Below are 72,089 nucleotides of genomic sequence, written 5' to 3' on the forward strand. Positions count from 1 at the left end.
TTTATTCAAATAGCTTTTGGGAAAATTCACTTTCAACCTATGGTTCATGTTGCATGATGGACCACATGACAACCAATCTTTTAGCTTGTGGAATTACCCCTTTGCCCTCAACCAATCATTGTGAATCATCCAATCATCCTAGGGTTTTGAACCCTATATAAACCACCTTATTCCATCTTGATTCCCTGATCTCATTCTTTGCCTCTTCCTCACCATTTTGTCTGCCAAGAACAAGAAGAGAAACAACATCACAGTAAGCTTGTTCATCCTTCATTTCTAGCATCTTTTCTCTTCTAGTTTCCTTTAGTCTTTGAGGTTCTAAGCTAAGGTTATATAGTGTGTTTGGGAAGTATAGGTGGTGAATGAGGCCCAAGCTAGGTAAGGAGGAAGAAGAGATCCAAGCAAGAAGATTAGAATACAAGAGGTATAACCCCATGGATTCCTCTTTAAGTTTTGGTTTTGTGAAGCCTTAGTTATGAATAGAAATGAGTAGAAACTATGAGTTTTTTATGTGTTCACGCTTAGAAGTGACTTAGTATGTGTTTGTGAGTTGTTAAGATTGTTTTGGACTTGTTTGGATGAGTTTTTGCAGGAGAAATATCATCTGGTGCACAACACAGTGTGCACCAGATCAGAGGGACGGCCCTAGCCACGGCCCATCAGGAGGGCTGGTGGCTAGAGCCGTGGTAGCACGGGGCTAGGACACAGCCTAGAGGAGGGCCGTTGCCTAGTCCCAGCGCTTTAATGGGGCTCATGGGGCGGACCATGAGGAGTCCCGCCCCAAGTCCCTAAGTTTGTTTTGTGAAGGATTTTGTGCAGTGGCCTGGCCCTTATGGCTTAGCTACGTGTCATTTCAAGCCGAGTGTTACGGGCCCTTGTGGCTCGGCTCTTCGGGATCGTCTCGACGCACGATTTGGCTTTGATTTCGTTGAATTTGGATAAAAAATGAATAAGATATGAATGATTTATTGAAGAATTGCTACACAATGTATATGTGCTAGTTTACTGTGTGTGAAGAATTATTTGATTATTGTGATCTGATGATATTTTATTAATTAAAGAAGCATGATCATTTGTGAATATGATTTATTATGAAAGCATGACTAAATTGTGATATTTGATCAATGAGAAACGAAGCATATTTTGTTAAGTGAATTATATAGAAATTGCTATGTTGCAAACCGAGCATGATGATATATTCTTGAATACTTTATGTTAGTTTATACATGATTTAGAAGCATGTTGTTGATCATTTTAACATGTCAACTTTGTCATATTCCAAAAATACATAAGGAGACAACGTGAGCCCAAGAATACTTTCAAAAACCATAAGCATGTGGTATATCATTCTTTGATGCATTGAGAAGTAATAGAATTGTTGCATGCATGTGATTGATGCATGAGAGATATATTTATCTATTATCTATATCGGTGAGGTTTTGGAGGATAGCGTTTAGACTATGTTCCTCTCGGGAGATATTTATGGACATTGCGGTCCCAGTATATGTAACGCGGCGTATTCCCACGTTACGAGGTTGGAAACTTCCCACCAGGCTTGGAATCCTGGTTAGGGGGTGTGCACACTAATAGTTCGATACCTGATTCCACAGAGTTTGAACCACGAGATTGGTTCTGTAGACGGTAGGAGATATTGGGTCGGAATTATGCCATTCCCGATGGGGTAATTCACACTTCTGTGAAACCCTAAGCCGTCTACGAGTATAAGAGAGAGAAAGAGAGTCAACAGAGACTCAAGAAAGAGAGTCAATAAAGACTCGAGAAAAAGAAAAAGAGTCAAGAGAGACTCGAGAATGTAACAAAGAGACCTCCACAAAAAGTACACTAATTTATAAAAGAGTGTATGAGTATATTATTGCACTAGATTGCATATGAGTATGAGTATATTATTGCATTAGATTGCATATGTGTATGAGTATATTATTGCATATGAGTATGAGTATATTGTTGCACTAGATTGCATATGAGTATGATTATATTGTTGCATTAGATTACATAAGAGTATGATTATATCGTTGCACGAGATTGCATATGAGTATGAGTATATTGTTGCACTAGATTGCATAAGAGTATGATTTTATTGTTGCACGAGATTGCATATGAGTTTGAGTATATTGTCGCACTAGATTGCATATGAGTATGGTTATATTGTTGCACTAGATTGCACATGAGTATGAATATATTATTACATTAGATTGCATGAGAAGTATGATCATAATGTTATACGTGATTGCATGCGAATAGAGCATCATAAGAGGTTGTATAACGAGGAGTTTGACTTAAGATATTCCTTGAGCATGATTATTGTGTTGTATTAGAAGCTCTACTTATCAAGTTATGTGATAAGAATGTGGAAGCATGTAAACATCTGTTATATGGTCTTTTAACATGATCAAATCCGTAAGCATGAGTTGCTTGTTAAGTTATTTGAGAAGTTTATAAGCTGTTGAACCTATGTGAAGGACGGCATCTATAGTTTTAGGTCCCAAGTTAGGCCTTTTGAAGGACGGCAGTCCTACTTTTGCTAAGCAGCCCCATACCCTTAGGTAACCAAGGTTTGGGGCATGCCCTTTCCATAGTTCATAGGGAGTTTTATCAAACCCTTTGTGCGATACTCTATTTAGAATGTGGTGTGCTGCTATAGCAGCTTCCCCCCACAAAGAGTCCAGTGCACCTGAGCTGATTAACATTGCATTAATCATCTCTTTGAGAGTTCGATTTTTCCTCTCAGCAATGCCATTTTGTTGAGGAGTGTAAGGTGCTGTTACTTCGTGTACAATTCCCGAATTTTCACACAGAGTTTTAAGAGAATTAGACTCATATTCTCCGCCTCTATCAGATCGAAGTCTTTTTATCTTTTTGTCTAACTGGTTTTCAACTTCATTTTTAAAAACCACAAACTTTTGTTCAGCTTCGTCTTTTGATCTCAATAGATAAAGTTTAGTGAAACGCGAAAAATCATCAATAAACGTAATGTAATAGCGTTTTCCACCTCTACTTTCAGTGGTTTTGAAATCAGCTAGGTCCGTGTGAATTAGTTCTAAAACAGATGTTTTTCTGTTGCATACTGTAGAAAACGAACTTCTAGCAAATTTAGATTCAACGCAAATTTCACATTGTGTGCATGCTTCATTTGACAATTTTGGCAGTAAATTCATGCTCTTTATTCTGTTTAGGCATTTAGTGCAACGTGTCCTAATCTATCATGCCAAAGATTTAAAGAAACAACTATATAAGCAGAAGATGAAGCTTTATTATTGGCAACATTGTCTGAAAAGAGATCACATTTAGATGAGCCTACTAGAGCAACCTGATTTGTAGCTACAGAAGCATCTAACACAAAAAGGCCAGCACGAAAATATCCCTTTCCCAGGTATTTTCCACAGTGAGTCAGAACCATGTGGTCAGACTCAAAAACCATTTTTATTCCAGCCTTATTCAATAGGCCTCCGGAAATTAGGTTTCTACGCAGGGAAGGAACATAAAGCACATTTTGCAATAACAGAATCTTTCCAGAAAAAAGTGTTAACTCAATTTTTTCTCTACCACTTACCTTAGAAATGCTGGAGTTCCCCATAAAGACTTGTTCATCTCCAGTGTTGAGCTCAAGCACCTTGAACAGGTCTTTGTTGTTGCAGAAATGACGAGTTGCTCCCGTGTCCACAACCCACTCATCTGGATCTCCTACCATGTTTGCTTCAGTTATCACTGCAACTACCATTTCAGTAGCTTCTGGATTTTCCACTATGTTTGCTTGATTCCTTTGCCCTTCACTAGTAGGTTTTGGACCTGTCTGGTTCGTTGAACCCTTTCGGTGATAACATTGTGCAGCCTTGTGGCCACGTTTCCCACAAACATAACATTCTTTACTGTTTTTCCCTTTTTTCTGAACTTTACCGTTTTTCACACGGTTATTATTGTTTGGTTTTGAACTCTTCTTTTGGTTTCTGGCACCTTCCCTAGATTTAGACCTGTCAAAACCCCCACCCGATTCAACTACATTAGCTTTAATACTATCAGAAAAATTACCAAAATTTTGAACCAAACGGTTCTCTTCTTCTATATTGATAGTGTTGATTAGCTGCTCCAGAGTCTGATTTTTCAGTTCGTGCTTCGTTTTGTTCTTGAAATCTAGCCACGAATCGGGCAGCTTATCAACCAATGCATCCAACAGAAATGCATCATTCACCAGAGCTCCTTCAGATTTCATGTCAGCTACCAGGTTTTCAAAGTCGTGTACCTGCTCAGTAACGGTTTTGTCGTCCGTCATCACGAAGTGCAGCCATCTATGCACAGCATATTTTCGCCTTCCAACATCATCAACGCCAAACTTGGCTTTCATTAGCTCCCATATCACTTTAGCAGACCAGTACGACGAGTAAATGTCAAAAAGCGGATTACTTACTCGTTGAAGAATTTCTGCCCGTGCAGTTTTATTATCTTTCTCGAATTTTGTTCGAGTTGTCTGTAAGGTTGTAGTGGCCTGAACCTGAGTCATTTTTTCAGCTGTTGAGTCCGCAGAGGATGCTTGTTTTTCTGGCGCAGCAGTCTTGTCAGTTTGAGCAGGAACTTGCACCACAGTCTTTGTACTCTTCTCAGAATCCTCAAAGATGACATAATCTACATCTTTGGATTCGAGAATCATTATTACTTTTCCAGCCCAGCGCTTGTAGTTCAAACCCCCAGCGAGAGGTTCAATAGGCGTGATGTCAGAGTGAGAGTTCGACACGTTGATACGCAATTGCTTTTAAGATGTTGGGTTGATGAAGTCGTACGTGCGACGCAGCACAGCAACAATGTCGAAAATTGGAGCTGGCAGTTCCGTAGGAGGCTGGCAGTTTTGAAATCTGTAGAAGGATGGAAGCAAACTGGAAAAATGCAAGGAAATTTATATATATCTGTGGCGTGTGGATTAACACTTCCTTAAAAGCATTTGCGACCAGGGCATCGCATGCTTTCGACAGGAAAACACAGAATTATTAGTAACATATATTCGAATTTACTCAGGTAATGCATAAGGTTTCAGCGTGTACCTTATGGAATAATGGAGTGTGTTTATATACTAGAAGTATGAACACACTCCTTCATTACCATCCAGTGAAGAGCTACAAAGAGGGAGAGCAAAGAAAGGACCACCACTCACATCCACGCACGTTCATTAGTTGAAGATTAGTGTGCGGACAAGATGGTCAAAACTCCTTAAAAATAGGGGTTAAAACGATGATGTGTGGAACAAAATATTGACCCCACCACATCGTGTCTGCCGTGCCGAGCCGAGCGGGCGGCGGCGGCGGCGCGCGCGGGATCTCCCCTTGTTTCCTCTTCACAACACTTCAAGCCTTCTAAAATGAGTGGTAGTCTAAATAGTGAGAGATAGTGAGATAGATAAGCAATGTGGGACAAAGCTTAACACTTAAATGTTCCCAACAATGTGAACAGTCCTGTACATACATGAGCATGCCAGCTGATATTATAGGGTGCAAGCATCTAGAAAGAATGTGATAAATCTTAAGATGATTGAGATTAGCTTATTGCTATAAAGATATCAAATGTTTTCAATGTATATGCTAGAATGCTTTACAGGGTTGAGTGTGGTTATACTTAGCTTCGTGCTAACGGGTGTTTTCCTATTTGTCTATGTGTTGCTTGCAAAACCCCTTTCAGGTGGGCCTATCTGTGTGAAGAAGTCGAGTTAGATTAGTCTCGTAGATAGAGAAATCTAAACTCTAGTTCGGTTGATGATTATGTTATGGATTTAGACTTATGACTTTATACTTTTTGATGATGTTGTAGACTTTTGGGGTGATGTTTTTCCCCCTTACGTTCCAGTATTCATATCTAGTTCCCAGACTTAATCTTATTTCTAGTTTTAACCATTTTAGCCTGTGCAATCACCCAAGAGTGGTGGTTGTGGCGGTGACACTCCCACTATATATCTTTTAGTTTTTTCGCTGCTTTGTTTGTTAATGATTGTTTAGAGTTATAATCAAGAGTTAGAAAAGTGGGGTGTTACAATTACGTTGTCCGAAATTTGTCGTCCTGGGACAAAAGAACTTTGGAAAGGTCCCATAATCTTCGGCAAAATCACTTTCAACCGGTTCGTGATCGTCTTCGTTAAGATTTTATAACTTACATTACATGAACTTATGGGACTGAACTGCTTGATCGTCTCGGGGGCTTGCACTTTAGGTATGAGTGCAATTACGGTGTCGTTCAACCCTTCCAGGAGCTTACCGTTATTGATCGCTTCGTGCACCAAACTAAAAATGCTATCTCCAATCTCTACCCACAAGTGTTGAAAGAAACCAACTTGAAACCCGTCCGATCCCGGGGCCTTGAACGGTTTCATATCGGAGACCGCCTCGTGAACCTCCTCTTTTCTCACCGGTCTGTTAAAATACCTCCGCTCTGCGTCCCGGAGGCGAGGAAACCTCGCCTTTAAGTGGGAGTCAATCGTTGCCTCGTCCTCCCTAAAGAAGAGGCGGACATAGATGTTTTGGATGTGATCACGAAGCCCATTTTCCTCCGACAGCCAGTTTCCATTTTCGTCCATAAGCCGCGTGACCTTGTTGCGCGATCGTCGAACAATCGCAGCTGCATGGTAATAAGTTGTATTTCTATCTCCTGACGTGATCCAATCCTCCTTCGAACATTGGTACCAAAGCAGTTCTTCTTGACACAAGATTTCCTCCATCTCTTTGCGCAGCTTGTTTTCCAGTTTAGCTAGACCCCCATGTTGCCTGGTTGTTAAAACCCGTTGCACTCCACCTAGCCGTGCCATTAGAGATTTTTTACGAATGTGGATGTTGCCAAACACTGTTTTGTTCCAGTCGGTCAGGCCTATAGCTAGCTCATGTAAGTTAGAACATAGATCCTGGTCTGCTTTCCAAATACGGTGCACCACCTTCTGCATGTCTAGGTGTCTCAACCACACAGCCTGAAATAAAAAAGGACTAACATTAGTGCTTTTCCGACCGCCGGCAGTACTTAATAAAAGTGGGGCGTGGTCGGAGGCAATTCGGGACAAGTGAGTCACAAACGCATTCGGGAACCGGCCCCGTCAATCTAGGTTACACAACGCCCGATCCAACCAGGCCCCTTTAATTGTATCATGGTACCATCCTTGACCCAAGTCAACTTATACCCCGTAAAGCCCAGGTCGAGGAGTCCTTCGTCGTGGATCCAACAAATGAACTCCGAGCTTCTTTGCGCAGAAAAGGAATTGTAGTTGTTCGTTTCTTCTCTGCTGACAACCGTGTTGAAGTCCCCGGCGACTAGCCAAGGCCCTTGAATCCCTCTGCTCAAATGCGTGAGGTCCGCCCAAAGGCGCCGGCGTAAGTGATGCGCCGGGCTGGCATAAACTGCCGCAAAAACCCAGGGAGCTTGGCCATTCTGATTGACCTACAGCATAATGAATTGAGGGTGAGTAAAACAACACCGTGATGTTTAGCCAATCCTTCCAAAACACCCAGATGCCCCCACTGAAACCAGCAGCTTCAACTCGGATCCAATCCGAGAAGCCGAGGCTGGAGCAAATCTTGTTTTCCTGGGTACCTGACACATTTGGCTCAAATATGCCGAGTATACAAGGCTTGTGGGTCTTAAGGAGGTGATTAAGAGCGCGGCGGAACGGTTTTCCACCCGCACCCTGGCAATTCCAAAACATACAATCCATTAAAACAACACAAAAAGGAAGGCAAAGACAAGATAAAACAAGAATAAAACGAAACGAAACACAAGGGCCAATTACTGGTCCCGTCTGCATCCCCCAAACGCGCCCTGCTCCGAGATCGTCTCAAGGTTCATGACCACATCACCTTCATCGTCTCTTCGTTTGGGCGGGTCCGTGTGTTGTTCGTTGGTTGACTGCCAAACTGGCGACAGAATCTCACCGATCGCGTCTCCCACACACACCCTTGTTGAGCTTATGACCAGACCCCCATTCTCATCCTGAACGACAATGTGTTCATCTTCTTTAGCCGCTCGCCTAAGTTGAGTTCTAGATCTCTTTCGCGATTTTGACGAGGAAAGGATGCTCTCAATTGCCTTCACACCATCTGTCACCCCAACCCCATTCTCAATTTGTTTCTTTGATGCGATCACATTTGGCCTTCTCTGCTTGGTTCCAACGCTTGCCTGAACTGTTGCGACTGCCTGAGCCCCGAATATGACCTGATTTGTCCTTCCTGTTTCCACCACATCTTGCGCATTGTTGCAATCTACCAAGGTCTCTCCCGCCGCACCTTCATCTCTGTTCTCGTGCATCAAGGGGGCAAATCTCGATGCCTGCACACCACCTCTCCGTTTATCACCTCCCGTTGCGCCACGGTCAACTGCTGAGTTCTAAGGCCAAGCCAGTTGCCTGATTGGCGGTCTTCCCCCCCCCCCCCCCCCCCCTTCCTCCCTAGAGTAATCATCCACGCACTAAACGGTGCTGCACCAACGATGACTGTCTGCTTCCCCTTCACGTTCTTTGCAAATGGTCATTGCTCCCTCGTCTCCGCTTCATGCGCCTTTTCAGTTTCAAGCGTGGATTTAGCAATCTTGGGGCATGCATCCGGCGCATGTCCGTAGATTCCACATGTGAAACAGACCATGTGCAAGCCTTCATACGCCACGTGCCGCACCCGCCCTTTGTAGTTGAATTTTAAGATCATTGGTTTCGTTGTGTTGACTTCTACACAGATCCTTGCAAATTTCCCTCTCGAGACCAGGTTTGTAGCTTGATCGACGTGGACTGACCTGCCAACCTTGTTGCCCAGCTTCCTGAGAAAAATTATATTGTAATATTTAGCTGGTAGACAAGGAATCTGTACCCATACCAATACCTTCTCAGTCTGATCGGCAAAAGGATCGAAGTCTGGCTCCCACTACTTCATGATGAGGTAGTGGTCTAGCACCATCCACGGACCTTCGAACATGGTGAACTCCAGATCCTCAACTGATCCGAAGCGCACGAGGAAATAATCATTGTCGATTGCAATCAAGTCCATACTACCTTTTGGCTTCCATATGGAGGTTAACTGCCTTAACAGATAAGCGTAACCCACGGTCTTACCCATAACCTTAATGATCAAGGTCTTCCTCCATGGGGCTCGGATTTCTTCAACCTCCTTCCTGGTCAGCCGTATTGTGGGACAAAGAGGATCGACATCTTCATCGTCGGAGATCTCTTCGGGGTCCAACTCTTCAGCGTCGACGTCAGGAGGCAAGGGTTGCGCGATCAGGCCTACCAAGCTTTCTGCGTATGTCGTCGAGGCAGCTGCAAAGGCTGCGATGAGACGGGTAATCTCGTCGGCGTTTCCATCACCTTATCGCTCGTTTCCTTCGCAGGTTCTGGTGAAACGTCGTCCACCATTTCATCCGCCGGGGTCTCGTACACGATCCCTGAATCGACATGTGGTTCCCCATCGCCATCGTGTCCATGATTTGCCGGTGCATCAGCTTTCCGTTTCGACTTTTTCGTGCTTCGTTCGACAAGATCGAGATCTTTGGTTAGAGAGCATTTCGTTCGTATATGTGTTACATAAGTCTGAGGTTTCCTCATTAGTTGTAATTCCATATCATAATGAAATATTATATTATAGTGTACGTACTTCAATTATTTTTAGTTGAAATTTAAAAATAGAGGTTTAGATTGATTGAATGATTTATAAGTTTATATATTAGTATAAATGTGCTAGTTTGGAATATAATTATAATTTATTTAAGAATAATATAATTTATATGTAATATTTGTATTTTATAATTATTATTAAGTTATTTAAAAACTAATAAGTCTGAATATAGGTTATACCCTTCATTTATATCCATTTTTCCGTTACATTTTTTTTATATCCATTTTTCCGTTACATTTTTTTATATACATTATGCTATAAGAGTTGTACTATACATTATTTTAGACAAATATACCCATACTGTTATAATTTCCGTTATCTTTTCCACTATTGTTACCATGCACATGCATCCACCATATATTTTCTTATCATCGTCATCATCATCATCATCATCAACAACAACAACAATAATAATATATACACATCATATATTGAAATTATATGTTATTTATTTCCAAAAATATAAATATCAAATTTATAAAAATAGTTTATATTATTATTATTATTATTATTATTATTATTATTATTATTATTATTATTATTATTATTATTATTATTAAAGTAGAAGTCATGGCATATATAGAATGGTTTATTTGGAAAAACTATATATAGTCGTGGACTCGGAGTAACAATTAAAAAGTAAGAATTAAGAATTGGGAGGCCACAGATGACTACAGAGGATGCCAATTCAGAGCTTGAAATGCAACAAGGCAGAAGTTCCATGAAGGCCCTTCGCATGAAAATGGGCTACATACTCCTTCACTGTGGTTTCCCTATCGCAAGATCGAACTCCGGTGGTGGGACATTGATTCTTTGGGATGAAAAAATTTGAGAAAGTATTGTAAAACATATACTATCATGTAAAGAATTATAAATGTTTCAAAAAAAAATTATTATATATGTGTGTATTGCAGAATTTTATTTGTTCAAAACTATTGAATTGGAAGTTTAGTACCACCCCTCCCCCCCCCCCCCACCCACCAAAAATAAAAATAAAAAATAGTTAGTAACACTTCATTGTAGATTATATTATTAGCCCTAATTATAGCCTGTCTGCCTAGATGAACATTGAGAGAATATTCATCAACACTAAAGTTAAAAGGAGAAACATGATTTTAATCCCCCAATTATACATATTTGGTCATTTTTTATTTTTACTTTAAATTTTATAAATCTCACTTTTAATTTTGTGAGATCATTATAATTTTAATGAGTTTTTTTCTTAAATGGTCCCTCGACTATTGCTTATTCTCAATTTTGCATTTTGACTTTCAATTGCATCAAATATGGTCCCTTAACTTTCAAAAACTCACCTAATTTAGTCTTTCGTTAAGTTTTTCGTCTACTCAGTATTAAAATAGAGGACATTTTCGTCCGTTTACCTTATATGCCTAATAACACTGAGAAATAGTCGAGGGACCATTTAGAGAAAATCTCTTATTTATTTCATTTTTTTAGACTCTATCAAATTAAAATTTTTATAGATTTTTTTTTTTTCGTATTAAATCCCACAGTCCAACCTCAAAATTGTAAACTTTCTTTACAAATATTTTCCCTCGGTCTAAACATACAAAGTTTACCCCTATCTCTATCAAATTTTACAATAAGTTCCGAAACTTTCATAAATACTCACTTATATAGTTTTTGTTTTTATCTTATATATATATATATATATATATATATATATATATATATATATATATATATATATATATATATATATAGCTTCATTTAGTTATAATTATTTACAATTTACAATAATATAAATATAAATATCTAAAATCTAAATAAATATAAGATTTTAATAGGGAAAATGGCACTTTTTCCCCCTAAGTTATATACTTATAGCACTTTTTCCCCCTAAATTGTTCATGTAAGCACATTAGCTCCCTCAATTATTTTAAAAGTGGCAGATTTTCCCCCTGATATATTAAATTGACATTTTTACCCTTAAAACAAACATTTTATTTATTTTTCTTCTCCAACAAATTATTGCGTATACGTAGGGATGACCACGGTTCGATTCGAATTGAACAGGATGCTATAACAATCGAATTAAAAGTTTCCGGTTATGATTCAAATCTAGAACCCAATATTTGAATTTCAATTTATTAAAATTATGAATTGAATAAACTGGATCCTGAACCGTGAACCACGGTTCCGAATTCGGTTCGCGATTTTGAACCGTATTTATTTTAAAATTTTATTTTTAATTAAAAATAGTATAAATTCAGCAATAAATGTATTTTATTTTTTTTTTCAGTTCAGAACATGAAGCGGCCGTCCCGGTTCGCGATTTTAATAAACTCTAAATATTGGGTCTCGATTCTAAATTGTAATTAGAATATTTTAGTTTGGTTGCTATAGTGTCTGTTTGGTTTGAACCAAATTGTGGTCATAATTTATTGGAGAAGAAAAATAAATGAAATATTTATTTTAAGGGTAAATATGTCCATTTAATATTTCAGGGAGAAAAATAGCCACTTGAATAATTCAGGGGGGAAAAGTGCTATAAGTATATAACTTAGGGGGAAAAAGTGTCATTTTCCCATTTTAATATAAAAGTATTAATATTTGACACCTATTTTTGCGCATAAAAAATACTAGTAAAATTTATAAAATACATAGTTTATAACTTTACATAATTTATGTAATAAATAAGCTTTATATTAACTATATAATTATATTAATATTTACATAAAGTTAAAATTAATCATTTTATTTAATACTTGCAATAAACATAATATGACTAATATATATATATATATATATATATATATATATATATATATATATAGAAATGTGTATGAAGCAAAAAAGCACCGGCCCAAAATGTCGGCCAAAACAATAAATAATTAGTAATCGAAGGACTAGTGAATAAATATAATAAAATAAATCTAACTACATTACCACCAAAGATTATAACCCAGGCACGCTAGTAGAGGGGAAGGAAACCAGACCACAAGATCAGGCGTGCAGTCGTGTTTTGATGGATGCCTTTACATGGACCAAATCATAACCCCCCCCCCCCCCCCCCCCGCCTCTTATATTACTAGTGGACCTCCCTGCACCCTCCACGACATTCAGATGGTGTCCACTCCAACGAGACAAGCGTCTCACGCAGTCATGCCCGCTAACTGCCTCAATTACCCTAACCAGCCACCAAAACACCACATGCCCGTGAGGAGCACGGAAAATGCGCCCACGCAAGTGGTGCAGGTGCGCCCTACGCGTGCTCACGGGCCCAGGCTGCCAGGGTGGCAGCACGGCCAGCCGCCACCCCAGGCACCCGGCCACGCCGCTGGGACGCTAGGGGCGCCTCGGCCTAGGGCGCCCCAGGCGCAACGACGGCTGTCGACGCCCCCCTCCTCCTGCCTTGCACCGCCTCGTCTTCCACCTTTGACAACTCCTCCTTCTTGGGCCTCCTTGCTTGCCTGCCTATCTGCTTACTTACCTTCCTACCTCCATGTCATCCCAACCCAATAAGATTTGGGCCATCATCTTTCTCTTACCGCCCCCTAAACTTGGGCCAAGACCTTCCTAATAAAATGGTCCCCCGGGGTCCTGTATCCCGATCATAAGTTCCACACTTTCTTTAGTTGTCTTTGACGAGCAAAGAAAGTATAGACACTCCCAACCTCTCATGCGCCTTGACACTCTCGACTAGGCATGACCACGATTCTGTTCGGACCGGCCGGTTTGAACCGAACCGTGCACTGTTGAACCGAAACCAATATGGTTCTAGTTAAGGTTCGAGATGACAAGGAATCGGAACCGACGGTTATGGTTCCAAATCGGAAAAAATTAAAAATTATAGCTTTTTTAATAATAATAAAAAAATTCGATTAGAACCGGCGGTTCCAACCGGAACCGTCGGTTCTGAACCGGAACCTTACTATAAGGTTCCGGTTCCGGTTTGTCCATTTCCGAAACCGGAACCGGAACCCGATCACCCCTACTCTCGACTCCTGATTTGAAAGTTCTTCATCTCTCATGGACGGTGCTCAGTCTCCCTAACCTCCCACACATGCTACTAGTCAAGATTACTCAACTCTTGCACGTGCCCTGCAAGAGAAAGACAAAGATACCCTGCAAAGAAAAGGCATAAATACTCTTCATCTCTCATGGATGGTGCTCAGTCTCCATAACCTCCCACACATGCTGCTAGTCAAGATTACTCAACTCTTGCACGTGCCCTGCAAGAGAAAGACAAAGATACCCTACAAGGAAAAAGCATAAATACTCGCCACCTTCCCCTCGTGCGGGCCATGCCGCGAGGGGTAACCCAGCAATCCACCGAGGGGAGGAATATTTCGACCGCCAAGAAGCGGGATAAAATATGTTAACCGCTGAGAAGCGGGATAGATACATGTTTAACGTTGGGGAGCGAGACAGTAAATAAGTTGACCGCTGCAGGAGCGGGATAGAAACATATCGACCGCCAGGGAGCAAGATAGATACATGTCGATCGCTGACAAGCGGAATAGATAATAAGTCGCCTACTACAGGAGCGGGATAGAAATATGTCGATGACTGAGAAGCAGGATAAAAACATGTCAACCGTTGAGGGATAGATAATAAGTCAACGGCTGCATGAGCGAAATAGAAATATGTCGACCGTTAAGAAGCGGGATAGAAACATGTCGACCACTAAGGAACGGATATATAATAAGTCGACCGCTAAGGAGCGAAAATAGTGTACATCCCGAGCTTAGGGGTCGCATCCATTTAACCTGGGTGTACTCTCGTTTTATGAGTTTTCATTTTCATGAGTATAAAATCCATTCATCATATCATATCAATAAAAAAAGTAAAATATTAATATATTTTTTTTTGGGTAAGAGAAACGCAGGTTTGAAGGATAAAATTAAATCGAATAAGAATTTTAAGACATGATTTAAGTTCATTTTTTTAAATATTTTTTTTTATTAATCTTTTAACAAAAGAGTAGAATAACAAAAAAAAAAAAAAAAAAAAAAAAAAAAAAAAAAAAAAAAAGAGGATATTTATCAATAGGTGTTCCACATTTTTTGAGATGAATAGGTGTTCCACATAAAAATACATAAACTTGTATTAAAACAAGCTCGGCCAAAATTAAGAAATAGAAAATAATAAACTATTTTTTATTAAGGAAACAAATGAAATATTTTCATTACTCTATTTCCCCATCTTCTGCATTCTACATGCATGTATGCATGACTATATATAGGCACTCATTATGGCAGTTTAATCAGCCAACTTCTTTTGGATAAAACATTGGTAACCCAAGAAGGATCCAAGTGGTTATCACGTATTTAGTAGAAGTTAGTTGAGTTTGCAGCCTAGTATAATATGCATTGTCTAATTATTATTATAGCATCATGATGTTCAAGTTATTATAATATACTTGTAATATTAAGGCTCTAATCAACTCAATTTCACTATAAATCTTCTCTGTTATTCATTGTTACCCATTATTTTATGTGAGTTTACTGATCCGGGTAAATACATACCTCGAGTTATATAGTTCCATCATTGATGCTTTCATTGAAAGCTGAAATACAAGCTCAAGCGTGCTTTCCTTTTTGGTCCACGAACATCCTTCATGATGGCGAGACCCAACTCGCATGATTCCCACGACACCGTCGCCTCGGTCAACAGTAACCTGAATGGTCCCCAAGCCGACAAACTGTCCTGATAGGCCTCGGGGAGGACCTGAGAAATCATCTAACCAACCCAAGAGCTAGTGAAACCGTGTTTGAAAGATAAAACTATAAAAAAAAAACTTTCGAATTATAGAATGCAAGTAAATAAAACAACACAAAGTAGATCTATTGATGAATGCAAAAAAACTAAATCTAAAGAGTAAATATAAAATTTAAACTCCTAAAAAAGTAAAAGTGAACACTTAAACCAAATAGAAAAAAATTAAATCATATTAAATCGTATAATAAAACATAATAAGCCTCAATTAAAGTTATATCCTTGATTTTTGTCCCTCTTTTTTAATGCAAATAAATGTGTATATTTTACTTTATATGTTGTACATTCAAATGTTATAGACAAAACTACCCTTACACCGTTATAACACCGTTAATTTTTAATTCTAACATTAATAACACATCATTATTACTATACACCTATATCCATCATATCTTTTTCCTATCTTTTAATTATCATTTTATTAAAATCATTATATATTAATTTAATACATAATTATATTTTAATTAAATTTCTATCAATGATAAATTATATATGTATGTGTACAAAATACATATATTATTTGTGTATATATAATTCAAATTATAATTTTTAATTATTTTAATATTGGACATGAATTTTCACGCATCGCGCGTACAAAATGCTAGTCATCATATATCATATATATACTTTAAAAGATAAACCGTAAATGCAACTAACTTTCACATTCGGTGCCTTAATATCTATATTTGGTATACGTTATATTGTTGTTTGGTGCACTTTAAAAGTAATAATAATAATAATAATAAAATAATAAAATAAAAATAAAAAATTAAAGTAAACTTCTAAACCAAATTTAAAAAATTAAAAAATCTAAAAAAAAAAAACCATAAATTGAAATAAGTAAAAAATTGAGAATTTCATTAAACTTTTACATATTACAAAATGCACTCGATGATGTTACTAAATATAATCTATAATCTATAATGTTATTATTTGCACTTAACGCTCAAGTTATTTATTAAAATGCCACCACATTTTTTCATATTTCCCTCCTCTAAAATTGTTAAATCTCTCAAAATAGACAAATTTGATTGGTTTCTGTTTCTTGCATACTCGTTCTTCTTTGATACAAATTCTCCACACACACACGAGAGGGCTCAAATAAAGCTAATGATGACAAATTACATCCGCTCATCATGTTTCATCAATAGTTAAAATTTTTAACAAAAGAAGATGGAATTAATTTTACAATTATTGTAAATATAAAAATTTACAATATTTATAAAAATAACCCATCTCATTTTTCTCTTCTTTTCAACAACCATCAACGGTTTCTATATATATAATCTAAGGGAAAAATTTAAGAGAGAATACATTTCGACGTAAAATAAAATGTGATAAATGTTGATTCATTTAATTGGATGGATCAACAGTTAATGTTTGCTACAAATAAAAAAAATGAAGCTAATTATTAAACTTTCATGTTTGCAATTAGAGCCGTCAAAAATGAGTTTTACCTGCCGGGTCGACCCGTCCCGTACCGCCTTAGGTAGGGGACGGGTTCTTCAAATTTTGATCTGCCAGGAGGCGGGCTTTTTAGCCCGTCCCGCTTGGGTCACAGGTCCAGGCGGGGCGGGTCAGGCAGGTCACGGGTTTAGCCCGCGACCTGCTAATACATATATATTTTGTATACATATTTAGTATTTAATACATGTTATTTTGGTTTGTGTAATTGTGTTAGTGTGTTATAACTTATTGGATTATAGATTTATAGGAACACAATAGTAGGTAGTGTTACTGTACGTCTATACAATGATTTTTTTTTAAGGATATTGTACAATGATTTTTTAAAAAAAAATTAACACAGTGAAAAAATTGATTGGTGAGCTAGCCCGCCCCGCCAGCGGGCTTTGGCATAGCAGGGCGGACCGGCAACATTCCAAGCCCGCTAAGAGGCGGGCTTTTTAGCCCGTCCCGCTATGAGAACGGGCTTTGGTGTGTTTTGGCCCGTCCCATCCCGCGGCTCTATTTGCAATAATTTTAAAATAGACTTTGTCCAAAAAAATTTCAATAATTATAAAATTAAGCATATATTCTCATTGTAAATTAACCATATATTCTCATTGTAAATTAACCATATATTCTCATTGTGACAATGATCTCAACCAGTCAACCGCGCATCAATATTATTAATGGTTAAAAAAATTTAGTAAAAAAATACATATCATTTTTATAATAATATAATTATTATTATTATTATTTATAAATTTTTAAATTTACAATATTTATAAAATTAACCTATCTTTTTCTCCCTTATTTTACATCAACCATCAACCGCTAATCTACCTAGATTGATATGTTAGATCAATCTACACTTTTTACATATATATATAGTTGTTAAAAAATAAAGACAAAATGAGTGATTATAAATATTGAAAGCTTAAAAATTAAAATTAATTATAAAATTAACTTCATAATTGTTTTTACTAAAATTAAATATTGATTAACACGATCGAATGTATATTTGATAGGCCAAGCCAACCAAAACCTACTTTTATATCGTTTTTTTTTAATCTTTTTAATTTAAACGTATAGGTTAAGAATCACCACATTTACATCAATGAATTTTAAGAATCTTTAGTTATTAATAAACTTATATTAATTTAATTGTCAAAATCATAAGTTTCTAATTTATAACGTATAAATTTCACCCATATGAATATATATAAATAATATATCACTTAGCAATTATATATATATATATATATATATATATATATATATATATATATATATATATATATATATATATATATATATATATATATATATATTGTGTGTGTGTGTAAAACATTTGAGCTTGAGCTCAATTCGATTATAAAACGAGCCAGCTTGAGTTCAACTCAAACTCAAAATTGATCGAGTTCGAGCCGAACTTTGACCGAGCGGCTCGTGAACTGCTCGACTCATTTATACCCATACTCATAATGTACGTTATTCTAAACATAGTCTACATTATTTTAACTCATAAAGTACATTAATTTTACCTCAAAAATTTCATTATTCCAAGAACAACAACAACAATAACAATAACAATAATAATAACAATAATAATAATAATAATAATAATAATAATAATAATAATAATAATAATAAATGGCAATTTAGTCATTTATTACAATTATTATTATTATTATTATTATTATTATTATTATTATTATTATTATTATTATTATTATTATTATTCTAATAAAACATAGTGTACATTATTCTAACTCATAAAGTACATTATTTTACCTCAAAAATTTTATTATTCTAACAAAAACAACAACAACAATAATAACAATAATAATAATAATAATATAATAATAATAATAATAATAATAATAATAAATGGCAATTCAGTCATTTTCTTATTATTTTACCCCAGCTAAGGGAAGTACATGAATTCTAATTCAACAAATAGAAGGAATTGCAATTCGGTAGAATTACAATTCCCTCCAACTAAACATCGTAATTTAAGATACCAAAGAATTATGTATTAAATGAAATGCAACTACATTTTATCAAATAGTTAGGAGAAAATATTATACGATAATTTCTCCCCGACCCATGGAGATTCCTACTTGAACGGGGACAAGGAACATCTAGTCCCCAACGGGGATACCCTTCCCTCCTGGTTCCCGGTACATTATTTTTAGAAAATTATATATATATATATATATATATATATATATATATATATATATATATATATATATATATATATCAAGTGAGAACGGCTGTCCAAATGAAAAATAAGAACCACTCACAACCGTCCATGCGTCCAAATCAACGAATCAAATGTAGTTATAAAAAAAAATGACGTTGTGATATTTTCGTAAGTAACTCAAATTTTGGTGCAAGTAAATATGTTACAAGTGCAAGTAGCTACTACACCTTTGTAAGTAAAAAGTGCAAGTAAAATCACTTACAAGTACACCTATTTTTACTTACAGGTGCACTTATTTTCACTTACAAGTGCAAGTAATTTAGCTTGTTAACATTCGTGCACCTTAAGTGCAACTAATTATAGCGTTAGGTGCACCTAGTATTGATACTCAGTGTAAATTTTACTTGCACATGTAATACATTTTACATGCATTGAGGTACACTATATGAAACTGCTACTTGCACTTGTAATACATTTTACTTGCGCTTCAATGTTCAATTATTTACAAAAATGTCACCGCATTTTTAAAAAAAAAAATCAGTATTTCTCATCCATTAGATCTGGACACGTGGACGAATGTCATGCGTTCTAAGTTCCTTTCCTGACAGACAATACGCACCTGAACGCGATCCTGTGTGTGTGTGTGTGTGTGTGTGTGTGTGTGTGGGTGGGTGGGGACGAGAATTTAGGGTTGACTAGAGGACGAGAATTTCACATCTCCAAAAATTCTCCTCGAGAATGGGGAATGGGGAGAAGTTTCTATTCCCCGGTGGGACCGGGAACGGGGCGTGGGACGAGAAGTATACTCCCCACCCGCCCCGTTACCATCCCTACTTAATGGTGATAGAACTACTACATGCATGTTTGAAAATATTTTTAATGGAACTAAACTAGTCGCCAGATATGAGAAAATGAAGCTAGACATACAGACTAAAGTAATGAAACATTTTCAATTAAAAGAAAAAAAAAAAAAAAAAAAAAAAAAAAAAAAAAAAAAAAAAAAGCAACGGAGTGTGTGTTTTGACATTTTTCATTTAAATTTTCAACATTCCTTCGAACATTTTTTTTAAACAAGGAAATGATTTAAGTAGTAAAAGATTTTGAAGGGATTTAAATTAACAAAACTGAAGGGGAGGGAAACAAGAAACAGCAAGGTGGTATAGCAAATTTCAGGTAGTAGTCATATAAGTTTTGCAATAGACAAAGTCCTCCGAGTGTGGAGAAGGTCTCATTTGGGAAGTATTAGAAGGATGGTGAAATTACCAGAATTTGAAAAGAGAACTTACCTCAATCAGCTACATTACCTTTTTGCAGGAGATAGTTGGGCAGCATATAAAATGGTCCAAACTAAATGATTAACCAGAACAGGTTCTGGTTAAAACCTTTGCTAGCATCCAGATCCCACACTAAGAAGTGAATAGGATTAGTTAGCAAATGTTAGTAAAGGTTAGTCAAAATGTTACTGTCCAAAAGCCGACCACTTTTAACGAATCTGTACCAACAAAGCCAAACAGAGATTGAAATTAGATCCTAGAAATCTAGAATACCTATGTATTTAAATATAAGCTTTATGCTTTTATATGTACCTAAATAAATCCATCACCTATGGGGTATATGTAACTCATTGATGACTATAAACTTTGAACTACCACTCCTAAAACAAGCTTATACAAAGTACCTTTGTGAAATGAAAGTAAACAAGATCCGTCACCTATAATGATGTGTGTGCATCCTCATTTACATGGTACCTCAGAGTCATGCTTGAGAATCTAATGGACTCTCTTTCTTTTGTGGAGATGGTAATCAGCTCTACAATCTTCATATGAGCCATCAACCATTTGCCTCCTTTCATCACGCAACTCATTGCCAGGGTGTTTGCTATTGTTCCTAGGATGTCTGTACTCAAGGCCAGATTCCCTTTCTTTGCCACCTCCTCTATGATTCCGAGGAGAACCTGAATCACAAAAATTGGGACGCTTCTGATGGAAACCTCTCACATCGTGCTCCGATCTTCTGCGTTCCTCTCTAGAGAGATGATGGTGACCCCTACTAGAATCACTGCCACCTTGTACCCTTTTTTCATGGTGCTTTCTAGCATCTCTATGGTGGTGGTCATGCTTCTCTCTACTGTGACCCAAATCCTCCAAGCCAGAATTTGACCTCTCCATATGCTTCTCCCTAAAGGACGGAGGACTTCTATCGCGTCTAGTGACAACATGCTGATATTTCCTCTTTGGCCTTTGACCCATGTTGTCCTCAGAGCAACTTGTACTTGCTTCCCTATCTTTACAATGTTTGTAGTCAAGCCTTTCTTTTTCCTTCTTACCATAGGGCACATTGCCATCATATTTATCACTGCATTGCTTCCCTCTAGATCTGCATAGTATTAAAATTTAAAAACATTAGCTTATGGCTAATGCATTTTGTAGCAAGCACAAGTATACTGCTGTAGAAGGGGTACGGAGAGATTGCCTCCTCCTTCCTGCACTAGTGTTTTATCTAATTACCTCCCCAAATTTTCATCTGAAACATTCCTTTTGCCGCTATGGTGTTGGGGCTCCATAAATTCATTTTGGTTTAATATGCACTCAGCTTTGATTCCCATTGGAGGTGCCATACAGTCCTTTCTCATGACTCCTCTGCAAGAAGGTAGAAACTATGGTTATCTGACACAATATCTTAAAAGAAACCATACAATGTATGCAAGAAATGCCAAAAACAAAAACAAACACAACAAAACAAAAAATGAAAAAAACAAAACAAAACAGAAGTATTCATACAAAGAACCTACCCATTGAGGGGTATTCCACTGTGCATAGTGGGCATATATGGAGAAGCACAAAAAGTAGCTGTAGGGACCATGGATGCACCAAATGGCATCATTCCAGGATTACCATACATATTTGTAAATGGCCGCATGGGAGAATACAGACTGCTATTCCAATATGGTGGTGGATAGCCTGGCATCCCTCCCATAAGCATATAATTTCCTAAATGCAAGGATAACCAAGTAAATATTTAGAATTTTGGATTCCATATATATCTGCAAGCAAATTTTTATACGAACCTGTGTGAACCATGGGATGTGGACTAGAAGCAAAAGGACAGTCTCTCATAAGATGCTCCAGAGAACCACATATGTAACAGTTACGCCCTCCCTGTGTTCCAATATTGCAGATAAGTAGATTTAAACAGGAAACATGAAAATAGCAATCATATTTCATCTTCCATTTCTAAATATATAATGGTATGTAGACTTGTTGAAATTCATAGAAACAGTAATCCGGAATATAAATCCTAGCAATGTATTAAACTAGCAAAAGAGAACTTTATCCAATTAAATATCAAGAACTTTTCAATGAATACTTAATTGGCAAAGCATTGCTATTAAGAATGGTATGAAAGATGCAACATGATAGAAAGTATAGCAGCTAAGATATACATTGATAATAAGTAGAGGAACATATTAAAAAATAGTAAATATTCATGTATATCAAAATTACCTTTTTAGGCCTACCAGTAGCCCAAAAATTTGTCTCCTCCCCTGAAACATAAACAATATAGTAAATAATTGAACAGAAATTGATTGCACTAGAAAATAATTGATTTTACCTTCTGTATTGACTAGTTGTCCTCCTTTCCTCTTCATGGTAGATTCCACTGGAGCAAAATAAACATGTTAGAATTCATGGAGTAAACTAAGTGATACTTTAAAATCTTCAGCAAGCGGACATTTTAAACACTGTAGGAAAATGGAGAAGTAACAGGATGCAATTTTAGGGGAATGTAATCACTTGGTAGAATCAACTACTCAACTTGGAAAAAAGAAAGTCTGATATTATTAACCTGACTTGAGAAATCATCATCAAGAAAAAGAGCAGAGGACAACGACAGTATCACTGGGAGATTGAAATATAGGTAACAAAGAAATGATCCTTTCTTCCCATACAAAATGAAAGTATGGAACCATACCTATTCCGCTTCCTCCTCAACCTCAACTTCTATGTTTTTACAGATAAGGACCTTCGTTTCAAGGTAAATTTCACCATACAATTTTTTTTTTTTTAACCATACAAGAAATTGAAAAAAAGAACGAACCAACAATTTTTTTTGGGTGCAATTAAGGGCCAATCTTAACATCACCACTTATTTTAAATTTTAATGGCAATAATAAAAATATGGGGGAATTATTTTCAGTTGATGAATAGACTAAGCACTAATCCCTTGAAACACCCCTAAGTGCCTTCTGAACAAGTAACAACCACTAATTATAGTACATTAGAGTTGTCAGTGTTTATAAAATTATTACCTTCATCCTGAACATGGATGTGACGTAAATTTAGAGGCTGGTTTTTCCCCTGAAAGTCAGTAATTGGCACATTATCAGCTTCACCATGAAGATTCAAGTGAGCAAATTGAGCTCTTTGTCCACCAAATCGGTGCATCTTCCGTGATGTATTTCTCCTAAGCGACTCAAAAAATGAATCCGCTAAAACTTGATTTGATCCATGTCCAGTAGCAGAGGGGGAATGAGGCATTTCAGGTTCCCTTTGAATAACAGTTACAGCACAAGAAATGTCCATAGCATGAATTCCAGATTCTCCATCTGTATTTATCAATGAACCATTACCATGTCAATGTAATAAAGTGTCTATCCTTTCATTAGAACACATGGAGTGTTAGAAAGATTTCTCACCCGGTACAAGTTTACACAGATCATTCTGTGAGCCAGTACCAATCATTTGAGATCCAAGAAAATGCTCAATTGCTTGTCTTAGAGATAAGTTTGGGAGCAAGTCGTCCACTCTGAATTTGCTGGATGAACAAATTGGGCACCTTTTCTTCTCAAGAAGATCAAAGCTAATGCCTGAAACCAGTCACCAAACAAAAAAAAATAAAAAATGAAGCTGTAAATCAGGAAACATTATGACACCGACATTTTGAATGCAGAGGAACACCTAGACTTTTAAAGAATATATTGCTTGATGAGTAACCAAGAGACACAAAGCATCTCAATGCAAATTGTAAATCACAAGATGCTTCCCAAACATCAAAGGCATGATGACTGTGTAACTTGTACAATATGAAGGCAGCTTATTTCCACATAAACTACTCACATTTTTTACAAAAACTATGCTGGCAGCAAGGTATAAGCACAGCCTCCTTGAAAAATGTGTTGCAGAGAGGGCATTTGAGTTCTAATGGCAAATTAGTGTATTCCCTGGCAAAAAAGTTGGAGTCACAACCCTTATCATTTCCATAAGAAAACAAGGGTCAGGTATGCACAAATATAATAAAAAAAAAAAAAAAAAGCAAGTTCTGACAGAACAAAATAGTTAATACTTTTCCCACTTCTGATCTTCAGCTCTTGCTTCTTGTACCACCATGTTCCTTTCATCCATGCTATGATTAGAACCTGAAACTGATACTGTCACAAAGGAATATTCAAGAACAGTTATCAAAAGAGCAGACAGCAATAACTTGAACCTTTATGAATAGCTTGACTCAAATCACTTGACTCGAGCTTATGGCATTGAAACCTGAAGACACAAAATACCTAAATTAGTCCTTAGTTAACCAACATCAATTCATTTATGCATATTTTATACAACAAAATGAGCAATTCTATTATGCCCCATACGAAAAAAAACACCAACACACTGTAACCCTAAAAAATTCACTTCAGCTTCAAAGCAAATAGGCTTTGTTTCAGTAACAAATGAAACAAGACCTAAACGGTATATATATAAGAAATTCATCTGTATTTATTTTGGGTAGACAAAAGCACAAAATAGAAATTAGTGACTGTTTGTTTCTAATTTTACATTTTTAAAAGCATGACGAAACATAAACTTATTCTTATTAGTGTGTTTCGAAACATTTAAAGAATGAGCTTCATGCCCTGTCAATAAAGACAAAATGAATTGCTAGTAGGATACCTTGAACCAGGAACATCTGCCTCTTCGAAGCCACAGCAGTTTTTCTCATCACATTCAGGATTTGACTCGTGAAACGGCTCCCCAAGAGGAGGGCACATATCAGTGCCAAAGTCATCAAAATCATCAACTTTTACACACTAGAATACAAATTCAATCAATGATTTACAAAGTATATGCCTTTGAAATATATAAGTTGATCTTACAATCATATCAAGAATCTGTAAAATATTAAAGATAATGAAAACATGGCAGATGCCAAATGAAGTTTAAACAAACTTACAGCTTGATTGAAATGATCAGAACCTTGCTTCCCACAGTCATTTGTCATGACAACATGCATCCTGGCACAAGAATCAGTTATACATAAGAAGCAAGAAGTTATTTCAAACTCTAGAGATATTCATGACTAAAATTCTCCATTACTTGATACGTTTCTTTCCATACAGACCATACTATAGGGATGGCACCCTCATTCAAAGCAGCCTCTATTATTTCTTTAAATTATGACTGTGAGAATCTTTCTTATCAAGGGTTCCTGATAAGTCTAAATACACTATTGATAATACAATTCACTGAAATGAATGACCCCAATAGGATGGATTAAGGGTGAGTTTGGTTTGGACAAGGGTATTAGAATCAGAATCAAAACTTAAGGAATGAGAATGAGTCTTAGAATGGCCATATTTCTTGACTAATGAGTAGTTAATTTTGCTTTAAATGAGTGTTTTTACCCAAACCCCCCAGATAATTAGGATTTCTAACAGTGAATAGTTACCTACAGGTGCAACTCGAGGATAACATGTACATCTATCTAAGAATTAAGGGACCAATTTAAATATATTCACAACGAAACACACATACAATCATGTGAAAGTTGAGTGCTCTATGTAAATAGGAAATAATTTAATCTAATCAACAATTAAGATTAGAATTCTATGGAATCCAAACAGAACATATATGGTAGTCTGGAATCATGATATTCGAATGAGCATTGAGGAAAAGTTGGATATATATTGGCAATTTGGCATACAGACCAGGTTAAGATAATTTTAGTTAAACTGCTTTTGTAATGTTTTCTGATTATTTGGTAAATAACTAGTGATGTATTTAATGACACCCATCTGGTGCATATTACAATATTTATTTATCCAAAAAAGCAATTATATCTAACAGATCATAGTGGATATAAAATTATTTTAAAGTAAACAAATTATACAATGGCCAAGTTGAGCTCAATTAACGGCCCATATTTGTAAGATATTCTCTGAACCAGCTGCGATTTGCCGGATAAGATTTTGGCATTTATAGACACGTTTATAACCGAAAGCTAATCCATAAAAAATTCTCAGCTGTTGGCATCATGAAATTGAGACAAATAGAGCCTAATAGTTAGACGGTTACACCCTATAATTATTACAAAAGTAGAATGTACAAACCTATATCAGAGCCATTAATCAATGAATTAGAAAGCACAACGCTTACTTGAGAGTTGAGAGAGAATCAGAGAATACGAGTAATTAACAGGGTTGTAAAAATCGGTCTAGGCGCCCGCCTAGGCCCCACCTAGGCGCTAGGCGCCTCTAGACCGTGACAATTTCCCCCTAGGCGCCCGCCTAGGTTACCGGCCGCCTAGGCGTCCGCCTAGCGCCTAACTCGGCCGATTTGGCCGCCTAGCATCTAAGTTAGTCGAGTTAACTCGTCCATTTCGGTCGAGTTAACCCGATCAGCTCGGCCTATTTTTTTATTTTATATATATGTGTGTGTGCGCGCACGCGCATACATATATATAATATAACATATATACACTCGTAGACTAGTTTGATACTTTGAATCTTTGGATGATTGAAGTATTTGAGTATTTTTAATTTTTAATATTGTTTTAATGTTTTTTTTTTTTTTTGAAAACCATTGTTTTGATGTTATGACTTATGAATTATCATTAATTCATTTACTTGGATGTGTTATTTTATTAAATGTTGAAAACAACCTCATTAAAATTGTCAAACTGCAAATCTACCACTGTTTTTTTGGTGCCCGCCTAGCGGCGCCTAGATTCCGCCTAAGCGCCGCCTAGGCGCTGTCCGGGCGCCAGACTAGCGCCTACTGCAACCATGGTAATTAATTCCTAACTTTCAAGAACCGCACAAAAATCTATTAGAAAAGGCTACCATCCAGGGTTATTTTAGTTTGTTGAGCACGCAAATTTATGTCATTTTCACATTTCAAACATATTTTCCTCCCAAAAACAAAATGGAAACAGCCCCAAAATGTTTCGGGACCATTTCTGTAACTAATAAAATTCATAAATGCGTTAAGGGTCCAATTGTAAAAAAAAAATTTGGGCTAAAAAGTAACATAGATGCTTATTCCTCACTTTGACCTAAGTTATACCAGACGCATTAGCATTCCTTAGTTTGCCAACCTAAGTGTATATTCTTTAACGAAGATGCTAAGAATATTTTGGACATGTAGTTTTTATTTTAAATGGACTTTCTAGTATTTATTAGTGTATTACATTTAATTATAAAACTAGTAAAGAATTACTGTAATATTTATATATATTTAAGGAAAAAATATTTGCAAACATAACACTATATTTTTATATTTGCACATTTGGCAATCGGCTTTCCTTCCATGCTATATCTTACATTTTTAAAAATTAATGTTACCCCATGTCCCGACTCCCTGATTCCGTGCTGCCTAGTTCAACTTTAGGGTACACTCATGCAACAAATAACAGCACTAAGCTTCAGCCAAAAAAAAACACCACATTGGCAAGCAACATTAAGAAAACTATGTGGAAGATTTTCATCTCTTGACTTTTCATCAACAAATCTCACAGAACCAGTGCCAGCAGTATACACACACAAATAAGCTCCTAAACTGAATTTCTCATTTGCAAAACTCAATCAGTAACCTCAGAAAAAAAAAAAAAAATCACACAAACATGAATGCTGAATCAAACTGATAATTTATAAAAGAGTAGAGTAAGCAAACTTACGCATTGGCAGAAGGCAGCGTACCAGCCGGAACTCTCCTAACAATTATACTCGAACCACTCGGAATTTGAAACTTTTCGTCATTGTACTCTGCATAAACATTCCCAAAAAAAAAAAAAATTGATATGTGAATTTCTAGCTTCCTATTAAAGAAGATTACAAACTCGTTCCCGTTTGTATAATAACAATGAAAATCAATATTAAAGAAGGGAATAAAATAAATATGCGGGGAGAATGAGATGAATATGGGAGCACGAAGAAGATGAAAGAAGGGAGAATTGGATCACCTTCGCCAGATACGGCATCAGAAAACACAAGATCGAAGTCCTGACAAATATTAAGATTCTTATCGCGTATGATCTTCAACCTCAGCTCCCGTACGGAGATTGAGGAGCGTCCTTGGAGGTCCACGGAGTCGAAGCTCGCCGAGCTCCGGAATTTGAATCGAATTGACATGGATTCACCGAGTTGACTCAGGTTTCAAGCGGCGAGCTCAGCACGGATATACACAGAGAGAGGGAGAGAGGGAGAGAGGGAGAGAGAAGGGTTTGTGGGTTTGAGGGATGAGTCATGAATTGTAGTCGAAACGGACGCCAAGGCGGTGGAAGAGGGCGGTTATATATAGGGAAAAGGGTCACGTGGTTTTGGCGTTATACTTTTGCTAGGAAAGGCTGGGAGGCTTCCGCCTTGGGAAATGATGTGGCAAAACATTTAGATGAGTTGGATTCAAATTATCATTTTTTTAAAGGAAAGAGGGTGAAATAAATCTTCAAGTATGTTGAATAGGGCATTTGAGTGTCTAAGTGAAAAGAGCTTTAGGCATTTTATGGGTTAATGATAAGTTGGGAGATGGGGAGGAGTGTTGAGGTTGAGATCGGTTCGTTTTTTAGAATAATAAAAAAAAAATTATAAAAGAGTGTTGTAAGTGGCGTAATAGTTTAGTGTATGTGATATGAAACCTTTTGAGTTGGAATTGAAAATGTTCTTTGATGCATATTCATCGTGAAGCTAACATATGAGCATATTTAGATGGTATGTCATCTTGAAGTCCATGAGGATTTGGGATTTCAGGGCTTTGAAGCTCTTTTGAGGATATTAGATACCTTGCTTGTTGAAGATATTTATGGAGTGGCAGTTTCTTGGTTCATATAGTTTCTATTTTTTTCCATTGTATTTAAAAATTAAAAATAAAAAACAAAACTCTATAAAATCTCCATGAATCAATAAAAAATAGTATATTTAGATTCAAATACTACCTATTCAATATGTTATTATTGATGTCGCTAACATTAACTTTCTAAGTGGATTTGAAGTGTACGTGCACTTTTTTTAGAAAACAATTGTGGTCATCCAATCAACAGTTACACTTGCCCACAAACACAACTAAAACAACCATGGTTATTGAGGTATAGATCTAGACTTTCGTCTCAAAGGTTGATGAAGGCGGCCTCCATAAGTAATAATTCTAATATGAGACAAAGGCAACCATGGTCACCTTCCTCTCAACCTCTTCGATTTATAGTGAGTTTGTCATTAAAGATATCTTCGATATGGATTTTGATAGGAGAATGCTCATGTACATGGAGAGAGAGGAAAAAAATTATATGGAAGGAGAAAGAGGTGTTAGGGTGTTTCCCAACTCCTAGACAGAGTCAAACTTAGAACCTATAGTTACCAAATCAATTGCTTAACCAACTAAACTATGGTAGTCATTTACTCTTGATTTGCTTAACATGGAACATTCATCTACTTACACAAATTTGAGGTGTATAAGGTTTATTTTTTCTTATTACATTATCTATAATCTCATTTGGTCTAATTGACGGTATAAATGACACTAAAGTATATTTAGAAACAAGTAATCAAGTTTGCATTGCTAAAAATCTGAGTACAAAGTTCAGAGCGTGCCCTCACTACTACAAATAACACTTTTAATGTCAATTTTTGACACTTTTAACGTCGATTTTTTTCGACGTCATTCTAGCAGACGTAATAAATAAATGATACTAACCGACGTCGTATATTTTTTTTAAAATTTTTAAAATACAACATACGATGTCGGTTTTTAATAAAAAACCGACGTCAATTTTTAAGAAAAACCAACATCGTTTATTTTTTAAAAAATTTAAATATAACATATGACGTCGATTTTTAGTAAAAATCGACGTCATATGTTATATTTTAAAAAATTTTAAAATATACGACGGTGACTGTAACACCCCGAAAATTTGAAACTTTTAAAACTTATATAACAAAGGTCAATTCTCATTAAATCCCAAAACAGAGTAGTACTAAACATACGAGTGCGGGGTGCTATGCCACATCTGAGCTGGAGAACTCAGATGCACAGGCTAAACTAACTAAATATCCTCAATACATCATCATGGCAGCAGGCCGAAAGGAAAACTATCTATCTACTCCAAGTTCTTCTAGCGCGCTCTGGGAGCTAATCATCTGTGCCTGAAAGCCAAATATATCTGTTCAGCGAATGATGCCGGTAACTCACTCCAACGCGTTGAAATACATTATAGATAGATATATATAGATATATGAAAATCATTTTGAAGCAGGAAGATATATACTTAAGAGACTCTAGTTTTAAAACCAGGAATAGACTCAGCAAATAGGGACAAGCACATTAATCAATGATAAACAGTTAAGTAGAGTAAACATCATAAGGAATACGTATCTAAGGTCACAAATCACTTTTCCAATTCAAACACATCATTATCCAAACATCATTCATATCACATGAGGGTTAATGCTTATAGCATTAACACGGCCCCGCAGCACCCTACCTCAGTACCGTGGTATGAGGGGAGTTGATCGCAACCAACCCTTTGAGAACCGCTGATGAACTCAACGTCGGACCATGATCCGACACACCGCTGACGCGCACAGTCGGTGGACCGCAATCCCCTTTACAAGGGGGGACTTACGACCCTACACACCGTTGATGCGTACAGTCGGTGGACCATAGCGGATCAATCCCGACACACCGCTAAGCTAGACTCAGTCGGTGGGCGAAGATCCTCTAAGACTACGGCCCTACACACCGCTGTCCCATCACTCGGTGGATCGCAGTCAGCCGTAGCCCTACACACCGCCTAATTACTCAGGTCGGTGGACTATAGCCTTCCTCGGCTTATTGGCCCTACACACCGCCTGACGCGTCCAGGTCGGTGGGTCAAAGCACCGAGGGCCATGTGGACCGCAGCCCAAGAAGTGAATCAATTCGGCCTTTAGCCAACTTCTGAGCCTTAGCTCAAGAACAATCCATTTGGCCTTCAGCCACTTCCGAACCTTTAGTCCGGGAACAATCCATTCGGCCTTCAGTCGACTTCCGAATCTTAGTCCGGGAATCACCCAATTGGTCTGTAACCAAAATGGGGGATCATGCAACACATAACACATAGGAACACATAATAGCATATTGGGAGGGGAAAGACATAATAAATAAACTTACGTGTGGTCATTGACATACTAAGAATAGTCCTAAGGGTTCATACAACTTCCACCTAGGTCAACGGGTTACCAATTCCACTAGCATGCAATTCCTAAGACTCATTTAACCTACGAATGATACCCGGAATATCAAACTAGACTCAAGCACGACAAACGGGGTCCGTTGGGACACCATGGGGAGCGGGGAACATCAAACGGGGAAGCCGAAGACCCGAGGTGGGGTATAGTCCAGCGGGTAGCCGCTGGGTGGGGGTCACCCACCGGCTACCCGCCGGAGGGCACTGTTCCGGGCAACGGGTTGCCGGCGGGCAGGCGGCTGCTTGCTGCCGGGCGGTCCTTCGGGCAATGGGTAGGTGGCGGGTTCCCCTACCCCCACCTATCCCCCACTGACTCTTTTTTCATATATTCGTCCCGGGAACCTTGTGGAACCAGAAACCATGCTTAGACACTTTTAAACGCGAATAACGACACTATGTAGGCACTTAACGGATTAAAAGCAAGAATCACGTAGGACTCATCCTATTACGACTTCTAAATATAAACAACACCCGAACATGCGAATCCCCACCCAAATATATATCAAGAACATCCCAACACAAATTCCCAATCCAACCTAGGTCTCTAATCCCACCCAAATCATTAAGATCATATTTTATCTTTAACATCAAGAAATACCAAGATTCGTCAAGAATTATCACATCAATATCAAGAACTCTTTTTCAACATCAAGATCATCAAGATTATCAAGAATGGACATAAATCATCTTGTCAAGAACATATCACAATTAACATAGAAGAATTTATCAAGACACAAGAATATAGAGGGAGGCCAAGGAGGGAGTTTATAGCGAAGAAAATAGGTTTTGTTGAGACATGGGTTACCTCTTAGCCTTAATTAATCCTCCCTTGGTATTAAGGTTCTTCCCTAAGATTTTCATCCGTTTGATCTCCCTAGGCTTGGTGGTGGGGAGTCCCTTGGGAATTCTTGTGTGGTGATATCTATTGTGGTCTGACTTCTAGGTGCCTCCTATGTCCTTATATATATATATATATATATATATATATATATATATATATATATATATATATATATATATATATATATATATATCTAGGAGTCCTAATTAGGGTCTGAATGGTATGACTTTACTAATTCTATTCCTTATAGGACTAAGGGCTTGGTTTAGGGATAAGGGTCCATGGTCCATGGTGGACCATGTTAATTAATTAAAGGGAATCCTAATCATGATCTGAATAGTAAAGACCTACTTTCTTTATTTCTAATAGATAATTAGGTCTAAGACTCCTAATTAGAATCTGATTAGTAAAAAGGTTTACTCTCTTTATTCCTAATAGGTTTAACTGCTTAATACTCTAGTCTAGGCAAGGGTCCACGATCCATGATGGACCACATTAATTAATTAAAGAGAATTCTAGCCAAATTAAATTCCTTTTTAATTATTATTAATGGAATTAATTAAATAATTAATCCGGGATTGAAGGCCGTAACACGGGGTGTTATAGTGACGTCGTATGTTATATTTACTTTTTTTTTTTTTGAAAAAATAAACGACGCTGTTTATTTCTGCCGTCACAGAGGCTCTCCTTCATAAGTGTCATGACCCTCCATAATTAATTTTTCTTTATGAGTCAGTACTCCTCTTTTAAAATAATTTCTCAAATTATATACATTTCGTTTAAGCCACTTCTACATCAATGTTTTGCAAACATCTTTTTTCTTTTCTACAAAATTTTGTAAGAAAACTTTGCAAAATATATGTTGGAAAAATAGCATTAAAATGGCATTTTAAGTGGCTATTTTGTGGTACAATTATCAGTGGGGTCCACTTCTAAAATGGGTCGGGTCAAAGTGGATTCGGGTTCTTCGTAGTGAGACGAAAAAATTGATATATTGTACGCTCAAAACGGATAATGGGTGAATAAGATATTTATTCTCAAAGTAGACCCATTGAGTTGGAAAAATGAAGGGAAAAAGTGAGCTTTTGTGCCACATTGGTTTGGGAAGAGGATTTACCCCACTATTTATACAAGAGTCTTTTAGAGCCTTATTGAATTTATTGCATAGAGGCTTTTTTTTTTTTTTTTTTTTTTTTTTTTTTTTTTGCGTGCAGGGGGGTGTAAATCAAATCCCAAATTGAGATTGAAAAGGATTCAAGCAGTTTTCAGCTCCAAAAACACTGCTCCTACTCCATTCTTGAAGCTGTGCTCTAGTTCGTTCGTTTGGGTGCTCAAACGTCGAACCGTTGTACATTTTATCCTGTGAAACTTAGGCCACAATGCTCCTAGCACTTTTTGGGAGGTGACAAATAAGGTTTTAAGGAAAAAGACACTTCGCCTAACTCGTACTTACCATCTTTCTTCCTCTCCTTCTTTCTTGTTTTGGATTACGCTTTAAGCAAAAATCCTCTCTCTATATTTGTTTTAGTCATTGGATTGGAATTATAATCAGAGGGTTATAAATTCTAATTTTTGGTTGATATATATTGGTATATCTTTTTCGTAGATATATATATATATATATATATGTATATATAACCTTTGATATATTTTTGTGTGTATATATAAGAGTTAATGCCGCATGAAGTCCTCCGAGTATAGTGGTCTTGCCACGTTAAGTCCTAAACTTTCAAATTGACCATATGTGGTCATTCGACTTTCAAATTTAGCCATTCGTGGTCCGAGTTAACCACCCATGGTCCTTCAACTTTCAAAATTTAACCAGCCGTGGTCCTCTTGAAAGGACCATGGTTGGTTAAAATTTAATAGTTGAAGGACCATGGGTGCTTAACTTGGACCACGAATGGTTAAATTTGAAAATCGAAGGACCACGGATGGTTAATTTGAAAATTTAGGACGAAACGTGGCAAAACCACTATACTCGGAGGACCTTAGATGGTATTAACTCGTATATATAAATACTATTTTGAGATATTAAATCAATTTTTGATTCATTGTTTTTCAACAATATATATATATATATATATATATATATATATATATATATATATATATATATATGTCAAATCCAACTAATTCCTCCTATCACTTTTTCTACTATAATTCAATTATTTCTTATGAGCTTTATTATTATATGATAATGTACTATTTGTTTTAATTTTTGTGTCTTGTAACATTTTTATTATAATGACACTATTAAGTGGTGCAAGTTTAATAGGCCATTTATGACCATTATGTTGTGGTTTGAAATGGACGTAACGGCTTCCGTTACTTAGCATATATTGATGGCATGTAGCCTATTTAAGCATAGTCCTCTCATTGCTCCTGTCGCAGCCTTACAACTACACCATCTAGTTCATACAGGAGATCCATCTAGTTCATACAGGAGATTAATGGTAGACAACAAAATTTTAATTCATTGGAGTTCCTGAAGCAACAATGCAATACAACAAAGGTATCAACTATGGCTGGAGTTTTGCTTGATCATTATGCTTTCGCTATAAGGTTAGGTTATCACATGTGTTCAAATTGTGTGTATATTCTAACATTTGGTATCAGAGCTTGTTTAATCTCTGTCTAGTTGATAAATTTGCATATGATATATATTTTGGATAATATATTATGCAATATAAGTTTTATTGCTTTTTTTCCTAGAAAATATGTTTGGAGTATGAATATCAGTTGCTATGATATTTATGATATAAAAGTGTGTGTATATATATATATATATATATATATATATATATATATATATATATATATATATATATGCATATATATACTCTTTTTTATTTCTTTTATTTCAAAAATAATATAATATTTAAAAAAATTATTTTGAATAAAAAAAAAAATCCAACCTATTGCATGTGTTCACGGGAGAATTTATTTTCCTCTTTTTCTATCTTTGTTTCCGGCCACTCACCGACGACTGCGTATGAGTTCACCCTTTTCTCCTATGACTGCTATTGGGCGTCGGAGAGATGACAACTACGGTGATGATGACATCATTGCGATAAGGCTCATTGGCGGCGTTGGGTTTTCCGGATAGAGGCAGAGGGTCGTAGCTTAGGCAGCAGGGTCGGCCCAGAGGGGCGGACAGGCTGGGCACCTGCCCAGGACCTATCTCTAGAGGGGGCCCATAAACTATAAGATATATATATATATATATATATATATATATATATATATATATATATATATATATATATATATATATATATATATGTATATGGGAAGAAGAATATTTATTATGATACTAGCACGGACGGGAGGATTCTTATTATACTAATAGAATATATACTAGGAAATTTGAAATTTATCTTTAAAATTTATGCATAGTGCATATATAAATTACACGAAATTTATAAAACTAATCAAATCAAATGTTAATGTTAATCTATATATCAAATGTTAATATATATATATATATATATATATATATATATATATATATATATATATATATATATATATATTCATATATATAAATAATATATATATAAAAGTAAAATCCTCCTACATCATTTTCACACCCAAACTTGTGTACTAAATTAATTAAATATTTTATATTTTTTAGTCAAATAATTAATAAATCTTATTAGGTAAGCAAATGCTTAATGTAAATTAATTAAAATGAATTAATTGGTAAAATTGCATAATTATGGTATTGTAAATGTATTAATTGGTAATAAATTTATAGTAATGGGAATATTATGTATGGGAATAATAGATGGAACACGGATTTGGAAAACGAAATGAAAATTAGGTAAATTGAAAAAGAAAACGTATATTATTAATGGACTAAAAATTATAAAAATCCCTAATTGACTGAAATTAGAAAAGGAAATGGAAAATGAAACTTATATTATTAATTTATAATTCTCACATTCTCTACCTATAAATTCAATCCATTGGTGACAAAAAAATATGTAATTCTTCATTGCTGGTGACTCTCTCATTCCCTTCTTTCTACGCCGGTAAGAAATCATATTACAAGGTTTAAAGGTTACAGTATATTTACTTTTTACATGTCTAATTGAACCTGTAATTTCAGATAGATCTTGGGGGATGGGTTAAATGCTGAATTTCTGTCTCTTTTGCAGGATGAAGTCAAAACCTTTTCTACTTATTGATTTCGTCATGTTGTTGAGTGTTAACGTGTAAGAGATAGTCTCATTAAAACACCAGCATTTTCATCTTAGTTTTTTTTTTTTTTTTTTTTTTTTTTTTTTTGTTTGTTTCTTTTTTTTTTTGTTTTTTAGAAAAAGGCGTCTTAGTATTAAAAACAAAGCAAAACAAAGTCTTGCCAAGGCCCAAAAGTGACCAAGGCTACAAAGAAAGAAATAAAGCAAGGTGGCCTAAAAGGCGAACAAGTAAAAAGAGATAAGCTCTGAACCACAAAGTGGGCCCAACACCCATACTACAAACCACCTGTAACCGTATGAAAGCTGGACAATTCCTAGGCGTCATGCCCAACACAAAGGGTGGGAACGATGCTCCGAAAGCCATGACGGACTAGTTCCACCCTCAAGCGTCAGGTCGGTCCCCCGCGGTACAGAGCTCTGCATTTTTATCCGAGGGAACCTATGTGACCATCCACAGGAGCAATGATACCAGCCGCCAACCCAAACCACCCTCATGCGTTGGACAGATCCCTTCCGGTACAGATCTCTGCATTTTTATCCGGGGGAACCGTGAATAGTCTGCGACATGAGCAGCGGGTAGGTGGCGGACATGTAACACCCCCGATTTTCACAACTTTTTAAAACTTAAATTCATAAGGCAAGGTAACTAACATGTATCATAAAACGTAAACCACAGCGGAAGTCTTAAATTAAAAACGGGAAAAGCGGGAAGTGCTATGCCACATCCACCTCAAGTGGATGCACAAGCTAGTATAACAAACGTACTATCCATATTCAAACAACCCAAGGCACACAAGCCCAAAACACTATCTACACAGTCCAAGGGAGCTACATTACAACCAACAGCTAGCGCACTCGCCATAAGCTACTCAAGACCTGTAAAGCAACATAAAGAAAGGGGACGACGCCCGATCAGCGAATATTGCTGGTAACCCATCAATACGCGTTAAGTAGCATATATAGATAGTATAAAACAAAACCATTTTCGAAACGAAATACAGTATATATCAGTTCAAAAGCCGTAGAGAGAAGTCGACTGTAAAGACTTTATTCCACTCTCAAAGAAACAAGGGAAATCAACATCCCAAAACAACATCAAGACAAGAACAACAACAATAATCAAATGCGACTCGAGGCGTACTCTACTGATCACAAAGTAGAATACCACTCGACATACTCATTTGCAAAGAGACACATACACACATTGGCAACTACATGCCACAGTGACACTACATGTCACAAGAATACACTTTCAAGTTCCAACCTTATGCCCTGTTTCAACCTTATGGCTACCCCCGGCCTTATTACGGTTCCAACCTTTACCTCCGAGTGCCACCCTGTACTTCCAAGTCCAACCTTTTGCCTCCGGGAACCGTCGTTCCCCCTCCAACAACCACCAATCAATACTGCCGAATGCTCAGTACACAAGGGTACCATGCAATATCAAGTCACAAAACCACCAAACTCATGAGCAAAGCTCAAATAGCAAACCACCAAACTCAATTCATGGCCACCACGAGGACCACATCTGTACCTTGGTGTCTAAGGTCCCATACCCTTAATCGTGCAATCAAGGTACATCCATTATACACGTTTTCAATCATAGGAATCAATCAAAGGATCACAACAAAGATATGAAACCATACTCAATCAAGGAAGGATTATAATCCGACACCAACGATGGTCAACACAAGTTGCCACTCCAATAGGACAAAACAAACCACACACACTAGCATTTCAACAACACACTAGCATGCTTATCAAACGGGTAAACAAAACACAGTTCCGTAGAACGTACAAGACTCATCATGGTTCAACGATCACAAAGTTGAACACTTAGCACGATTCAAGACACCAAATCCTACATGGATTCCCATCATACTGTTCTAGACATACGAAACATCAAGAAGACACTCAAATAGCCCAATAGAACAACATCGGGAGGTGAAAACATCAATTACTGAGTCAAAAGAATCACGGGGAACAAATCCCCGACCAACACCGAACATGTACCCCGCGTGTGGGGCCACGGGTGGACCTCCACCCATGGTTCCGCCCGCGGGTAGCAACACCCACGAGGCATGTACCTCGCGGGTGGGGCAGCGGGTAGGCCACTGCCCGCCGTTCCGCCCGCGGGTACAACCCTATACAAAAAATAATCCCTTCGGGGATTTTCAACACCAAGTCCAAAACACCCAAAATCTCACAAAATACAACAATTTGACTTGAATCCAAGAAATAGCCAAGCAATGGCATACAAGAATCCTAATAACAAGCTCTAGATATGCATTACCATAAGACAATGCATCAAAACTCACATTTCATAACAAAAATCACAAGTAGAAGTCAATAAATCATCATATAGGTAAGAAAATAGGTTTTGTAAAGCATGGGTTACCTCTTGTAGCCTAAACCTTCACTTTTCACACCCCAAAAGCTTCTCTTAAGGCTCACCTTCAACTCCAACTTCAAGAACACACCAAAAGACAACAAAGATTCCATCCTTTAGAAAAGACACCTAAAAAGATATTGAAAACACTAAGGGATCAAGGATCTTACCCTCGCTTATGCTCAAGGTTAAGAAAGTTTGAATCTTGGAGACAACCTTGGAGAATCTAGGATTGCTCAAAACTTGGCTTGAAGAAGAAGCTAACAATTTTCTAGAGAGAATGTGGAGCTTTTGTGTCTAGGGTGTTAGGGAAATGAAATGAAGGATGACTCTAGGTTAGCTTGGGGCACAAACATAAGGTGAAAAGACTTCTTTGCCCTTACTAAAGTGGGAAGTGTATGGAGATAAGGGAACAATTCATAAGGCATAGAGTACAACCCTTTGACTTGGATTGACTAGTCAATTTCTTGTCCTTCGACTATTGAATTTTCAGGATTTTAGGAATAAATTACCAATTAAGCTAGGATTAATTATCTAATTATTCCTTAAATAGATTTTGGATTTACAGGGTGTCACATCCTCTCCCCCTTAAAAGAAGCTTTGTCCCCGAAGCTTGGGTACGACGAATTCAAACAGAACGGCAAACGAAACAACAATGTGACAAGAGAGCCAAGAACATCTTTTGATCAAAATTCCAAGAGTTCAAAAGGTACAAAATGGTCAAGAAGTCATGGCTTGCAAGAAGTTACCAACGAAATTCCTTGGGCACATCAAACACTAAGATCAAACACAACAACCAAAACCTTCTAAACAACACTAGAGTTCTAAACAACTAGATTCTAGTAAAACAACCCACAAAACTAACTATCCAACGCAACTAGCAAACAAGAAAGATCACACAAGGCAACTACAAAACGATAACAATAAACGAGGGAAGGAAAACGAGATTACCACAACTCCGAACTAGAAAGACTCGCTCTCTGACTCTTCGGTGTCCTCGTCTGAATCTTCATCATCCTCTCTTCGGCTAGAATCGGCCTTAAGCTGGTCCAACCTCTGGTTAACCGCGACGAACTGCGTCTTCATAAAAGCAAGGCCTTCCTCTATCATTCTGTTTTGCTGGTGTAGAAGGGTGACCACACGCTCCTCGTGCGTCATGGCGTCGTGTTCCGTCTTGGTTCTGGCTTCCTTCCTTCTTAGATTTTCTTCATCTTCAGAGTTGCTCTCCTCGGTTTCTTCGGCTTCATCCCCACCTCCTTCCTCTTCTTGGTCTTCATCACCATCATTCTCGGCGTCACCTCCCAAACTTCGAACTGCGAGGTTCAACTTCCCAACGGGAATCTATAACTCCGCAACCAACACGTTCCTCTCATCGGGGGCTTTTCTGGCAACCTCCTCAAGCGTGATGTACTCCCCTTCCTCAATCTGAAACAGGTTGCAACTTCGCAGATTGGTAGCATCCAACACCATTTTACCCATTGGCTTCGGTACACACCCGTCAAGACTCACTCCTTTCTTGGCAAAGATCTAGCTCAAAACCATACCATACGGTAGACTTTTTCGGTTATGATCTCGGCAAAAGACCATATGTTGCAACATTAAAGCAGGCAGGTTGAACTTCACCATATTCTTCAAGCAAAAGGCAAATGTGCATTCTAACTTTCCCAACAGACGGCTCTTGTTGTTATTAGGCAGCAGGCAGGCAGATACAAGCATAACTAAGATCCTTTGTTCAGTAGTCAACCATTTCCTTTCCGGTCTCGTGGCCTGGGTAAAACCACTAGTCCGTCCCAAAAGATAACTCAAGTAGTCTCGGTAGCCCATGGTATCCGTCCCAGTCCAGGAGTTACCACTGTACTGTGAGACTCCCGTGGTGGTCAGACTCAAGAGCTGAGCCAGCCTATTTTTAGACAAAACAACCTTCACACCTCTCACCTTAGAGGTAACCTCTAACTTTCCACCATCCTTAGTCAAAACCATGTGACGGTAGAATTCCTTAACCAAACTCGGGTAAGTCTCAACCCTTATGGCGAGAAACCCATCCAACAGACCTTGATACCTCAACATCTCTAACAAGGAACTGGAAAAAGAATCAGGGTCAAAAGCTTTACCTTCCAACACGAGGTAGTGGGCATCCACCCATTCCACTCTTCTTGTCAAGTTAGTCCTTCTAGGCATGATTGTGAGATGACCCAAAGACTCGAGGTAGACCAAAAACTCTTCCCTTTCTTTCTTTTCTTCTCTTCCTCTTTTCTCTCTCTCTTGCTGCCTCTTGGTGACACCGCAGCAGACACGGCGGCGGCGGCGGTCAGCTCCGGTCGGCGGCGATGGCGTCGGCAGCAGGTGGCGTCGGTGGCTGCTCTCGGCTGTGACGGGTAGGGGGTGGGGGTTCGGGTATCTCACGGGTGGAAGAAGGAAGAAGGGAAAAGGGTTTGGGAATTTAGGGAAAATTGGGAAAGAGAAGGTTTTAATTTGGGGATTTTTGGGTAAAATGAGAAATTATAGGTTAAATAGAATTTAAGTGGGGTAAGGTTCAAGAAACATAACTAGTTTAAGTGGTTCAAAGGTTGGATTGGTAACTTGTATACTCGGGTTTGAAACTAGGTGGTTATGAATTAAAATTTTCTTAATCTTTTAAACTACTAAAGGAAGGAATTTTAGGATTTTTGTCTACTCAATTCAACTTAGATGACCCAAAAGAAAATGGTCAAGTTGAAAGAGCATATATGCAAGGCTACAGAATTACACAAGCGTAAGCCACTCAGAGTTAAACAATCAACTCCGGAAAGAAGTTCACTTAAAACGCCAACAAGGATCACATAATCAAGGAAATAAGGCAACAAGGAATGACACACTCTCAAGATAAAGATAGTCTTAAAAAGGGTTACCTGTCATCTCCTCCTCAGCCAACCCCTCCGTCTCAGCCTGAGATCATCCCATCACGAACACCCGACCCGAAGGTCTAGCTCCAGCTGCTCCTCGACTTTAACTCCCTCCCAATGATCCACCGGGTCCCGAACTAGGTGCCAACGCTCTTTGGTTAGCTTGCTGAGGGCATACGGCAGCCTTGTGTCCTCTCTCTCCGCACTTGAAGCACCGCAAAGAATTTCCTTGGCAATCCTTTCCCACATGCTCCTTTCCACAATTTCTGCATGCAAACCTCTTAGCTTGATCACCTGACCCTACTCGGTTTGATCCTTGAGGTGGGGAAGGTGCAGTCTTGGCTCGGAAGTCCTGCCTTGGCTTCTTGAAGGTGTGGGATCCACCACTTTCATTCCTCTTTCTAGCAAGCTCATACGATCCCTGCTACAACTGTTGTACCCGGTATAAGTCAGCAGCACTCAGGTAAGCCTCCTTTAAGGTCCTCGGCTTACTCACGGTCAACGCTTTACGAGCCTCGTAGTTGAGTCCCTCCACGAACTTTTCAACTTTCGCGAGCTCGGTGGGGACAAGCATCCTAGCGAAACGAGCGAGCTCCAAGAACCTCTTGTGGTACTCCACCACAGACGATGAACCCTGCTGGAGATGCAGAAACTCCTCATACATAGCAGCTCGAACATGTGCCGGGTAGAACCGCTCTCTCATCCGGTCCTTCAAAGCTGTCCAGTCGAAGTAGGGCTCCTCTAGGAATGCGGGTCCCTCATGCACCCACCACAAGTCAGCTTCATGACTGAAGTAGAAAGATGCTAACTCCACTCGGCGCTCTTCCGGGCACTCTACCACGGAGAAGATCTTGTTGAGGGTTCGGATCCACTCCTCGAGGACGACGGGGGTCTTCCTCACCGGCAAACATCGGTGGTCTATGGCCTGATACAAGGCGTCCAACATCCCGGTGTTCGGTTGGCTGTGGCGGCGGAGCAGGATGATTATTGTGTAGTAGAGCTTCACTGAGGATTTGCATGGTCTGCGTGAGGTGTTGCAAGTTCTGGGCCAACTGTTCGTTAGTTGGTGTCTCCGCGTACGAGCGCGTTGACGAGGCGGTGCCATGACAGAGCTTCTACAACAACAACACGGTTACGATAGGCACAAATAACATCGCACCCTTACCCGGCGCTAACTAATGGAACACAAAACTAAACAGAAACAACAAGCAAGCAAAACAAACTATAAACAACATACTGCTCACCACGCGTCCTAAAAGTCCTAAGTCCTAAGCACTTAGAGCCTTAAGGTCATCTTAGGGTCTCAAACCACACTTAACTACTTAAAAGTCCAGACTCTACCATCCTAGGCTCAAACCTAGGCTCTGATACCAACTGTAACACCCCCGATTTTTACAACTTTTTAAAACTTAAATTCATAAGGCAAGGTAACTAACAGGTATCATAAAAGATAAACTACAGCGGAAGTCTTGGAAAAGCGGAAAGTGCTTCCACATCCACCACAAGTGGATGCAAAGGCTAGTCTAACAAACGTACTATCCATATTCAAACAATCCATGGCATACAGGCTCAAAACACTATCTACACAGTCAAAGGGAGCTACATTACAACCAACAGCTAGCGCACTTGCCATAAGCTACTCAAGACCTGTAAAGCAACATAAAGAAAGGGGACGACGCCCGGTCAGCGAATATTGCTGGTAACCCATCAATACGCGTTAAGTAGCATATATAGATAGTATAAAACAAAACCATTTTCGAAACGGAATACAATATATATCAGTTCAAAAGCCATAGAGAGAAGTCGACTGCAAAGACTCTATTCCACTCTCAAAGAAACAAGGGAAATCAACATCCCAAAACAACATCAAGACAAGAACAACAACAATAATCAAATGCAACTCGAGGCGTACTCTACTAATCACAAAGCAGAATACCACTCGACATACTCATTAGCAAAGAGACACATACACACATTGGCAACTACATGCCACAGTGACACTACATGTCACAAGAATACACTTTCAAGTTCCAAGTTCCAACCTTATGCCCTGTTTCAACCTTATGGCTACCCTCGGCCTTATTACGGTTCCAACCTTTACCTCCGAATGCCACCATGTACTTCCAAGTCCAACCTTTTGCCTCCGGGAACCGTCGTTCCCCCTCCAACAACCGCCAATCAATACTGCCGAACGATCAGTACACAAGGGTACCGTGCAATATCAAGTCACAAAACCGCCAAATTCATGAGCAAAGCTCAAAAAGTAAACCACCAAACTCAATTCATGGGCCACCACGAGGACCACATCTGTACCTTGGTGACTAAGATCCCATACCCTTAATCGTGCAATCAAGGTACAACCATTATACACGTTTTCAATCATAGAAATCAATCAAAGGATCACAACAAAGATATGAAACCATACTAAATCAAGGAAAGATTACAATCCGACACCAACGATGGTCAACACAGGTTGCCACTCCAATAGGACAGAACAAACCATAAACACTGCTTTTCAACAACAAACTAGCATGCTTATCAAACGGGTAAACCAAACATAGTTCCGTAGAACATACAAGACTCATCATGGTTCAACGAGTCACAAAGTTGAACACTTAGCACGATTCAAGACACCAAATCCTACATGGATTCCCAACATACCGTTCTAGACATACGAAACATCAAGAAGACACTCAAATAGCCCAATAAAACAACCTCGGGAGTTGAAAACATCAATTACCGAGTCAAAAGAATCATGGGGAACAAATCCCCAACCAACACCGAACATGTACCCCGCGGGTGGGGCCATGGGTGGACCTCCACCCGTGGTTCCGCCCGCGGGTAGCAACACCCACGGGGCATGTACCCCGTGGCCTGCCGTTCTGCCCCGCGGGTACAACCCTATACCAAAAATAATCCCTTCGGGAATTTTCAACACCAAGTCCAAATTCAAGTCCAAAACACCCAAAATCTCACAAAATACAAAAATATGACTTGAATCCAAGAAATAGCCAAGCAATGGCATACAAGAATCCTAATAACAAGTTCTAGATATGCATTACCACAAGACAATGTATCAAAACTCACATTTCATAACAAAAATCACAAGTAGAAGTCAAGAAATCATCATATAGGTAAGAAAATAGGTTTTGTAAAGAATGAGTTACCTCTTGTAGCCTAAACCTTCACTTTTCACACCCAAAAGCTTCTCTTAAGGCTCACCTTCAACTCCAACTTCAAGAACACACCAAAAGACAACAAAGATTCCATCTTTTAGAAAAGACACCTAAAAAGATACTAAAAACACTAATGGACCATGGATCTTACCCTCCCTTATGCTCAAGGTTAAGAAAGTTTGAATCTTGGAGACCATCTTGGAGAATCTAGGATTGCTTAAAACTTGGCTTGAAGAAGAAGCTAACAATTTTCTAGAGAGAAGGTGGAGCTTTTGTGTCTAGGATGTTCGGGAAATGAAATGAAGGATGACTCTAGGTTAGCTTGGGGCACAAACATAAGGTGAAAAGACTTCTTTGCCCTTACTATAGTGGGAAGTGTAAGGAGACAAGGGAACAATTCATAAGGCATAGAGTACAACCCTTTGACTTGGATTGATTAGTCAATTTCTAGTCCTCCGACTATTGAATTTTCAGGATTTTAGGAATAAATTACCAATTAAGCTAGGGTTAATTATCTAATTTATTATTAAATAGATTTTGGATTTATGGGGTGTCCCAGGGCACCCCTGCCCCCACCTACCCCCACTGACTCTCAAGCAACTTTTGGTCCCGTGATCCCTCGTGGAACCCGAAACCATGTCTAGACACGTTCAAACACATAACGACAACTCCACTTATCTTATTAACGGAATTAAATCATGAATCACACCAAATGCGTTCTAACACAATTCCTAAGCATGCCAAGACCTAACAATAATCATACAATGGTCCGGGAGCATCTGGAACCACAAGAATATCAAGAAGTCTATATGCAAAGTCATAAACACAAGTCCTATGCTTGACTTAACACCCGATCATGCATAATTCCACCCAAATATACCAAGAGCACCATAATACGAATTTCACGATATAAACCCTAGGGCTCTAGACATAATCAAAATACAAGATCGTTCATATAATCAATCACAATATCAAGAACACCAAGATTATCACATAAACACAATATAAACCCCAGGCAAAGCTCTATCAACACTCAAACACAGAATCATATATCAAAGGACCCAATGAATAAGATGTAGCAAAGAAAATAGGTTTTGTCGAGACATGGGTTACCTCTTAGCCCTAACCAATATCCATGGCTACTAAGGTTCTTGATAATATTATTCTTCCAATTGATCTTCCGAGGCTAGCTGGTGGGGATTTCCTCGGCTGGGGTTCCTGCGAGTGATTTTGTGTGAGGGAAGGGAGAGGAAGGGTTCTATCTACTTCCTTATCTCATATTTATATGTCTAAGGGAAACCTATTCAAGGTCTGAGTAATAAGGCTCGCTTTCCCTATTCCCTATGGGTTTAAAGTTCCTTGTTTAGGTAAGGGTTCACGATTCATCGTGGACCATCTAGTCAATTACGGGAATTATAATTGGATTAAATCCCTTTTAATTATTTTAATTAGCGGGATTAATTTAATAATTAATTCAGATTTGAAGGTTGTAACACGGGGTGTTACACAAGTGGCGGGGCTCCTCAAGCCCCGCCGCAAGCTCCGCCAGGCCAATACAGTGCAGTGGCCGGGCCCTTTGTGGCTCAGCTACGTGTCGTTTGGACCGAGACTCGCGGGCCCTTGAGGCTCGGACTGTAACACCCCCGATTTTCAACAATTTTTAAAACTTAAAAGCAAAGGTAAACATTTAATCATCAAGATAAACACAACGGAAGCTTAATTAAAATCGGAGTGATGTTATGCCACACCTATATCAAACATAGGTGCACAGGCGGAAACTAGCAAAGTCATCAAACGGTAAACATCTAGGCACACAGGCCACTAGTCTAGGCACACAGGCCGCTAATCTAGGCACACAGGCCAACAAAAGGTAACGTCTAAACATGATAGCTACTCTATCTAGCGTTCCACATCTAGCGCGCTTGGCATCTACTCAAAACCTGTAAATCATGGGGACAACACCCGGCCAACGAATAATGCTGGTAACCATCAATACGGGTTAAATAACATAGTATAGATAGATATAAACAAAATCATTTGGAACGGGAATACAATATATATCATTTCAAACCAAGGAAGGAAGTCAACATCAAACACTCAACCATCACTCTCAATGAAGACGGGGATCATCAACCACACAACAACACAAAACAACAACATAATAGACAACACAACTCGGGATGCATCCTACCGTTCATAAGGTAGAACACATCAAGACATGCTCATAAGCAAGGAATTCACAATCACACAGTGACAACTACATGTCACAAGTTTCATAGTTCCAACCTTATGCCCTATTCCAACCTTATGGCTACCCCCGGCTTTATCACTGTTCCAACCGTTACCTCCTAGTGCCACCCTGTACTTTTGAGTCCAACCTTTTGCCTCCGGGGACCGTCGCCCCCCGCCTGCACCGCCAGTATTTCCACCGAACTCTCAGTACACGAGGGTACCCTTAATTTCATAATCACAAAACTGCCAAACTCGTGAGCAAAGCTCAAGTAACAAACCACCAATCTCAATCATAGTCACACAAGGTCATCATCATTACCAAGAGGGTTAAGGCTCAACGATAGCCTCAATCAAGTATCAACAAAGGATACAACGATTTGCATATGATCACATCATAGGAATCAATCAAGATATCACAATACACACATGAGATCATACTCAACAACAAAGGATTACAATCCAACACCAAATGATTGTCAACACAAGTTGCCAATCCCAATACGAAGGAACAAACGACACATACTAGCATATCAACATCAAACTAGCATGCTTGTCAAACGGGTAAACCAAAATTTGTTCCAAAGAACATTCAAGACTCACATTAGCCCAACGAATCACAAAGTTGGACCCTTAGCACGATTCAAGACACCAAATCCTACATGGATTCCTAACACACCGTTCTAGACATACGAAACATCAAGAAGACTCACAAATAGCCCAATAAATCAACAACGGGAGGTCAAAACATTAATACCGAGAAGAAAGAATCATGGGGAACAAATCCCCGGCATCAACCAACAACATACCCCGCGGGTGTCGGGTGGTATAACACCCCCGATTTTCATGCCATTTTAAAACGTAAATACGTAACTAACAGATATCATAAACAAAAGCAACAACGGATGTCTAATATCAAAACAGGGAAAACCAAGGAGTGTTATGCCACATTCACCTCAACGTGAATGCACAGGCAAAACTAAAACCATCAATCTATTTGTTCAACAACTGTGGCACACAGGCCAAAACACTAACTACATTGTTCAAGGGATCTAAACTATCAACGGCTAACGCTCTCGCCATGTCTACTCAGGACCTGTAAAGCACATAAAGAAAGGGGACGACGCCTGGTCAGCGAATATTGCTAGTAACCCATCAATACGCGTTCAATAGCATATTTAGATAATATAATACAAAATCATTTTCGAAACGGAATACAATATATATCAGTTCAAACCATAAAGAGAGAAGTCAACTACAAAGACTTTATTTCACTCTCAAAAGAACAAGGGAAATCAACATCCCAAGACAACGTCAAGACAAGACAACAACAACACAACTAAACACAGCTCAAGATGTAATCTACTGATCACAAAGTAGAAGACATCAAGGTAAAGACAACACAATAAACAAGTACAACTCGAGGCGTATTCTACTGATCACAAAGTAGAATACCACTCGACATGCTCATCAGAAAGGATAGACAATCACACTCTGGCACTACATGCCACAATGACACTTCATGTCACAAGTTCCAACCTTATGCCTACCCCCGACCTTATTACAGTTCCAACCTTTACCTCCAAGTGCCACCCTATACTTCCAAGTTCAACCTTTTGCATCCGGGAACCGTCGTTTCCCCTCCAACAACCGCCAAACAAAACCGCCGAATGCACAGTACACGAGGGTACATTGCAAGATCATATCACAAAACCGCCAAACATGTGAGCTAAACTCACTATAACAAACCACCAAACTCAATTCATGGCCACCACGAGGATCACATCTGTACCTTGGTTATTAATGTCCCATACCATTAACCGTGCAATCAAGGTACATCCAAAACACACAGTTTGCATCACAGGAGTCAATCATTGGATCACAACAAAGGTATGAAACCATACTCAATCAAGGAAGGACTATAATCCGACACCAAACGATGATCAACACAAGTTGTCATCCACAATAGGGAAGAACAAACCACAAACACTAGCATTTCAACATCAAATTAGCATGTTTATCAAACGGGTAAACCAAACATAGTTCCGAAGAACGTACAAGACTCATCATGGTTCAACGAATCACAAGGTTGAACACTTAGCACGATTCAAGACACCAAATCCTACATGAATTCCTAACATACCGTTCTAGACAAACGAAACATCAAGAAGACACTCAAATAGCCCAACAAAACAACATCGGGAAGTCAAAACATCAATTACCGAGTCAAAAGAATCACGGGGAACAAATCCCCAAACAACAAACAAGGTGTACCCCGCGGGTGGGGCCACGGGTGGACCGCCACCCGTAGTTCCGCCCATGGGAACCATAGCCACAACCACACGTACCCCGCGGGTGGGGCGGCGGGTGGTGCCCTACCCGCCGTTCCGCCTGTGGGTACAACCCTGTACCAAAATAATCCCTTCGGGGAATTTCAACACCAAGTCCAAAACACCCAAAATCTCACCAAATACAACAATATGACTTGAATCAAAGAAATAGCCAAGTAATGGCATACAAGAACCCTAATAACAAGCTCTAGATATGCATTACCACAAGACAATGCATCAAAACTCACATTTCACCACAAAAATCACAAGTAGAAGCAAAGAAATCATCATATAGGTAAGAAAATAGATTTTGTAAAGCATGGGTTACCTCTTGTAGCCTAAACCTTCACTTTTCACACCCTTAAAGCTTCTCCTAAAGCTCTCCTTCAACTTCAACTTTAAGAACACACCAAAAGACAACAAAGATTCTATATTTTAGAAAAGACACCTAAAAAGGTATTAAAAACACTAAGGGACCATGGATCTTACCCTCCCTTATGCTCAAGGTTAAGAAATTTTGAATCTTGGAGACAACCTTGAAGAATCTTGGATTGCCCAAAACTTGGCTTGAAGAAGAAGCTAACAATTTTCTAGAGAGAAGGTGGAGCTTTTGTGTTTAGGGTGTTAGGGAAATGAAATGAAGGATGACTCTAGGTTAGCTGGGACACAAACATAAGGTGAAAGGACTTCTTTGCCCTTACTAAAGTGGGAAGTGTAAGGAGACAAGGGAACAATTCATGAAGCATAGAGTACAACCCTTAGACTTGGATTGACTAGTCAATTTCTAGTTCTCCGACTATTGAATTTTCAGGATTTTAGGAATAAATTACCAATTAAGCTAGGATTAATTATCTAATTAATCCTTAAATAGAATTTAGATTTACGGGGTGTCACATCCTCTCCCGCTTAAAAGAAGCTTCGTCCCCGAAGCTTGGGTTCGACGAATTCAGACAAAACGGCAACATGAAACAACAATGTGACAAGAGGAGCAAGAACATCTTTTGACCAAACTTCAAGAGTTCAAAAAGATACAAAATGGTTAAGGAGTCATGGCATTGCAAGAAGTTTCCAACAAAATTCCTTGAGCACAACAAACATTTAAGGCCAAAACTCAACGACCAAAGACTTCTAAACAACGCTAGAGTTCTAAACTACTAGATTCTAGCAAAGCAAAACAACTAAATCACTATCCAAACAAGGAGCTAACAACCCAAGAAAACAAAGGGCGCACCAACCAAACAAAACAACTAAGCAAACAACTACCAACGAACCGACTAACAGAACAAGAAAAGGATGCAGCGGGGTTCCACAACAAAATGGTCAGCTTGCGAAATGGGTGGCAACACTCAAGAGAGGAATTGCAAACGAGGTTTTAACAATAAAGGTGTTCGCCACAACCAAAGTTAAAGAAACCAAGGGTTCAAAATAAGGTGGTAAGATTGATAGGCTTGGTCACAAAGAAGTTCAACACCAAAACCGTCTGTTAACAAAACGAGGGACAAGGCTTAGAAAAAGGCTGATGATTCACAAAAGTAATGCAAGAAAGAAAGATAAGGTGATAGATAGGAGATTACCTAGAAAGGAAAACTAATTCTACCTCAAGCTTAACTCCCTGCTTAAAACTAACCAACGATCTACCCAAAACTAACGTCCCAACTAAGGAACAAGTTACCACCAAAAACTGGCACCACAAGAACCCTAAGCTAGATCACTCGGGATCAAAGAACCAAGATAGCGTCTTCAACTGTCCAACGCTGACTTCTTCAACCAAGGAAGCAAGGTACTCACACTACACAACTTGAGCTCGGCATCTGCTTGAACTTGATCCGTCGCTTCCAAACAAAGGCTGTAACTATCAGATCCAAAACACGAGCAGGATGATCTTCTCCTTAACTCTTGGCTATCTTGATGCAGGCTGCCAACTTAACACTTGCATTAACACACAACCACAACTCACAGCAAGGAAATGCTTGAAAACTTCAAAGCTTCGGTTCGGATGAAAGGTCCAAAGCAGGAACGGTAACAGAGGATATAGGTAACTCAGGGGAAAGAAGGCTTACAAGAAGAGATTCGATTCAACGGAAAAGATTAGAGTGAAGGGTTTTAAGGTTTGAAAACTCGAAGATCACATTGGTTAAGAAGAGAAGAAAGGTGAACAGACTACAACTTAGGAAGTAAGGAATCAAAACGAGGTTTGAGGGAGTTGAAATGGGTTTCCCCACCAAGGGTATCCGGTTTAAGCTCAAGGATAACATTGATTAGGAAGGGAATCAGGATTTTCAAAGTCACAACTTAGGAAAGATGAGGTTGCAACCTTGAATAGAGTCGAATCAAGAAAAAAACAAGAACGAGGTTTGAAAAGATAGGAAGGATTTCTCGAGAAGATGTAATAGATTTGACGAGGGCAAGAGGGGAAGATCGGCTTCAAGAGATGAAAGGGTTCACGACTTCCGGTGAAACTTCAGCTTGACGCTGATCACTACGCTTGTCAAACTGAAGGCTCTCTACCTCGACTTAGACGCGGCTTAACACTTAGTCCTTGCCAGATTTCTTCATAAGCTTATGACACCGCCGTCTTGCACAAGGTGATTTGGAAAGAAAACAAGAACAAGGTTCGGAAGAAAAGGATCACTTGGCAAAAGGGTGATTGGGTTGGTCTAGGGTAAAGAAAATATTAAAGAGGGTCGAGGGTGGCTCACGAACACGTTAACGCCCGAAGCTAACACGCAAGGAAGGGCACAAAGGCAAAGGAAGGTGCAACAAAAAGGGTACAAGAACCTACTTCAACGGTTCGCACTTGCATCTGCCTCACGATTGTGGATCTTGCCTTGCCGAGGTCCCAACTTCGCACACAGGTCCTAGATGCTACTTCTACTTAGTCCATTGTTGCTTCCACTTTGAGACTTACTTCCCGACCGGGGTCTCACACTACCAACTGGTTTCGAGTCCGCTGAAGTCTTCCTCTTAGTCCTGCATTCAAAGGACCGGTGACCCTTCTTGCCACAAGCAAAGCACACTACCGGTTTCCTAAGACAGTCCACGCTGGGATGGTCTTTTTCACACATCTTGCAAACGGAGCGCCTTCCCTTAGCCTTGTTGTTCTGGATTGGCTGGGGAGTGATAGACACATTTTACATTCATATTTTGGGTACATTTTTATAATATTTTCGTATTAATTATTTAATATTATTTAATAATTAGTTCTTTTTAGAGTTTAATAACAAATGAGCTAAATAATAGAAGCAATAGGAACTAGGAAAACTGACAAACTAAATAACACAAGCACAAGCGGTTGCATTTAATTTCGGAAAATATTCTACCCGAGTTCAATTATTACTAAGCCGTCAATAATTAACACAGTTGCTACTGAATATTAGAATAATTTGTAGCACAACATTATCTAATATAGCAAATAATTATATCAAGTAAATAACTAGTAGGCTTCCCTAGCAATTAAATGATACAACTATTCAATTAACTTAGAAGAATATTTAATACCCAAATGCATAAAAATTATATAATAAAAATAAATAAATAATCTTACAGCATAATCAATTCCGGGGCTTCAATTCACTAAACCAAGCTCGAAGAAATTAGCCACGAATGGACATTAATAACAACCTTAAAGAATAATAGAGAGGCGAAGAATGAACGTTTTACAATAGAAAACTTCTACTATTTATACACTTTCTAAAATAAACCTAAACTATTTCCTACCACTCAATTTCCAACTTTTGTGCCTCACGCCCGAAGTCTTCCGTGTTTGACGCTTGAATTGGTCGTAAATTGAACTGCGCCTGTACGTGAAAAGAATTGAAGCATGTTGTATTTGTTTGTCTGCTGCAATCATTTGGACCAAACATATATAAATAAAATAATATTTAAAACTATTAGAATTCATAATATATATATATATATATATATATATATATATATATATATATATATATATATATATATATATATATATATATATATATATATATATAGTACTATATTTAGCTCATTAGTTATTAAACTCTAAAAAGAACTAATTATTAAATAATATTAAATAATTAATACGAAAATATTATAAAAATGTACACAAAATATGAGTGTAAAATGTGCCTATCAAACTTCCCCACACTAAAACGTTTGCTTGTCCCCAAGCAAAAATATTATTCGCGAAGTAAATTAAGATGAAATTCCCAAAACTCATAACATATCATGAACAACAATTTGAAGCACCCTGCAATTAATAAGTTAGCACCCTTGTTCAAAAATGGAGAGAACTAAATAAGTAAGCCATCATAGGGATATCACTCATCACTCAAGTGTTTGATGGGTATAAATTTCACTCAAGTTCATTCCTATAAAATTGCTCTACCATAGGCTTGCATATCTTCTCAATCACCACTACAAGAGTCATGCATGACACAAATCATAAGGACTTTTCACAGGTTGTAATAGGGTTAAGGTAGGGAATATGTAAGAAAGTAGCTCAAATATAACTTTCAAACTAGAGGGGCAAAATATATGCAAATAATCCAAGATACTTGCTCAACACCCTCAATTTTTCACTCAAAACATTTCCTATTGAGGCTCCAACATGACTATCATTCTCAAAAGTGTAGAATTCTTCCTCAATATTACCAAAATTTCCCATCGCTTCATTTATTTAGAGGTAACTTCAAGCTCAGAAGAAACTGCTGATTCTTTCTCATTTTTCATATAAATTTTCAGCAACATTTTTTTCAATATATATTCATTGTTTCTCCCATTTCTTCATTTTTTTTCAATTTCAATACTTTTTTTTTTTAATCATGAACTGCCTTCGTTTTTTTTTTTCATAGAAGACCAACAACAAATTGGCAATGAAGATACAACCCGCCTCACTCTCAATCATATTAACAAAAGTAAGTGATCCCCCCCACTCTTATTCTTCGCAAACTCACGTAGATTACAAAAATAATCCAAAATTTGCTCCACTAGTTATTCAGCTGGGTTAAGACATTAATTTTAGATATAAAAGGCTTGTAATGTGGTTCAAGATAAAGAAAAGAATGGCCATAAAGCTCAAAGTGGTTAACAAGGAGAAATAATCATAGGACAAACAGGTTATTTGGCTAGTGAGGCTCAAAATCAAATAATGGCCTTAATCACACTTGAATCATGCATGATCTAACTAGCTTTAAAAGAGAATTAAGGCAAGTTCCAGAGAAACAAAATTATGGAAGAAATCACACAATAGGAAGAAAATAAGACCGAAGTGTCAGTCAATGGCTCAAAAGACTCACATGTTTATTGCTTACTTAATATAGCCACTACATATCAAATAGGAAATGCTAACAAACTAATCACAACTTGCCAAACTATTTATTCAATCATGTTATGAATTCCAAGAAAGGAAAAATATATATTTTTTCAAAATAATACTTATTTTGCATAATATACTAGTAAAATATTTGTGAAAATTTTTGAAAATTTTGACATAAACAAACAAATAATAAAACTAAATTTTGACATAAACAAACAAATAATAAAACTAAATTCCCTCCCCCATAGTTATTATCAACATTGTCCCCAATGTTGAATAAAAAATGCACAGAAAAAAAGGTTATTGAATGAGAATAGGGAATAAAAAAAAAGAATGGAACAAGCACACCTTAGGTTGCCTCCCAAGCAGCGCCTTTGTTTATTGTCGTTGGCTCGACGTATGATATTTCTTTAAATTTCCATCGTCTTTTTGAGTACCTTCGATGATTATGAGTATTCAAAGAAACAGTCCCTTCATGCAGATTAGTACTCAAAGATGATTTATTATTTTTTTCTTCTTTGTTTTCATTAGACGCAATTTCATCAAATTTAACAAGCTTCAAAGAATCAACAAAAATTGCAAAATTATCATCAGTAGGAGATTTCATGGTATCATAAATATTAAAAGTCACAAGTTTACCATTAGACTCCATAGTAAGCATGCCACTATGAATATCAATTTTCGTTTTTGCAATCTTTAAAAATGGTCTTCCTAACAAAATATGAGAAATTTTATTGTTATTTTCTATATCAAGCACATAAAAATTAGCAGGAAAAACTAAGTTATTAACTTTAACAAGCAAATCCTCAACCACACCCCTAGGATATGTAGTAGATCCATCAGCCAATTGAATTACTATACTAGATTTATTCAGGGGTCCAAGATTTAAAGAACACTACAAGAAAAATGCACATAGACAACACTAAAAAGATAACAGTTTTAAAGACAAGTGTTGTCTTTTGTATAAAAGACAACAGTTTGGTCCAAAACCGTTGTCTTTGATGCAACACTTTTGTCAAAGACAACGATTTTTACTTAACCGTTGTTATAAGTGTGTTGTCTTTGTGCATTTTGTGAAAAGACAACACCACAACGATAACGGTTTTTTAAAATCGTTGTCTATGTGCGTTTTTTTTTTAAAAGGCAACGGTTTTTTTAACCGCAGTCGTTGGTGTGTTGTCTTTAAGCGCACTAGAATACACAACACTAGAAAGACAACGGTTGTTTAAAACCGTTGTCTTTGTGCGCTCTTTTTTTTTTTTTTTTTTAAAATAAGACAACGGTTTTATTTAACCGTTGTCGTTGGTGTGTTGTCTTTAAGCGCACTAGAATACACAACACTACAAAGACAACGGTTTTTTAAAGCCGTTGTCTTTGCGCATTATTATTTTATAAAAGACAACGGTTTTATTTAACTGTTGTCATTTATGTGTTGTCTTTAATAGCACTTGAATACACAACACTACAATGACAACTGTTTTATATAACCGTTGTCGTTGCGCGTTCTTTATTTGTTTAAGACAACGATTTTATTTAACCATTGTCTTTGGTATGTTGTCTTTAAGCGTATTTGAATACACAACACTACAAAGACAACGGTTATAAAAAACCGTTGTCTTTGCACATCATTATTTTAGAAAAGACAACAGTTGTATAAAATAAAAACAAAGATGTTAACAACAAGAGTCAAACTTATGACCTCAAACATAGCAAATAAAGTTTAACCAATTAAGCAACACAAACTCTTATGTATTGAAGTGCAACATCTGGCATATAACTGGGTTAATTCTGTGTTGTCTGTGAAAATCAAGACAACGATTTTATAAAATATGTTGAGGATACCTCCAGGAAGAATTGAACCTAAAACTTCTAACGTAATTTAACATAACAGCACCAACACCTAAGATATAACGAGTTTGGTTCTGTGTTATCTCTGAGAACCAAGACAATGATTGTATAAAATATAAGTTAAAGATGCCACCAAAAAAGATAGAACCCAAGATCTTTAACATAACAAACTAAGCTAAACCCACCAAGCCACACAAACTCTTGTTTACTAAATTGTTACACCTTATCTTTTACCTATAATTTGGACCTTCATTGTTTTTGTTACGAGATAAAAATAGATGTTTAGAAGATCTAGAACAAAAATAAAAATGTAATTAAATTTTTTTGTCCAAATATAATGCATAAAAATTTAACAAAGAAATAATACAATTCAAAACTTAATTTAATAGTTCTATTTTCGTTCATATTTAAATATAAAAATATTCACCAAAATTTCAATGTCAATTCATTAAAGTTTTATTTTCAATTCATTAAATTACATGCCATAGAACGGCCATGTGCGGTGCGATGTGGTGTTCAGAATGGTGCGGTATGGTGTGGAGGGGTTAAGGGCGGTATGATAGGGGTCGGGGTTGGTAATCGACCCTTCCGGCTAGTGCATGACTAACAAGGTTAGCTATATGTTGTTAATCGACCCTTGCGGCATGCATGGGACACATGGAGAATGGATACGAAAGAGTAGTTAATGTCGTACAGTTAGCTATATCCCATTTCTTTTGCCACGATCTTTGTAATAAAGGGCAAATTATGCTGTGCAATCGTGTGCACCATCCATGGTGCACACTATTTTATGTTCATAATTACCGAACTATATATTCATAATTTTTGAAATTCATATTCATAATGATTGAACTCTATATTCACAATTACAGAACTCTATGTTCAAATTATGAGTATACTGTATTTAAATTATGAATCTATTGTATTTAAATTATGAATCTAAATTATGAATCTAGAGTAAAGATTTTATAAATCTACAGTATCGAATTTATGAATCTACAGTATAAAAATCTATGAATCTCGCGTTTTGTACCTATATATCCGGTACTATTTTGGGTGTAGCGACTCGGGTAATAAAGCTAATATTTTCTTACCCTGTTCTATATCTATATCGCCCGATTTATGGTGGACTCGGTCCCTATAAAACCATGAATATACCCGGCCTACAGGCACCCTAGTCTAGTGGTCTCTATTTTGGGTGTCACAAGTATTTTATATTCAAGACCCTCAAGATCCTATATGGTCTGTCGTGCTTGCAACTCCTAATCGGGATTACTTTGAAGATGGGACTGAGATGGATGAAACAATAATCCATCATCAATGCTTTACGAATGGGATGCCATCTATGAATGTTGACGATAAAGATGAGAGTGAACCGCCACAAGATATTAAAGAAAAGATATGGGACGCTGTTAATGTAATCAAATTCTCATTCTTTTACTTGTATTAATTGTGATATGTAACATATTAGTCTTTTAATTCTAACAAAATTTTTTCTATGTAGTTGAGCTTCATTGTCCCACCACAATTCAAGAAAAATTGCTTGAGCTTAGCAAATGACAAATGGCGGCAATATAAAACACAACTCACAAATAACTTTATTTGGAAGAGACTGAATGATGAAGAAACACTACAAGAAAAACAGTTTTTAGTGACAAAAATTTAGTAATGGTTAGAAAAACCCCTCACTAAATGTAATATTTGCATAGTTTTTGTGAGGGTTAAAAATTACTCTAGCTAAATGTTTATGATTTAGTGACGAAATTTTAATTTTATATTTATTTTAAAAATATACCCTCACTATTCATATGAAAAATGTTATTACTCTCGCTATTGATATTTGCAAATTATTTCACTAAAATCTAATTCCCACCAAAATTTTGGTTTTGGGCGCCATCTTGAACATAATTTTAGAGGCAACTTTCTTACTAAGCAGGTGCAAATGTGCAATAGTTAAGACCAAATTTGGGAATTTCTCAAAACTAAAATGAATGAAAATTCTCCAAAAATGGCGGCAATTATAGTGAGTACCCTAGGGTTTGTCCTTAAGTCTCAACATCATTCTCCGCCTCGCTCTGCCCAAAATGTTCCGAGCTCAGCGTCCTCCTCCGCCTTCGCCACGCCCTGTTCCACCCCAGCATTCGAAACACCTATATACGACGATTCTCTGTTCAGAGATTAGCTCAGTGAGTGTTGGAAAAATTAGCTTAAAATGGCATAAAAAAGACATATTAAGTGGCTATTTTGTGGTACAATTATCAGTGGGGTCCACTTTCGATTTGGGTCGGGTCAAAGTGGATTCGGGTTCTTCGTAGTAAGACGAAGAGATTGATATATTGTATGCTCAAAACAGATAATGAGTGAATGAGATATTGATTATCAAAGTAGACCCATTTGAGTTGGGAAATGAAGGGAAATAGTGGACTTTGTCCCACATTGGTTTGGAAAGAAGATTTGCCCCCCTTATATACAAGAGCTCTTTTGAAGCTTATAGAATTGTATAGCATAGAGGCTCTCGTGTGGGGGGGGGGGGGTGCAAATCAAAATCCAACTCGAAGAGATCGAAAAGGCTTGATTCAAGCCCGAGCTCGCGTGCGCCGAAACCTGCGTGCACGAATGTCGTCCGGAAATTGGCTGGCCTTGCGAGCACCTACTCTCGTGCTGAGGTTATGTTGTGGTGCACTGAGAGCACAACTCTCCGGTGCACGAATGTCGTCTGGAAATTGGCTAGCCTTGCGGGCACCTACTCTCGTGCTACAGAGAGCATGAGAGGTTGTGGTGCACCGAGAGCACAACTCTCCGGTGCACGAATGTCATCCGGAAATTGGCTGGCCTTATGGGCACCTACGAGCACACCTCTCCGATGCACGAATGTCGTCCGGAAATTGGCTGGCCTTGTGGGCACCTACTCTCGTGCTACAGAGAGCATGAGAGGTTGTGGTGCACCGAGAGCACAACTCTCCGGTGCACGAATGTCGTCCGGAAATTGGCCCGCCTTGCGGGCACCTACTCTCGTGTTACAGAGAGCACGAGAGGTTGTGGTGCACGGAGAGCACAACTCACGAGAGGAAATTGGCTGGCCTTGTGGGCAACTACTCTCGTGTTACAGAGAACACGAGAGGCTGTGGTGCACCGAGAGCACAACTCCCGTGCATCAGTGATCACGAGAGGTGCACTCTCGGGTTGCACCACAGCGCGCACGAGAGATGTACTCTCGTGTTGTAGGTAACAAAAGCACACGCGGTTAAATTGCCCCAAACTACTAAATTTAATAGCAGCAATAGGAACTAGGAAACCCGACAAACAAAATAACACAAGCACAAACGGTTGCATTTAATTTAGGAAAATATTCTACCCGAGTCCAATTATCACTAAGCCGTCAATAATTAACCCAGTTGCTACTGAATATTAGAATAATTTGTAGCACAACATTATCTAATATAGCGAATAATTATATCAAGTAAATAACTAGTAGGCCTCCCCAGCAATTAAATAATACAACTATTCAAATAACCTAGAAGAATATTTAATACCCAAATGCATAAAAATTATATAATAAAGATAAATAAATAATCTTAGAGCATAATCAATTCCGGGGCTTCAATTCACTAAACCAAGCTAGAAAAAATTAGCCACGAATGGACATTGATAACAACCTTAAAGAATAATCGAGAGGGGAAGAATGAACGTTTTACAATCGAAAACTTCTACTATTTATACACTTTCTAAAATAAACCTAAACTATTTCCTACCACTCAATTTCTTACTTTTGTGCCTCACGCCCGAAGTCTTCCGTGTTTGATGCTTGACTTAGTCGTGAATTGAACTGCGCTTGTACGTGAAAAGAATTGAAGCATGTTGTATTTGTTTGTCTACTGTAATCATTTGGACCAAACATATATAAATAAAATAATATTTAAAACTATTAGAATTCATAATTAATATATATATATATATATATATATATATATATATATATATATATATATATATATATATATATATATATATATATATATATATATGTATGTATATATATATATATGTATATTATATTATTTATTATATACATATCTAGTATTATATTTAGCTCATTAGTTATTAAACTCTAAAAAAACTAATTATTAAATAATATTAAATAATTAATACAAAAATATTATAAAAATGTACCCAAAATATGAGTGTAAAATGTGCCTATCAGGGAACCTTACCTCTCCTAGATTCGTCTCCTCGAAGGCTTCTTATTGATTCAGCACCAGTAGCCATCAAACTCCTAACCACAGGTGTAACACTTCCATCAAGCTTCCTTTTACGGTTCTCCCGGATTCCTTTCTGAACTTGCGGTACTCGGTAAGGGTCGGCTGCACAAAGGTAGGCCTCCTTGACAGGAGCAGGGTAGAACCGCTCACGTAACTTAACCTTCAGGTTTTCCCAACTGAACTCCGGATCTTGTCTATAAGTTGGCCTTTCAAGCATCCACCACGAATCCGCTTCTTGCCGAAGGTAGAACGTAGCCAACTCCACTTGACGATCCTCTGGGCAAACCACAGCTTCAAAGATCTTGTCGAACATCCGGATCCACTCCTCCAGCGTTGCGGGATCTTCTTCATCGGCGAAGATCGGGGGACGAAGACTTGCGACTTGACATACTATGTCACGATTCCCATTCTAAAGAGGGTGGTTGTTGTTGAGGAGGGTGTTGCTCAGCGTCTGGGTAAACTATGTCAGCTGATGAAGGCTTTGAGCTAACTGTTCGTGTGGGTGACTGCTTCTGAAGACCTTGCACGACGTCTCGATGGTGCCATCCTTGACTTCTACAGAAACAGCACGATAACGGGGAAGACTTAGGGCCTGCACCCTTACCTGGTGCCTTAACTAAAGAGAACCAAAGCTAAAAGGAAAACAAAGCACAGACAACACAACAGAAAACGATGAAAGAACTCACAACCTCACCGCGCGTCCTAGAAATCCTAAGTCCTAAACACTTTGTAACACCCCCGATTTTCCATACCAATTTAAATGTTAGACATGCAGATAATTCTAACCATAAAAGCATACACGGCAGAAGACTTAGGCATGAAATATATGGAAAACGTAGAGTGTTATGCCACGCTCACACAACGGTGAACGCACAGGCGTAAACATCTGCAACATAATCTATCAATCCAAAAGCAAAATCAACAACATAAAGTCTAGAGTCTAATCAAAGGCACGCAGGCCCAAACCATCATAAGGGAAAGGGATCTACACTAACTGTTTCTAGACCGCGCTCTCGTCTACTCAGCACCTGAAAGAAACACATAGATATATGGGACGATGCCCGGTCAGTGAATGATGCTGGTAACCCACCAATACATGTGAAATATCATATGTAGATAGTTTATATATACAAAATCATTTGCGAAATGGGATATAGTATATATCAATTTCAAAGCCAAGATAGATGTCAAACACAAGACTCTTTGCACTCACAATAACGATAACGGAACACATCCCAAGACATCCAGAAGTATAACGACACACAAGAACGGCTCAAGGCATAATGTACCATCACACAGTAGATTATCACCCGACATGCATAACATAAGAGAATAAGGACACAAATATTGGCAACACATGCCTTTGTGACAACACATGTCACAAATAGAGAATCACACACACAATGGCTAAACAAGCCTTCGTGACATCACCCATCACGAATTGATATGCCTTCCTTATGCCCGGTTCCAACCTTATGGCTACCCCCAACCTTATAGCTAGTTCCAACCTGTACCTCCAGGATCCCTGTACACCAAGTCCAACCTTATTCCCCCGAGGACCGTCGTCCCCACTCCGACAATCTCCAACAATACCACCGATTTCATAGTACACGAGGGTACCAATCACACATGGCAACACATGCCTTGGTAACACATGTTACCCTTTAACAAATACGTGAACCTTACACAAAGGTCACAAATTCCATAATCGCGTCATGGCCACCACGAGGGCCACTGCCGTACCTTGGTGACTAATGTCCCATACCATAAATCATGCAATCCAGGTACAGCCACACACACCACACCATAATAGGAATCAATCAACGGATCACAACGAAGATAGGAAACCATACTCAACAAGGAATGGATCACAATCCGACTCCAACGATGATTAACACAACTCATCATCCACAATAGGAAAGGACAAACAACGCACACGCTAGCATTTAAACACCGAACTAGCATGCTTATCGAACGGGTAAACCAAACAGAGTTCCGAAGAACACACAAGACTCATCATAGTTCAACGAATCACAATGTTGAACACTTAGCACAATTCAAGACACCAAAACCTACATGGATTCCTACCATATAGTTCTAGACATACAAAACATCAAGAAGACACTCAAATAGTTCCACAAAAGAACATCGGGAAGTCAAAAGACCAAATACCGAGTCAAAAGAATCACGGGGAACAAATCCCCGCACAAGCCAACATTGTACCCCGCGGGTGGGCCCACGGGTGGACCCCCACCCGTGGTACCGCCCGCAGGTACCACACCCACCAAGCCATGTACCCCGCGGGTGGGGCGGCGGGTGGAGCTCTACCCGCCGTTCCGCCCGCGGGTACACACCTGTACCAAAATTAATCCCTTTGGGAATTTTCAACTCCAAGCTCAAATTCAAGTCCAAAACATGCCAAATCTCACCAAATACAACAAAGTGACTTGAATCAAAGGAATTGCCAAGCAATAGCATACAAGAACCCTAATAACAAGCTCTAGATATGCATTTTCACAAGACAATGCATCAACACTCACATTTCATAGCAAAATCACAAGTAGAATCCAATAAATCATCATATAGGTAAGCAAAATAGATTTTGTAGAGCATAGGTTACCTCTTGAAGACTTATCCTTCACTTACAACACTCCTCAAGCTCCTAACAAGGTCCTCTTTCCACACCCGCTCCAAGAACACACCAAAACATCATAAAGATTTAACCTTTAGAAAAAGATACCTTAGAAAACACTAAAAACACAAAAGGAGCTTAGATCTTACCCTCCTAGATGCTCAAAAGTAGGAAAGGTAGAATCTTGAAGGCAAACTTGGAAGATCTTGGTAGCCTTAGATTTAGCTTGGAGAGAAAGCTAACTACCTTCTTAGAGAGAAGGGAGAGCTTATGATTTTGGAGAGTGTTTGAGAGAAATGAAATGCGTCTCTTAGGTTAGCTTGGAAGACTATTACAAGGGAAATGTCTTATTTAACCTTACTAAGATGAAATGTGTAAGGGAACAAGGGAACTATTCACAAAGCTTTAGGTACAACTCTTGACTTTGGGTTGACTAGTCAATTACTAGTCCCCGACTATTGAATTTCAGGAATTTAAGGAATTAAATTACCAATTGGTTTAGGATTAATTACTTAATTAATCCCTTAATTGAATTTCGGATTACGGGGTGTCACACACTTAGATACTTAAGGTCGCCTTAGGGTCTCAAACCACACTTAACTTCTTAAAAGTCTAGACTCTAACATCCTAGGCTCAAACCTAGGCTCTGATACCAACTATAACACCCCCGATTTTCATGTCATTTTAAAACGTAAATACATAACTAACATATATCATAAACAAAAGCAACATCGGAAGTCTAATTTCAAAACAGGGAAAACCAAGGAGTGTTATGCCACATTCACCTCAACGTGAATGCACAGGCAAAACTAAAACCATCAATCTATTTGTTCAACAACTGTGGGACACAGGCCAAAACACTAACTACATTGTTCAAGGGATCTAAACTATCAACGGCTAACGCTCTCGCCGTGTCTACTCAGGACCTGTAAAACACATAAAGAAAGGGGACGATGCCCGGTCAGCAAATATTGCTGGTAACCCATCAATACGCGTTCAATAGCATATTTAGATAGTATAATACAAAATCATTTTTGAAACGGAATACAGTATATATCAGTTCAAACCATAAAGAGAGCAGTCAACTGCAAAGACTCTATTTCACTCTCAAAAGAACAAGGGAAATCAACATCCCAAGACAACGTCAAGATAAGACAACAACAGCACAACTCAACACAGCTCAAGAGCGCTGACCCCTGGAGATTGTCACTAGAGGTGCGGATCATGCGAATGGCACTGCGACGCTGTCTTGATATGTTGGTGGATGAAAGGTGGATTGTCGGTGGGGGCATGTAGTTGCCCGGAGGAATAAGGGAGGCGATATAAGGGTGGCCTGGAGGTATAGGTTGGAACTGATCTAAGAACGGAGGTGAGCTATAAGGTTGGAACTTGCATAAGGTTGGAAGATGGATTGTGTGCCTTGATGAATACTTGTCAATTGATTGTCTTTGAATGCCATTGTTGTCTCTATTTGTTATTTGTGAGCTTATCAGTCTATTATGCCTTGTATTGTGTTTCTAGGATGCATGCTAGTCTTTATGATTGTTCTATATTGTTGAGTCTATTGTCGTGTCTTGAGTATTGATCTTGGATTTAAATTAGAGTCTCGTAGGTTATATATGTATTTCGGTTTCAAAATGATTTTCTTCTATCTACCTATATTGTACTTAACGCGTTGGAGTGGGTTACCAGCATTATTCGCTGACGGTTGTTACACCGAATGTTTTTCAGGGACAATTGAGTAGCTTCGGAGCGCGCTAGTTGGATTCGTAGACTTAGTTTAGATAGTTCTAGCTTTGATGAGATGACCTGCGTGCCTTGGTTTATATTTGAATATTGATTACACTTTGTTAGTTAGTTTAGCCTGTGCATCTGAGTTCTCTAGCTTAGGTGTGGCATAGCACCCCGACTATCATATTTAGTTTATGCTCTGTTTGGGGATTTATAATAGATCTGCCTTTATTCTGTAAGTTTTAAAAGTTTTAAAAATCAGGGGTGTTATACTACCCGCCGCCCCACCCGCGAGAAACGCAGACTCGTGGGATGGTATACCGCAGGCAGGACCACGGGTGATGGCCTACCCATGGCTCCACCCACGGGGAACATGGTTGATGATGCGAGGAGTTATTTTCCCCATGGTTTTTTCCTTTGGTATTTGATGTTTTGACCTCTCGTTGTTGGACTATTGAGCTCTTGTGAGTCTTCTTGATGTTTCGTAGGTCTTGAACGATGTTTTAGGAATCCATGTTAGGATTTGGTGTCTTGAATCGTGCTAAGGGTCCAACCTTGTGATTCGTTGGACTAATATGAGTCTTGAAGGTTCGTTGGAACCATTTTGGTTTACCCGTTTGATGTGCATGCTAGTTTGATGTTGTTATGCTAGTATGCATAGTTTGTTCCTTCTTGTTGAGGATTGGCAACTCGTGTTGCCAATCATATTGGTATTGGATTGTAGTCCATTGTTGTTGAGCATTGCTTCATGTCTTTATTGAAATCTCTTGGTTGATTCTCATGGTGTGATCTTGTACAAATCGTTGTACCCTTTATTGATACTTGATTGGGCTATTGATGAACCTTAATCTTCTTGATGATGATGATTATGTGTGAATATGAATGAGATTGGTGGTTTTGTTACTTGAGCTTTGCTCACTAGATCGGTGGTATGTTACTATGAATTTAATGGTACCCTCGTGTACTGAGAGATCGGTGGTATAATTATTGGTGGTGTAATTGATGGGGGACGACGGTCCCAGGAGGAAGAAGGTTGGACTCTGTGTACATGGTGGCACTCGGAGGTACAGGTTGGAACTGTGATAAGGCCGGGGGTAGCCATAAGGGTGGTACTAAGGTATAAGGTTGGAACGTGAAACTTGTCATTTTGTGATTGTTGTATTTCTTGGTTATGAGTATGTCTATGATGAACTCTACCTTGTGAATGGTAGGTTGCATCTAGAGTTGTGGTTTTCACTTGTTGATTGTGGTCTCTATTGCTTTGTTGAAGTTGTTGGTCTTGATCTTTATTGAGAGTGTGATATGTCTATTGTTGTCTCATCTCTTGGTTTTCAAATGCTATATACTGTACTCCTCAGCTTCAAATGGTTTTGACTATATCTATGTATATATATTGGTATTTAACGCGTATTAGTGGGTTACCAGCTTTATTCGCTGACCGGGTGTTATCACTTGTCTTTACAGGTTTTGATTAGATCGAAGAGCGCACTAGATGTGGACCGTAGTTAGTGTAGCTCTTGTTTTGCCTTAGTATGTTGTTGGCATGTGAGCCGTAGAACTTTGACAATGGTTTTAGTTGCAGCCTGTGCACCTATCTTTTGGTATAGGTGTGGCATAACACTACCCGAATTATATTAGCTTCCGCTCTGTTTTATGCTTAATGTTAGATTGTTTCCTTTAAATTAAGCTTTAAAATGTTGGTAAAATTCGGGGGTGTTACAGTTGGTATCAGAGCCTAGGATGTTAGGAGTTGGACTTTAAGGAGTTAAGTATGATTTAAGACTCTAAGTTGACCTCTAAGTACCTAAATGTTAGGACTTAAGACGATTAGGATGCGTGATGAGATGTGAGTTTCCTTTATCGTTTGTTGTGCTTGTTTCGTTGTCCTTGCTTAGTCTTAGCTCTCCCATTTTAAGTGCCGCGCAAGGGTGCGCAGCTTCCTCGTGTTTTGTCGTAACCGTGTTGTTTCTCTAGAATCTTGCAATGGCACCGCCTCGCCACCGTGCTCAGACACCCGAGACGCCTACGGCTACCCCCGGCCATATTACAGTTCCAACCATTACCTCCAGAACCCATGTACTTCAGAGTCCAACCTTATGCCTTCGAGGACCGTCGTCCCCACTCCAACAATCTCCAACAAAGTCTTCGACATATGAGTACACGAGGTACCATTCATTTCATTAACACAATCTCCAACAAGTGAGCCAATTGCTCAGATTACACCACCAATTTCATTCATGGCCACGATGAGGACCACATCTGTACCTTGGTGATTAAGGTCCCAACCCTTAACCGTGCAATCAAGGTACAGCCAGTACACACATTTCCATCACAGGCATCAATCAATGGATCACAACAAAGATATGAAACCATACTCAACAAGGAAGGATTACAATCCGACACCAACGATGGTCAACACAAGTTGCCAACTTCAATAGCAAAGAACAAACCGCACACACTAGCATTTTAACATTAAACTAGCATGCTTATCAAACGGGTAAAGCAAACATAGTTCCATAGAACATACAAGACTCATCATAGTCCATCGAATCACAAAGTTGGACACTTAGCACGATTCAAGACACCAAAATCCTACATGGATTCCTAACATACCGTTCTAGACATACGAAACATCAAGAAGACACTTAATAGCCCAATAAAACAACATCGAGAGGTCAAAACATCGATTACCGAGTCAAAAGAATCACGGGGAACAAATCCCCGACCGACCCCAAATGTGTTGGCCACGGGTGGGCCTCCACCCGTGGTTCCGCCCAGCACACTCCAAAACCATATGTACCCCGCTGGTGGGGCGGCGGGTAGAGCTGTGCCCGCCGTTCCGCCCGCTGGTATACCCAGTACCACAAAATAATCCCTTCGGGGATTTTCAACAACAAGTCCAAATTCAAGTCCAAAACACCCTAAATCTCACAAAATACAACAATATGACTTGAACCCAAGAAATAGCCAAGCAATGGCATACAAGAACCCTAAGAACAAGCTGTAGATATGCATTACCACAAGACAATGCATCAAAACTCACATTTCACCACAAAAATCACAAGTAGAAGTCAAGAAATCATCATATAGGTAAGAAAATAGATTTTGTAAAGCATGGGTTACCTTATTCGCTTAACATCCAAAAACAACGCCAACTTAAAAAGCCAAGCTACCGCGAACCAGTGGATTAAATCGGATCTCAAGTATTAACAAAAGTACTAAACAAAACTAATTATACTCATAAGGAGATTTAAACCCTAATCCCTCTTCAAATTACCCACAAGCTCAACCATCTAAGCTAAGCATCCTATTATTAATTTAATCACAACACTAATAAGTAAACTAATAACCAAACTTCAAGGGATAGAACTAATCCATTAAAACTTAATTAAATAAACAAAGCTAGGATTCAAACCCTAGCCACTCACAAGCATAACCACTACCTTACCACCAAGCTAATTAAACACTTAATAACTTATGCTTAACAAAAAGCTAATAATCTAAACAAGCAACTAAGGTGACAAAACAACAGCTCACCTCATCGTCTTCTTCTTCATTTCGAACAACATGAAGCAGCGGGTGGAAGTTGGGGAGTTCACCACCCGTGGATCTGCCCGCTGCTCTGCTTCTTGACGAGAACCGAAACCACCACCGGAGAAGGGAGGGGCACCACTGAGGTTTCCGTTTGTAGACCCGGTTGCCACAACGCTGGTTCTCACCTCATTGAGACGCCGCTGGGAAACTCTGCTCACGTCGAGAGCTACGCCGGAAGACAAGGGAAACCAAGCCTGATGCTGTTGCACTGCCGGACTGCTTTCAAAAGACGTCACAACCTGATAGCCAAGGAAACACGAAGGTGGAAGAGAAGAGACGGAGATGCTCTACTTTATTACTGATGTCCACCGCTGCCCACCCAAGGTCGCCGAAGCTGCTCACCAACCGGAGAGGCCAAAACAACACCACTGCCGATCTTGCTCTGCCTCACGCTACTACTGAAGCTCTTCTTCCTTGCTTTCGGTCTCGCCGATGATGCCCTCCACTATCACTACTGAGCACGAAGGGGAAAGATGGGGTGGCTTGGTTTTTGGTGGTGAAGGAGAACATATTGCGGCCACTCCTAGCTCAAAGGAGAGGAACCAGAGAAGAATGAGAGGCAAGAGACTAGGTCAGGTTATAAGGCACGGTAGAGGGAAAATCGGGTATTACTATACACATGTTTCTATATTTAGTAGGGCATAGATTGTATTTTGGTTTGGATCATAATTGGAGACTTGGGTAGTCATTTGGGTTAGGCTAAATATGGCTTTGGGCTCAACTTGGTTTAGATAGTTTGGGTTCAAGACTAATCATATACTATAAAATACTTATTTACATATACTTTGGGCTCAAGAATAATTAATAGGCTTTAGGGGTTAAAACCATTTTGGACTCAGGGTATTTGGATACAAAAATACTGGTTCACCATATTAAATAGATCCGGGCCCATTTTAAATTAAATAGCTATATAAATATTTTTATTAAAATATTTAATATCGGGACTATAGTTTTATATTAGGAAATTACGGGGTGTCACATCCCACTAGTACAAAAAAAGGTTTTAGAGTCTCCAATAAAATACTTTTCGAGTCACCTGTACAGATGACTCGGATCTTAGAGATTGTGAAAGTCCTCCGCTTTCCGAGTCACCCGTAAAGGGTGACTCGGAAAGCGGAAGATGATTTTTTTAATTTTTTAATACGGACTTTCCGAGGCACCTGCTCCGCTGCAGGTGCCTCGGATAGTCCTTTATAATTATTTTATTAATTTGTTTCCAAGACACCCAATAAATACAAAGAAAAATATAACATGTTTTTCTTTGATTGCTTTATTCACACTGGCAGTAAATACAAAATGCAAAATCGAAATCTCTTACTTATTTATGAAAGTAGGAAGTTTCTGCATTATGAGAAATCAAACAATTGACAAATGCATAGAAATGCCAATAATATTCAAAATAGATAGGAAAAAATTCAAACAATTAAAATACAAAATGATTAAAAAAAAAAACTAAACTTACTTGCTGCTGGCGGTGAGGCGGCATTCGGTGAGGCGGTGAGCGGCAGGCAGTGAGGCGGCGAGGTGGCGGTTGTCTGCAGAGGGAGGCCGCCGAGGTTGAGAGCTGGGATGGCGGACGGACGGCGTGCTGACGGTCGGACGGATGACGATCGGAGAAGGAGAAGGCCGACGATCGGAGAAGGAGAGCTCTCAGCGCGCACGATCGGAGAAGGCCGCTTCGTCTTCTTCTTTTAAAAAAAAAATAATAATTAGCTAGGTTAAAATCCCCCCGATTTGGGGTAAATGTTGAGTGGGAATCCAAGGCTCCTGTCTAAGAGGGTGTCGGGGATTCTAATTTCAGTATAATAATAATAATATTATAACCGCGTCTCCGGTCCAGCTGGGAGACGCAGATTCTAATATTATTATTATAATAATACTATACCCGCGTCTCCTGTCCAGCTGGGAGACGCGGATTCTAATAATATTATTATAATAATATTATAGTCACGTCTCCGGTCAAGGCAGGGAGACGCGGATTCTAATATTATTATTATAATAATATTATATCCAAGGCACTTCCATGTAATTGGTGCCTCGGAAAGTTTTCCCGTTTTCTATATAAGACACCTTCACCTTGAAGGTGTAGCGAAAAATACTACTTATATTTCAAATTCTGTAGTGGTGTCCTCTCTCCCTTAAAAAAAACTTCATCCCCGAAGCTGGAAAATCATTTTGGGGATAAGAGTGTCACAAAAATATGATAATATATATAGAGAAAATATTTTATGGGCAAATATATATATACTAAGTTTTGGAAAGATTAGGTTCGGTAAAGAAAAGAGGATGAAAGTTTAGGTTCCAAACTTGAAGGCAACGTCAATTAGGAATAGGATCAAAGTCACCAAAGTTGCAGCTTAGGAAAATAAGGTTGCCACCTTGCACAAAATCGTTTGAAGTGAAGGATCAAGAACGAGGTCTGACAGGATTGAAACGATTTCCTAACGGAAGGGTACTAGATTTAGGCTCAAGGATAGCGTTGATTAGGAAGAGAATCAAGATTTTCAAGCTTACAGCTTAGGAAAACGAGGTTGTCACCCTTTACAGAATCAAATTAAGAAGGAAACAAGAACGAGGCTCGAAGAAATAGAAATGATTTCTCGGAAAAAGACATTTGGTTTGACAAGGGGAAGAGAGGAAAACGGCTTAAAGAGGGTTAAGGATTTCGACTTCATGCGACTTTTTCGACTTGACGCTTCGATCACTACACTTTTGACAAACTGAATGTTCCTAACCTTGATTCTGACGCGATCTAACGCTAAGATCTTTATCAGACCCTCTTCGTAAGCTGAGATCATAAACATCTTCACCCCAAACCCTTCTTCAAACGCTGGTTTCTTCTTCAGCTTTGCTACAGCCGAGCGAAATTCACACGGACCAGGCAACTGTGAGATGACTTGCTTCCCTTATCGATCTTCATCATTGCGTCAGAAATGAATCTCTTGGCAAACTTACTTAATCTTCATAGAGGTTCGGCTTGTTGTCCGTCCTAGCCAACCCATTATCGGTCGATACACTGACCACCGCTTTCCTCTTTCTTTAGGTGCACCCAGTTGTCGATTCTTGTCATCCCACGACTTTGACGATTTACGAACCAAACTTCCTTCTTTATCGTGCCTAGAGATCATCGAGGTCTAAACACCCACGTACTCCTTGTACCTTCTTTAG

The 72,089-nt window shown here is 38.4% G+C and overlaps 2 protein-coding genes across 5 annotated transcripts; both read right to left on the reverse strand.

Moving 5' to 3' along the window:
* Nucleotides 1-20,165: 20,165 nt before the first annotated feature.
* On the reverse strand, nucleotides 20,166-28,564 carry LOC109190894 (E3 ubiquitin-protein ligase RBBP6-like). Of its 4 annotated transcripts, none has more exons than XR_002055813.1 (16): nucleotides 28,255-28,564; nucleotides 27,970-28,057; nucleotides 25,249-25,309; nucleotides 24,969-25,105; nucleotides 24,517-24,569; nucleotides 24,373-24,445; nucleotides 24,147-24,250; nucleotides 23,726-23,896; nucleotides 23,339-23,635; nucleotides 22,642-22,689; nucleotides 22,533-22,573; nucleotides 22,097-22,187; nucleotides 21,821-22,019; nucleotides 21,537-21,668; nucleotides 20,741-21,405; nucleotides 20,166-20,521 (listed from the first exon to the last, which is right to left on the reverse strand). XR_002055813.1 is itself a non-coding variant. In XM_019341510.1 (15 exons), the coding sequence occupies exons 1-15, from the start codon at nucleotides 28,421-28,423 to the stop codon at nucleotides 20,799-20,801; spliced, it is 2,211 nt and encodes a 736-aa protein (XP_019197055.1). In that variant the 5' UTR covers nucleotides 28,424-28,564; the 3' UTR covers nucleotides 20,525-20,798. The 4 variants fall into 4 exon arrangements, 2 of the variants coding, with proteins under 2 accessions (XP_019197055.1, XP_019197040.1); XR_002055812.1 differs by having other exon boundaries at nucleotides 20,708-21,405; XM_019341510.1 differs by lacking the exon at nucleotides 20,166-20,521 and having other exon boundaries at nucleotides 20,525-21,405; nucleotides 24,969-25,045.
* A 13,365-nt stretch (nucleotides 28,565-41,929) lies between these two features.
* LOC109191287 lies at nucleotides 41,930-42,772 on the reverse strand. The gene is made up of 2 exons (XM_019341882.1): nucleotides 42,323-42,772; nucleotides 41,930-42,247 (listed from the first exon to the last, which is right to left on the reverse strand). Exons 1-2 carry the CDS (start codon nucleotides 42,770-42,772, stop codon nucleotides 41,930-41,932), a joined length of 768 nt encoding a protein of 255 aa, XP_019197427.1.
* Between the last annotated feature and the right edge of the window lie 29,317 nt (nucleotides 42,773-72,089).

The sequence above is a fragment of the Ipomoea nil genome, unplaced genomic scaffold (genome assembly GCF_001879475.1).
Source record: "Ipomoea nil cultivar Tokyo-kokei standard unplaced genomic scaffold, Asagao_1.1 scaffold0205, whole genome shotgun sequence".
Taxonomy (NCBI): domain Eukaryota; kingdom Viridiplantae; phylum Streptophyta; class Magnoliopsida; order Solanales; family Convolvulaceae; genus Ipomoea; species Ipomoea nil.

Excerpts from the sequence above, each read along its gene's own strand:
- LOC109190894 (XM_019341495.1), bottom strand. The coding sequence starts at position 28,423 with ATGTCAATTCGATTCAAATTCCGGAGCTCGGCGAGCTTCGACTCCGTG. Across the intron at positions 24,446-24,516 it reads GAGTCAAGCTATTCATAAAG|GTTCTAATCATAGCATGGAT; the intron begins GTTCAAGTTATT and ends TATCAGTTTCAG. Across the intron at positions 23,897-24,146 it reads GCATAGTTTTTGTAAAAAAT|GCATTAGCTTTGATCTTCTT; the intron begins GTGAGTAGTTTA and ends GACTGGTTTCAG.
- LOC109191287 (XM_019341882.1), bottom strand. The coding sequence starts at position 42,772 with ATGTTGGACGCCTTGTATCAGGCCATAGACCACCGATGTTTGCCGGTG. Across the intron at positions 42,248-42,322 it reads AGGCTCGTAAAGCGTTGACC|GGATCGTATGAGCTTGCTAG; the intron begins GTGAGTAAGCCG and ends CAGTTGTAGCAG.